A 72089-nucleotide genomic window follows, 5' to 3' on the forward strand; every position below is an offset into this window, starting at 1 on the left:
CTAGTTGGACTGCATGTCATAAATTGACAAAACCTTCAATTGACATGGTTACCTGGAATGAAAGTTTGTAGTGCGTTGAAATATCTTCGCAGCTGGTTGTATGACTCATCCCAATCATCATAAATATTTGCAATTACCTTCTGCTTTGCATGCCACACCTTCTTGTAAGAAACCTTGTACCCATATGCTGACTCGACTGAACCTTGCAGTGCCTTTATGCAAATAGTAGCATCTGCTTGTACCATGGGATATATGTGGTGGCAGATGACGTCGCTATCAAGTTGAGCATGATTTTGTGACATGGAGCTTGCCAAACAACTGTGAGGCCCTTCGTATTTTCGGACCACCTAATATCTGGAGGCCCTTGTCTTTGCAACTCGAATCGACCAATGACATTGGTCCCCAAACTGCTTGCATCGACATACATACCTAGCTTGATCCGACCCTACAACCTTGTATTTCGCACTTCTACGAATATTATAGTTCTTTACAGCAAGCATAGCAGCTTTTCTATTAAGAAATTTCAGACCAACCTCCAGCTCCATCTCACTGGACAAAGCATAGTTGCTAAATGTGTCTTCAGTGGTGGTCGAACCCATTGCACCGAGATTTAAAGACAGAAAGTGGCCTGGAGTACCGCTTGATCCACCACCTGATTCAACACGACTCAGAAGATACCTCTTGCGGTGAACGGGTTGGGTTTTAGGAATCACTTCCGCTTCTTCGCCACTGTCATCTTCGATCTCATCTTCGTCGGACGTGTCTGCCAACCCATCGACATTACCTTCTAGGGATGCCACTCGGTTAGACGAGGGAGGACGTCGAGAACAATTTCCTGCTGCTTGTCCGTGCATCACAAAGGCGTTGAATGTGGGACTCCGAGGACTAAGAATCTCCTGGAATGGCATCAAATCAGCGGCACCAACATTTCCAAGTTGCACCATATTATTGGAACTAGAGGAGCTTCCACCAATATCTTGGAGACAAACACATAGTTCCAATGAGTAGATACTTCCAATGCTCCGATGATAAGAAAACATCATCGAAACTTGTTGGTCAGACTTAATCTGCATTTTCTGATATGTAAACGAGTTGGCAACCGCAACTGGTATTCTATAAGTTAACTTCGTGATTTTCTTCTTTCCGACCAGACCGGTATTCATTAGGATCACATTCTTCAGCTCTTCGAACGACGTCTACGGAGGAATCATTAACCACAGTGGATCATCACAAATAAATGTAACACCTTCAGATGTGAGAGAAATTTCTCCATTCGGATATACAACAACGTACACATTTTCGGTGGCCATGGACACTACAAAATACTCACTACAGAATTTTACATAGAAGAGAAAGACATAGAGAAAAGAGAGAGTTGTTGGAGTAGAAATTTTCCGTCACATAACAAAAATTTCCATCCATGCTTGCAAACTGCCTGCCCCGCCCCTTTATATAGCGAATTCCAGGCTCCATTTCGTGTGGAGTACAGCTGATGTGGTTCCTTTTCTCATCTGCCCCGATAGAGTTGCCCATGGCGTGCCATTTTGCGTGTACCAGCCTGGAGTTGCACCAATTTGCAGACACTGTACCTGAGGTACCATTTCGTGCCTGCTGTCCATGTATTGGAACCCTGGCCTATTTCGTGGGCGGTTCCCTTGAATTGGCATGCAAACCCATTTTGTGGGTGACGTGCATAAATTAGGACTGCGTACTCTTAGAATTATTTTCATCCATGCGTAATTAGGGAATTAAAGTTTTTTTCTTATTTATTTTAATAAAAAAGCCTGTGATCTTTTCTATCTTGAATAAAAAACAAAGATTATTTTTATCTCCTTAGATAATTTTTCTAATAGTCCATTAAAATTATAGAATGTTCACTCAAATTCTATTAGTAGTTTAACTTCCTTTTTCTTCAAATTTTTTTGGGCTGAAAATGGACAAAGTATTCATGCTTTTTTGGTACGAGATTATTTAGTTATTCGTTGTGATTTTTTTAACATTCTTACAAAGGAGCTTGCTAGCCTTTCTGCATCTTTATAAATGGTTAGATGTTAAAAATATACTTGATATAATGACACCAAGCCATCTCCTTCATTAATAAAGATGGGTTAACTATTTGTAAATTTTAAAGATATATCTCTTGGAGCTACTTTGTTAATCATTTTGTTGAATTTTTGAACTGCATCAATAAATATTTTTCAAACATTATTTCTTAGATAGTTGTTCTATTTTATTTATTAAGTTAGAATTATATTCTATCATTTTTTATTCTTTTGATAACTTGTTTAATTTAAACTCATTTTAAAAATATCTATTATAGAATTTAATTAACGATCGAGAGTACCATGGAGATATGAAAAATCTTTACCAGAATTAATTGTAAAATTAAGATTTTGAAAAAAAAATCATTTTATATTAATTTAAAAAATTTAGCATCATTAAAACTAATATCAATTAGAATCAAGAAGTACGATTTTGGTCCCTACGGTTTAGGTCGAAAATTTTTTTCATTCCCAATCTTTTTTTGCATACAAAATCATTCCTAAGGTTCAACGTAGTTTTAAAATTGTCCTTTTTGACATATTAATTTTTTAATGACAAAAATATCCCATCTCTCTCTACTCATCACCATCATCATCATTTCTCTCTTCTCACCACCACTACCACCCCACCAACTACCGCCCCATCACCATCTGTTCATGAATCCAACAAGAAAATCAAACCTTCAACAACAACCTCAAATAAATCAGAACCAAAACAACAATTCATCACTAAAACCATCATCATTAACAAAAAACAAGAAAATTATCATCATCATTGTCAAAACAAACATTAACAAAAGGATTAGACATTAACAAGAACAACAAATATCTTGTTCTTCCTCCAATTTCTCACCAAAGCCAAAGAACCAAGAACGTGAAACAACAATCCATGTTTAGAAATTAGGGTTTGCAATTAAAGGGAAGGGATGGAAGGGAATTAGGGTTTCTCTGTTAGCTCACCTATATTCTACAAGAGTCTAAATGACAGAGGACAAGGAAGGAAGGAACATGACCACCACCAAGGAGAGAGACACCAGCGAAGCACATGTGAATATTTCATCAACACAGTTGCTATTAGCATAACCAAACAAAAGAAGATCCATTTCCTGAAGGTAGGGTCTGAGAGCAGCACGCATCCACCTTCCGATGGCATTGTCTTCGTCTAAGTGTGTCGCACATGAGAGGCGGAGCTTTTGGATGTCCGAGACCTGTGCTGGGATAGAACTATGTCGACAAAAGACATGAATCTCTCATTGTTCCTAATGTGTTGGTTATCAAAATCAAAATCAAAGGCTTGGAGATCCTTCTAGAGGTGGCGCCACCAGCGAGATAAGAAGCTGGGCCAGGTGCATCGCGGCAAGGCAAGGGCGAGTTGCGGCGCTGCGATGGCGAGGGTAAGGCACGACGACAGTGAGGCTTGCTTCTATTCTTCAATCTCTCTCTCTCTCTCTGAGTTTCTGCTTCTCTCTCTTTTTCTCTTTGAGTTTTTGCTTCTTTCTTATAAAGATGATGATATTGAGGGTATAATTGTTCGAAGTACGATTTTAAAACCAAGTTGAACCTTAAGGACGAATTTGAATGCAAAAAAAGTTTTAGAGACGAATAAAATTTTTTATTTAAATCTTAGGGACCAAAATCGTACTTAATCCTTTTATTTATTAATTTAGATAATTTAGATTTTTTTAATTCTTTTAATTTATTTCATGACTCACTTTCTCCCATAAGTCATAATCTTAAAAGGATAAACTACCAATTCTGTCCTCTGAATTATCAATACGTTGACAAAAATGACATCCACTTTTTTTAACGACAAAATGCCCCCCAAATATTAAAAAACACTACAAAATACCAAACCTTAAAGAAAAGCCAATTTCGTTATAAGCCTTCTCATTCTTTCTCACTCCCTTTTCCAAAGCAACTGCAATAACAACAAACAGTATTTTAGTCACTCCCTCTCCCAAACATCGCTAGAGAAACTGCAAGAATAACAACAACAACATTATCTCCTCACTCTCTCCCCTTACTCAAACATACTAGAAGTAGCAGTAAGCCCACAACAACAACAACAACAACAATAGATATCAGTCACTCTCTTCTGAAATCGCAAAAATTCTACAATAATATCCTCCTCTTCTTTCTCACAAAAACCGCTACAACAACAACATCATCTTCCTCACTGTTTCTCTCCTCAAGGATACCATTGCCTCCTCTCTCTCTCTCTCTCTCTCTCTCTCTCTCTCTCTCTCTCTCTCTCTCTCTCTCTCTCTCTCTCTCTCTCTCTCTCTCTCTCTCTCTCTCCCTCTATGTTCCCTTATCCTCAATTTGGCGATGGCGACCGCAATAGCCGTGGTCTTGCTCGTCGCTAGTGTTGTTCTTGCTTAGCCATTTATTCTTTGATTTTTCTATCTCATCAGCTCTCTCTCTCTCTGTTCATCTCTCTCCTCAACAACGATGACAACTGTCGTTTGTCTCTTGGCCAGCGATGTCCTCTCTTGCCTTTTTTCCTCTACTCAGTGCTAGGATTCATGAACAATATAAGAATTTGGAAGCTTCCAACTTCCACAATGTGATGATGATTAACAATGAACATTTGATTTTTTTATATAAGTACAAAACTACAAATAGTGAATGTTTGGAGAATAAATTATATAACAACGACTAGTATACTCAAGAATGGCAGAATGTTGAAAGATTGAAAGCATTCAAGTGTTTTAGTTACAATTGCATACTTCATGATGATAGATCCTCACGCTTGGAGATATGGAAATCTATGGAAAATTAGGGTTTTAAAATTAGAATAAATTTGAAATCTAACAGAATAGTGTAAGGAATGCATAGTTGTAAAAATCGAATCAGATTGGCTGGTTCGACAAAAAAACTGGTGAATCGGGCTTTTAATCGATTCGATTTAGTCTTTAGACCATGTAAGGACAAGAACCGGGATGAACTGATCAAAGTCGGTGAAAATTGGTCCAATTAAATCGTTTGAGCGAAAATTCCAAAATTAATGAAAGTGTGGATTGAACCTAAGTCTTCTTTATTATTGCATACACCTTTTATCGTTGAACTATGTTATTCTTTGATATTTTATATGTTAATTATTAATTGAAAAAGTATAGGTAGACAATGAGAATACTAAACAACGTGAACAATGGATATGTCATTATTTTTAAAAAAGTATATGATTATGTTCATTATTTTTAATTGGATGGTTATTTCTTTTGATTCGATTTACTCATGCACAGTTAATAATGGCTAGATGTTCAATTCACTAGGTGTGCAGATGGTTATTCTAATGTTAAAGTCTAAGAGGTAATTTGGGGTTGAGTGTTTTTTTTTTTACTTTATTGGGTCAATTTTAAAACCTATTGTTCGAGTTAAACCCCAAAGTGGTCCCTGAGATTCACTGATTGCATCGATTTAGTCCCTGACTTACCAATTGCACTGTTTATGTCCCCAACTTTGTTAAAAATGCACCACGTTGGTCCCCTCTCTGCATCTCTGGCCAATTTACCTGCCGCCGGCAATGACATGGCACTGACATGCCACGCTGGCGTATATGATGGCTAGCTGACGTGGCAATTAGAACTATTTGACCCATTGTGGTCCTTTTACCTATTTTCAACCCTAATTTCAGCATCCCATCTCTATCGTTCTTCATCTTCTTCTCTTTTCTAAGAAACGTTCTTCTCGTGCTTCTTTGTTGTTACTCTTTGAAACTGAAAGCAAAATCATGATTGGATGTTGCCCACCTCATAGAGACATCCTTCTCCGACCACCAGAGCCTTGTGGATGCTGTCAAGAAGGTGGATGTTGTCATCAATTTCATCTCGAGTGTCCATATCAGGAGCCACAACATTGGCTTGCAGCTCAACCTCATTAACGCCATCAAGGAAGCCGGCAACGTCAAGGTTTCATTCAATTCATTTTAGTTTCTAATTTCATCATCAATCAATTAATAGTCTAGTCTTGTATGACCGTAGCGCCTCTTGCCGTTGGAGTTTGGACTGGACCCAGCGAGGATGGGGGACGCGTTAGAGCTAGGAAGGGTGACATTTGAGGACAAGATGGCTGTGAGGAAAGCGATAGAGGAATCAAACATCCCTTTCATGTACATCTCCGCCAACCTATTTGCGGGCTACTTTGCGGGCAGCATGTCTCAGATGGGGTCTTTCGTGCCTCTCAGGAAAAAGGTCCACTTCTTCGGAGATGACACACTCAAGGCCGTTTTCGATGATAAAGACGATGTCGCCACCTATACCATAAAGACCATCGATGAGCCCCGCACCCCTTAACAAAACTCTCTACCTTAGGCCTCCCAACAACATTCTCTCAAAGCATATATTCCATATTTCAAGCTTGCATTCGAATATTTTTGCATCCACGCACGAGGTAGGGCCGTTTTGGATGAGTTGGAGAAGAACTTGCAGCTATCTTCATGGCATGAATTGGCTTACACAGAAGCCAACAGAAGGGTCAAGAAGGGTGATAGAATATGACAAATAGTATTTGGTTCTGGATTTAAGTTCAATAGTGCAGTATAGAAAGCTCTCAAGACCATTAACCCTATTAAGAAAAAAAAACCCTTGGACTGATAAGATCCACAACTTCCAAGTTTCAATTGAGGTTCTAAGTGTTTTATCATTATGATTCTAAACAATGCAATTTCACATATCATTCCTTGACCCTGACTTGCACATCTAATCATGATTTTGCTATCAGTTTTAAAGAGTAACAACAAAGAAGTAGAAGAAGAACGTTCATGAGCAAAGAGAAGAAGATGAAGGGCGATAGAGATGTGATGCTGAAATTAGGATTGAAAATAGATAAGGGGACTAAAATAGGTTAAATAATTCCAATTGCCACCTCAGTAGCCGTTATATACGCCAGCGTGGCATGTCAGTGCCATGTCACTGCCGGCGACAGGTAAACTGGCTGGAGATGTGGAGAGGGACCAATGTAGTGCATTTTTAACAAAGTCGGGGACATAAATTATGTAATTGGTAAGTCAAGGATTAAATCGATGCAATTTGTGAATATCAGGGACCTCTTTGGAGTTTAACTCCCTGTTGTTCTTATTGTTTACAAAATCAAATCCTTATTAATTATATAGTAAAACTGCACAATAATCTTTTAGATATTATTTTAATTTTATACCCATTTATATTTAAATTAATTATGTTTTTATTATTCATAATTATTAATAAAATATTATTAAACAGGTATAACTAAAAAATATATAATATTTATATTTTTAATACAAAAATAAAATTAAAACAAATTTATTACGAAGAAATATTAGAATTTTATATACTTATTTAATAATAATCGCCTAATCGGATTATAACTTAATTGATTAGAATTTATTGAAATTTGATTGTTTTTAAAATATTAGTGAAAATATGTATTTTAAATTTTATTTTTAAATTTTAACTATTTTATATTTTTTATTTACATAGAATTTGATTCTATCGGCTCAACTAGTGACTCATCGATTGAACCAATAAGCAATAGTCAATAAGCTAACTAGTTTGATCACAGATTCGATTTTGACAACTATAAAAAAAATAGGTGTTTACTATGATGCCTAAAAAGTATTGTCTAATTACTAAAATAGGTAAAATAATTAATTTTAAATTTAAAAATATAAAAATTAAAAAATTTTAAATATTTTAAAGTTACTAAAAAAATAACTTAGACAAAAGTTAGACACCAAACAAAAAGCACTATAAAATTGGCCAAAAAAATATCACGTTGACAAATCTATTTCCCATAATTTAATGGTGGAAATCAAGTTACTTTCTCTTTAAACTTTAATCCTGCATTTGTTTATAAGTACATTAATAAAAAATATAACTTATTTTTTATTTATTATTTCTATCAAATATTGATAATTATATTTTCTTGTTATTATATTTTTTTATTTTTTTAAAATAAAAATAAATTAAATTTTTATAATTTATTTTAATTTATTATCAAATAAAATATAAAAAAAATTAATTTTTATATTTTTGTCTTTATTTTGTTTTCCATCTTTGCGTTATTATCTGAAACAAACGCAGGCTAAAGTTAAAGTAACCAACGAGCCGGATCCCAAACGACCAAACCCGAAATAAAATCTCACCCAACACCCAGTTTCCCCCAAAAACACCCCTATTACCTCTTGGACCCATCTTCGTTAATCGAATCGCCAGCGATATCGACACTTTCTCCCTCACCGGTCACCGGGAAGAAAAGAACCTGAAAGCATGGCGCCGGCGAAGAAGGGGAAAGCGAAGGCCGAACCCAGGGCGCAGCCTCTGCCACAAACATCAGACAAATTTCCGTCTTGTATAAGGATCATGTCTCCTTCTTCCGTCGCCGTAACCATCCACGCCAAACCCGGATCCAAATCCGCATCCGTAACAGGTCTTCTCTTCAACTCAAACTCAGTTTCATAGGTTCAATTTTATAGTTCTATTTCCACCGCTGTTTGGTAACAAGAAATAGGGTTTTAGATATCAGCGATGAAGCGGTAGGAGTTCAAATCGACGCGCCTGCCAGGGATGGAGAAGCAAACGCCGCTCTTCTCAATTACATTAGCTCTGTAAGGCTCTGTGCTTGAATTGAAATTTTCACATTGCATAGTAATTTAGGATTCTTTAGTGTTGGAAAATGGAACATTTTGGTGATTACAGGTTTTAGGTGTAAAACGAAGGCAGGTTTCTATAGGAACTGGTTCTAAATCAAGAGACAAGACGGTGATTGTGGAGGATGTAACTCAGCAATTTGTTTTTGACGCATTGGATAAAGTCTCAAAGCAGCAGTGACCAAGAGAGAAGTTTTGTAAAACTTGTTCTTCGTTGTTGTTCTTGGTTTGTATTTTATATAAGAACTTATAAGGATTATGGTTAATTAATGTTCATTGCTTTGATGGATTACAGAAAGCAATCTTTGGCCAAATTTATAAAAAAAAATTATTTAAACACTAAAATTAACTACTAAAATTAATTATTTATGTGTAAATATATATTTAATTTATTTTTAATATATATTTTTATTTCTATTTTATACTCGTAAATGATTTTAGTGTGCACTAGCCACTAGGTATGAATGATGTTATTAACATTAAGGATATTTGAGTCAAAAACTCATCCGATTCGAACACTAAATTTACTTGTGATGCAGTTTGGATGGGATATTTTTTTTAAAAAAATCTAATCCGACTTATCCAATTTCAAGCGGTTTGGAATTGATTGGATTTATGGTTTTATAAATTAAAAAAAAATTAAATACATATAACAAATCTTAATATCAAATTTTAAATAATCAACAATGACATAACAAGTCTCAACAATATATTAAAAAGCCAACGATAATATAATAATAGAAATAAAATGATAGATTTGTTAAAATAAATAAATAAATAACATTTTGAACATAAAATATTTATTAAATAATAATAATACATGAATAATATAAAAATGTATAAAAAATTGAATATGTTATAAGTATAATTGTAAATATAATGATAAAATAATAATATTATAGCACATTGTGTGGTTTGGATTGGATTGGATCGGTTATGAAAAATAGATCCGAAATCCGATCCAATCTGATCCAGCAGTTTGCAAAAAATAAAATTCAATCAAATCTGAACTAATACGATTTTAATCAATTTTTGGTTTAATTTAAATTAGATGAATAATTTAATTTAGATCGGTTTAAATTTAAACACCCCTAATTCACATGTCCCTTTCACCAATAATTAGGCTTAGGGGTGTTCGCGGTGCGGTTTGGTTCGGTTTTGAAGGAAAAAGTCATCCGATCCGAACACTTAATTTATGTGCGGTGCGGTTTGGATTGGATGAACATTTTTTGGAAATCCGATCCGATCCGATCCGATTACAAGCGGTTTGGATCGGTTTGGATCCGCGGTTTTTTAAATACAAAATAATAACTTAATTTATAAAGTTATATAACCTGTCCAATAATCCATTATAATAATAAAACACAATTCAACGTAATAATAAAACAAAAATTCCATAAAACATTATAAACTAACATGTCCAATTGCCCAACAATCTAACATATTCAACAAGTATTGATAAAATAATAATTCTTCAGCATCAAAATAACTAAACAAGTCTCAACAACACAAAATTAAATAACATAGAAAAGTCTTAATAAAAACATAACATAAAGAACTCCAAACTGAAAGCTGAAGCACTGATCACTAATCAGATTCATCACCAGAGCCTTCTTCATCTATTAGTTGAGGAATTGGCTCAAGTTCTACAATAAAATGTAATAAAATAAATATTAGTAAGTTAAACATATTATCAAATAGTAAAGTTAATCACTATGTGAAGATAAAATAAAACATAATATTAAAGAGCATTACCTTTCTCAAGTTTTTCAAATTCTTCAAAAGACTCCTCAAGGTCAATTGGCAATGAATTGGCTCGAAACCAATTTTGTGCACAAATCAAAGCTTCAACAGTTTTTGGAGTAAGAGAGCTCCTATATTGATTAAGCACTCTACCTCCCGTGCTAAAGGCGGATTCAGAAGCAACCGTTGACACCGGCATAGCTAGAATATCCCTCGCAATTTGACTTAAAACAGGATATTTGTAATTGTTAGAGCTCACTTTCCACCAAGTTAAAATATCAAAACTACTTGGATCAACTGGTTTCTCCAAGGACTCCATGAGATATAAATCCACTTCATTTGTGTTGACACTCTCACTTGCTTGTACATCATTTTCAAATGCTGCCGCAAAGCGAACATCATCAAAGGCACTATCATCCATATCCACATCTTGGCTGTGTTGTGCAGATTGGTGTGCTTGATCACTATTGAGAGCAACCCTATAGCTGTTAAACAAGTCATTGAATACTTCCTTCACCTTACCACATAAGAAATCAGCATCCTCCTTCTCAAACAACCTTTGAAAACTCCACTCAACAAACTTAATCTTGTATCTAGGGTCAAGTACCACAGCAACAAAAATCATCATATTCATGTTCCTTAAGTTACCCCAATATTTATCATGCTTAGCCTTCATTTTTGTAGCCATACCCTTAAGTAGTATGTCATTACTATCAGCCCAAGTCTTCAAAGAACTAAGAATTGAACAAAAGTGATGAAAATATGAAGAAGAAGTCACAAATGTAGAACCCGAGACTTTTTTGGTTACATCAGAAAAAATCTTCAAAAACCTCACAAAACATCTTGCATTATCCCAATCTTCATTCTTTGGAATGCCCCCTTGCATCATTACAAACTCAGCATCCCTCTCACTTAATCTCTTGAAGGCCTTTTGGAATTTTAAAGCACTATCAAGCATTATGTAAGTGGAATTCCATCTAGTGGGGACATCTAATTGCACACAAGAGCAGTCTTGGATCCTAGCCTCTTTAATGCAACTTTTAAACCTATCCATACGACTAGGAGAAGCACGGACATATCTAACAGCATTTCTAATTTTACTAATTGAAGAATGCATATCCTTCAAACCATCATTCACCACCAAGTTCAAGATATGAGCACAACACCTAACATGCAAATGTTCACCTTTTAAAGGATGTGAATTCCAATCTTCCATTCTACCTTTCAAGTAACAAATGGCAACATCATTTGAACTAGCATTATCAACCGTGATGCTAAAGACTCTACTTATTCCCCAATTCAAAAGACATTTTTCTATCTTCCTACCAATTGTTTCACCTTTATGATTCTTGATGAGACAAAAGTTAAGAATTCTCTTTTGCAACTTCCAATCTTGATCAATAAAATGTGCAGTGAGACAAAGATAGTTTAGATTTTGTACAGAAGTCCAACAATCAGTGGTCAAACACACACTTTGATTTGAGTTTACAAAGACACTCTTCAATTTATGTTTTTCATTCATGAACAAGTTCCAACAATCCCTAGCAACTGAAATTCTGCCCGGAATATGGAGTTTTGGCTGTAAAACACTCATGAAATAACGAAATCCCTCCCCTTCAACAAATCTAAAAGGCAACTCATCTATGATTATCATTCTAGCAAGAGCTTGTCTACATAAATCAGGATCAAATGATACAGAAGTCAAACAATTACCCAGCCCATTTCCTTCTTCTTTTTTAAGTTGCTGCATAACAAGTGTTTTTTGAGTGGGATCAAGTGAATCTTTTGGAAATTTTCTACATTGACTCAACAAGTGACTTTTAAGATTGCTAGTACCATTTTTATGTGAATCAGCCGCATAAGATGCTCCACACCACTTACATATAGCCCTAGGTTTGGGACCACTATCATCTTTTTTAAAATGCTCCCAAGTCCAAGATCTAGGTCTAACAGGTTTTTTAGTGTTACCTGTACCTTGTTCCTCAGACTGGCCAGGATTAGGTGACTCATTAGCAACATTTGCTTTGCCTCTCCTCCTCTTAGATCTAGTTCCTTCATTGTTCTGATCACTGTGCGGCGGCAGTGGCGGCAGCGATGGTGGTTGCGTCTGCGTCTGAGTTTGTGGCTGCGATTGCTGCTGTGGAGGCGGCATTGACTCTAACTGTCCTGAAGATCTGAATGATTCAAAAGTGGATGGAGTAGCACTGGTAAATCCTGGCTCGCTACTTTGAACATCCTGTGATAACAAAGATAATTAATCAGTTTATGTTATTTTAATATTTTTCTCAATTAATTAACATATTGAGTTGTTACCAACATACACATTACACAATAAAAAATTACCTCAGGATATGAAGCTGACATTGTTGACCTTCGAATTAAAAGCTAAAATTACTGGAACAAATATAAAATCTGCAAAAAATAAAAAAAATAGAATTCAATTTCAATCAACAAGAACAAAGGTAGATTTTATACATATACCTCACAAGCTTCTTTCTATCTTTTAATTGTTCATATACCCTAGTCGTGTTCCATTATATTTCCAGATTATACTTATTATGAAAATCTAGTAGCATAACTTTTTTATTTATTTTATTTCTTTTCCTTATGCATCTACCAGAACATCCTAAATAGAACACTTAAAGCGTGAAATCCATCATCTTTGTCCCCTTTCAAATATCACTGAAGTTCATATTAACAATTATACATTGAGCAATTTGTGGCAATTATCTTGTAAAAGAATATGAAATGAAGCATAAGTACTAAGCACAGGTAAATATATGTACAAGACATTAACTCAAAGCTACCATCAATGATTGATGTGAACAATGTTACATAAGATTTAATGTTTTACTCATAAGAAACATTAAGGTAGTATAGAATTGCATATTCATTAGTTTGTTAAAAATATCAAAGTCGAACTTGTTACCTTCTAAGAAATTTTTGTCTTTTGAATCAATGATATCAGTGAAAGTTTAACAGATTTACAAAAACAAAATAAACAAAAGCAAGTAAAAATCTACCTTCAACAATGAACAGTTTAACACAGATTAACAAGTAAAAAATAAAATTAAACAAAATCTTAACACAACAGAACAAAACAAAATAAACAAAACCAAGTAAAAATATACCTTGAGACTTGAACAGTTTAACACAGATTAACAAGTAAACTTTAAAATTAAACAAAATCTTAAAATAACAGAATAAAACAAAATAAACAAAAGCAAGTAAAAATCTACCTTCAACAATGAACAGTTTAACATAGTTTAACACAGATTAACAAGTAAAAATTAAATTTAAACAAAATCTTAAAACAACAGAACAAAACAAAATAAACAAAACTAAGTAAAAATATACCTTGAAGAAGAGCAGCAGCAGCGCCACCGAGGGGAGAAGGCGGCAGCGGTGTCACCGCGGAGAGGAGCCGCCAGCGGCGTCACTGAGAAGAGGAGGCGGCGAAGGGCATTATTCAGAAGAAGAGCGGCGGACGACGTCGGCGTGTGTCAGTGGGAGTGACTGAGAGTGAATGATGCTGTGAATCTGTGATAGTGAGAGTGAGTGATGTTGTGTAAGGATGAAGAACGAAGACTAAGGAGTAAGGACTAAGGAGCGAGAGAGAGAGAGCACTGAGCAGAAAGTGTTTCTTACTTTCCTTCTTTAGTTTAGGGTTTTCAAAATTTAGGAATCGGCGTTGCGCTACTGCACAAGTGTGAAGTGTGCTAGTGCTAGTGTGCTACGGTAGGTAATAGGTATTATTATTATTATTATTATTATTATTATTATTATTTGTAATATATGCGGTTCGGTTCGGTTCGGTTCGGTTATGTAGAGGGGAACCGCAAACCGAACCGAACCGCAATAAAACCGATCCAAAATCCAAAAAATATCCAAAATAGAGCGGTTTAATTCGGTTTTCGGTTTGAATCGGTCCGGTTTCGCGGTTTTTTTTGGACCGGTTTGGATCTGAACACCCCTAATTAGGCTTAGCTTAAATTGTCCTGAAGTAAAGTCAGCCAACTTCAACTTAGGCTTAACGGTATGTTTGGTAACCACGTTTGAAGGAAAAAAGTATGTTAGAGCTTCTTGAAAGCTTCACTTTTTTGTTTGGCTAATTTTCTTTTCTACAAACGTAGAAGTGCTTTTATTCCTAAACCCACGTTTACAAGAAGCAATAATTTCTAGCTTCTCCGTTGCACTAACGTGCTTTTAGGTAATACCTTCCATATTTATTTTTCTTTTACTAACTTTATCCTTTATACATATTATTGCATTATTTATAGAATTCTTATTATTCCTCTCTATATGAATTCTTTTTTATTATTTTTTATTAATTTTTTTATTTGACATTATATATTTTTATAGTTATAATTTTTGTGTATTATATTTATTATTATCTTTTTATAATAGAATTTATTGATCCCATTAGATAATAATAATAATAGTTAAAAATTATAATGTACTAAAGAAGAGTACTAAGAGTATTAAAAATATACTATATAAAAAATATATAAGAAAAAAATATAAAAAAAATTAAACATGTATAAAAAAATAATATTATAATTTAATGTCATGTTCTTTTAAGTAATTATCTATCTAAAAGTGATTTTAACTAATATTATCCAAATAAAATTTATTTTATCAAAATCAATTTTGGTAAAGAGTTGCCAAACATAAATCATGTTGACACAAACTTACTTCTATCCAAAATCAATTCTATAAAATCACTTTTATTCAAACTCTAATTTGACCAACTACAATCCAAACACACACTAAATTATCCTTAAATTGTCCTAAAGTAAAGTCAGCCAACTTCATCTTGCATGCATAGCGTGAGTCCGTTCTTTTTTCATATTGAAATGGGGTTTTTTTATATTATAAAATAAAAAATATATTTTTTAAAAAATTATTAAAATTTTATTTTTAAGATTTAATTTTTTTTTTTGTGGAACAAGTTCATCATATCTTCTTCAGTGAATTTTATAAAATTTATAAAGTTTGCCATTTTCTCAAGTGAATTTTCAAGTTTTTCTAGGTATTAGAAAGCATCATTCATACTATATTATTGCTGTTTTTATGCATGTATCATATGTTTGTATGCATGTATCATATATAATTGAACAAATAATAATTTGAACATATGATTTTATTTGATTTTTTTTATAGATTTTTAAGAATACGTATTTTAAAAAAATTAATGTGAAGTACAAAAAATTTCAAGTTATTTTTAAATATAATTTATTTTTGTTTATTCTTGTGTACTCTTAGGGTGCGACAAACTTGTCTCCACCCGAAAAAAAAAGGTGGATTTCAAATTTTTTTTTAATTTTTTGGGAAATAATTTTATTGTACTCAATGAAGTAAAAGGCTTAAGAGTAAACAAGAAGAAAGAAAGAGAGTATAGAGAATTCAAACTTGTAAAATTGAACTATAGAATACGAAACTTCTTATACAACTAACCCTAGGTTATCTATTTATAATACAGCTCCTAACAAACTCAACAAATCCTGATAACCAACTCTAACTAAATTGGACCACAATTCTGTTGTCTTGTTGCATAACTAACTCTTTCACTCTCTTCTTTTTTTGATATGGACTTTATAGCCTCTATAACCCCCTTTCAAACTCAAATTGGGTCTTGACACACTCGAAGTTTGGCTTTCAGCCTTTCAAACGCAGTAGCAGCAAGGGGTTTTGTGAGGACATTAGCAACCTGATCCACACCAGGTGTTCATATCCTGGCCTAAAATGAAGCCAGGCCCAAAAAGAATAACAGTCCATCCCATAAAGGTGGCTTTTACTACTCCTATCCGACCTCATAAAGGTCGGGCGCAACGAAGATAGCTCAACCCTACTTATCCGAATAAGTAACTACTTCCTAAGATATCTCCCACTTATCTAGAAGGGAGATCTCAATAACTTCCCTAGAAAAAGGGAACAGTTATCCACTAATAAAGGTGGAACTACTTTAAAAGGTGGTTATCTATTCTACTGTAAATAAATTGACACTCTCAGATTTATTCAGGACCAAATCTACTAAAAACCTGCTTAAAGTCCTTGCTAACTTAAACATTGGAGTCTCTTATAAGTACCACCCCTATTCCTCATGAGAAACTTGGATGGTGGCACCTCAGCACCAATACAAGTCGAATGTTACCTCAAAAAGAGTCTGGACCTCACATCTAGACCAAAAAATAACCCAGTTTCAGGTAACTCCCGGAACATTGGTGCCGTTTTCGGGGACCTAGAAGTCTACACCCCACCATGACGGATGAACAATTTGAAGACGGATGCACCGCATCTGAGTCTGAGCCTGAAACTCACAACGACGAACGAGCCCTTATTGTACCCCCGTGACTAGAAGGGACAAGTAATCCAAATAAGGAAGGAACATCGCGAAATCCTTACACCCAATGACTATAGTCGGAGGTACATTCACCAGAGGACGAAAAGCCTCCTCATCCCACAGAAATACTAGGACTCATACACGGGCACCGCGACAGATGAGAAACACAGAGAATTACGAAAAGCAGAGAGAGATATTATAGGCCGACCTTCGAAGTCGGAGCAATTGGGAGGAAATTCCTCTCGGAGGGAAGGATCTGTTAATTGAAGAAATCATGCGAGCTAGGGTTCTCAGGAACTTTAAAAGTCCCGACATAGATTTCTCTGACAAAATGACCGACCCGAGACATCGTCTTAGCAATTTTTAAAAGTCGGATGTACCTAGCTGATGCATCCAATGCAACTCGCTGCAAGGCCTTCCCGACAACACTGACTAAGGCGGAGATGAAGTGGTTCGATAACTTACCACCCAGGTCGGTGACTTGCTTTGATGACATGGCAAGGAACTTTCTTACCCAATTTTTAATTCAGAAGAACAAATTCAAACATGCTTCAAGTCTCTTAGGGGTCAAACAAGAAGTCGGAAAATACTCTGAGATTATATGGAAAGATTCAACAAAGCTTGCTTGGAAATACAAAACTTACCTCCTAAAGCAGTAATAATAGGGTTGGTTAACAGCCTTAGAGAAGGGTCGTTTTTCTAATCTATATCCAAGCGACACCTGACCTTCTTGTATGATGTACAAGAGCTGGCAGAGAAGGATATCAACATGAAAGAGAACTCCCAACTTAGAGCTCCAGTCCCAAAGCCAAACCCTCCTTACCAAGCTTGGGACAAAGAGAATGAGACAAAGAAAAAGGAAGAGTACAACCCGAAGAAACCTCGAAGATACCTCAACTACACCCCACTTCGAGTTTCTCTTCAATGTATAGAGAGATTTGTCACACTGAAAAACTTCTACTTTCTCGTCCCATTAAGCACAAAAGGCTGGAAGTTAGACAAAATATTGTGAGTATCACACACTATACGGGCCTTCTACCAATGACTGTTATGATATGAAAAACGTTATAGTAAAGTTGGCCAGAGAAGGTCGGCTAGAAAGATACCTCACTGAAAGGTTGGATGACCTGGGAAAGAGGAAGAAAGGAGATGAAGATGGAAGTCGGCGAGATTGACCCGCGTCCCCCCACAAAACTCCTGATAAGCACATATACAAGATAAATGGAAGATTTGTAGGAGGAGGAGGAGTTACTAAGACCTTATATAAAAGATATCTTAAGGAGGTATATCAAGCAGCGGAGCTCCCGATCTGTCCACAATCTCATTCACCAAAGAGGATGCACAAGGGGTGACATCTGGTCACGACAACCCTTTGGTAATTACAATGACCCTTGTTAATGCAAATATCCATAGAACTTTGGTGGACCAAGGGAGTTCGGCCGACATACTATTTAAATCCACTTTTGAGAAGCCCAGACTAGAAGAAAAAGACTTTAAGGCATACCCAGACAACCTTTTTAGGTTGGGGAACACGCTGATCAAACCTCTTGGTTTCATCTCGCTGTACACCACCTTTGGCAAAGACACGAAATTAAGAACTTTAAGTGTTAACTCCATCATGATCGATGTTATATCCACTTATAATGCCTTAATAGGTCAAACCACCCTAAATCGACTAGCTGCTGTTGTCTCTACACCCAACTATGTATGAAGTTCCTAACTGCAAAGGAAATTGCCACTGTAAAAAGAGACCAGAAGTTAGCAAGAAACTGTTACAATAAAGTCTCAACTTAAGAGGTAGTACAAATGGTAATAAAGTCAATACTATTGGGCTTGGCGGTATCCGAGTTTGGGAAGAGCTACGACCCTAACGTGAAGGAAAGATAGAAAAGGTGCAAATCAAAGGCCAGGCAAAAAAGACAACGAGCATAGGGGCCAACCTGGAAGAAAGTCTAAAGGCACAGCTCGTTAGTCTCTTATGATGGAATTCTGACCTATTCTCCTGGAAAGCCTCCGATATGCCTGGTATAGATGCCAACCTCATGTCTCACAAGCTCACCGTTTATCAAAGTTTCCAGCCCGTTCAGCAAAAATGACGAAAGCTCGATCCTAAAAGAACGCAGATCGTGGAAGAACATGTGTAAACCTTATTAGAAACTGGGTTTATAAATGAGGTAAAGTATCCCTTGTGGCTGGCTAATGTGGTCCTTGTAAAAAGAAAAACGAAAAATTGAGGATGTGTGTGGATTACATCAACCTTAATAAAGCTTGCCCCAAGGATCCACACCCTCTCTCCAGTATTGATACCCTGGTTGACTCAGCTTCAGGGTATAGATATCTGTCCTTTATAGATGCATACTCGGGATACAACCAAATCTCGATGTACAAGTCAGATCAAGAAAAGATTTTTTTCATTACTTCAAAGGCTAACTACTGTTATGTAGTAATATCTTTTAGGTTAAAGAATGTTGGAGACACATACCAACGGCTGATGAATAAGGTATTTTCATCACACCTTGAAAAACTAATGGAGGTATATGTAGATGATATGCTCGTCAAAACTAGAGATGACCTTGCACTTATGACCAACTTGTCTGAGGTGTTCTCCATAATAAGGAAGCATGGGATGAGATTGAATCCTTCAAAATGCACCTTTACAGTGGAGGTCGGGAAGTTCTTAGATTTCATGCTCACTTAAAGAGGTATTGAGGCCAACCCAGATAAGTGTACAACCATATTAGAGATGAAAAGCCCGACTTACCTCAAGAAAGTCCAACAACTAAATAGGAAGGTTGGCAACATTGTCCAGGTTCCTAGCGGGATCAGCTCTGAAGTCCCTATCCTTGTTCTCAGTACTAAAAAAGGAAACAATTTTAATGGACTCAAGAATATGAATAGGTCTTCCAATACTTTAAAACATTCCTAAGCCAACCCCCAATCCTTACCTAACCTCTCCTACGGGAGGAGCTTATCCTCTACATAGCAGTAGCAAGTCGGGCTATAGCTTTACCTTTGGTCCGCAAAGATGAACACGGACAACAACCCATTTACTTTGTAAGCAAAGCCCTACAAGAGGGCAGAACTAAACTATCAAAAGATAGAGAAGTTTGCATATGCCCTTATCATCACATCCAAAAGGTTTTGACCTTATTTTCAAGCTCACACTATAAAGGTCCGAACTAATCAACCCATGAAGCATATTCTACAGAAGACGAACATTGCGGGAAGGATGCTATAATGGGATGTGGAGCTGTCCGAATTTGATTTAAGGTATGAAACTCGGACAACAATCAAATCCCAATATTTGGCCGACTTCATAGCAAAATACACTAAAGCCTTGAAAAATCCGTCAACTTGGAATTTGTATGTAGATGGATCATCCAATAAAGCTAGAAGTAGAGTAGGGGTTATTCTGGAAAATGAACAAGGAAATTGAATTGAACTATCATTAAAGTTCGAGTTTCCTTCTTCTAACAATCAAACAGAATATGAAACCTTACTCGCTGGCTTGAGCTGGCTAAAGAAGTCGGGACAGAAAGGTTAATCGTGTTTAGTGATTCTCAAGTGATAACCTCCCAAGTCAACAGGGTTTATCAAGCTAAAGATCCCAATATGAAAAAGTACCTAGATGAAGAACGAGAATAATTAGCCCACTTCTTGGAAAGAGAAGTCCTGCATATAGCTCGAGAATCCAATGCCCGAGCTAATGCCCTCTCTAAATTAGCCAGCACCAAGCCAGGGGACAACAATAAGCCTGATCCAAGAAACTCTCCACGCACCATGGGTGCTAAAGGAAGACGACAAGTCGAATACAATGGCCATATCCAACCAAAGCCTAGGATAGATGACTCCCATAGTCGAATATCTTAAATTCGATATCATTTCTAAAGATGAAATGGGAGCAAGGAAGTTCATAAGGGAAGCACAAAACTATACATTGGTCCATAATGTTCTCTACAAAAGAGGGGTATCCACATCCTTATTGAAGTGTATCCCGACCTCCAAGACTAAGGAGGTCTTAGACAAAGTTCATAATGGCATATGTGAAAACTTCTTAGGAGCACGATCACCAACCAAGAAAGTAATCCAAGCCGACTTCTTTTGGCCGACCTTGCAAAAAGAAGCGGCTGACTTCGTTAAAAAGTGTCCACCTTGCTAAAAACATGCCAACTTTCATGTCATGCCTCCAGAAGAACTCATTAGTGTCACTTCACCTTAGCCATTTGCAAGATGGGGATTAGATCTCCTCGGTCCATTTTCACAATCCCCTGGAAAAGTAAAACACCTCATAGTGTGTGTTGATTATTTTACTAAGTGGATCGAGGTAGAACCTTTGACAACCATCACAGCTCAAAGAAGTCGGAAGTTCCTCTACAAGAACATTGTCACCAATTTGGAGTTTCACACTCCATCACAATGGACAATTGAACTCAATTCACCGACTCAACCTTTAGAACCCGGGTTGCCAGCCTAAAGATTAAACATTAGTTCACATCGGTAGAACACTCTCAAGCCAATGGACAAGTGGTGGACGAAATTGTGATCACTTGTTCTTTCTACTTGTAGGATGTTTACTCTGAGGGCATTGTTTATTTTCACAACTCCGTTCAACTAACCAGCAAGTGTACTGGGTCGTCCAAGTAATAAACCTTACGTGAGTAAGGGTCGAATCCACAGAGATTGTTGGTATGAAGCAAGCTATGGTCACCTTGCAAATCTCAGTTAGGCAGATTAAAATAGTTTATGGGTTTTTGAAAAACAGAAATAATGAAAGGGATAAAGATACTTATGCAGGTTCATTGGTAGGAATTTCAGATAAGCATGTGGAGATGCTGTAGAGCCCAAGGACGCCTGCTCTCCTACTGCTTCTACTCAATCCTTCTTACTCCTTTCCATGGCAAGCTTTGTATAGGGGTTCACCATCAACTGTGGCTACTTTCTTCCTCTCGGGGAAATACCCTGTGCGGCTGTCACTCGCACAGCTAACCAGTCTGGAGGCATCACCCATGGCTGATGGCTACATCCCATCCTCGCAGTGAAAACTAATGCTCACACACTCTGTCACAGTACGGCTAATCACCGGTTGGTTCCCGCTCCTACTGGAATAGAATCCCTCTTTTGCGTCTGTCACTAACGCCCAGCAGGTTAAAGTTTGAAGCACGTCACAGTCATTCATTACCGGAATCCTACTCGGAATACCACAGACAAGGTTAGACTTTCCGGATTCCCAGGATCCTACTCGGAATACCACAGACAAGGTGAGACTTTCCGGATCCTCATAAATGCCGCCATCTATCTAGCTTATACCACGAAGATTCTGTTGGGGAATCTAAGAGATGCGCATTCAAGCTCTGTTGCATGTAGAATGGAAGTGGTTGTCAATCACTCACATTCATAAGTGAGAATAATAATGAGGGTAATCTGACTCATCACATTCACCATGTTCTTGGGTACGAATGAATATCTTGGAATAAGAATAAGAGAGATTTGAATAAAAGATAATAGAACTTCATTAATACTTGAGGTACAGCAGAGCTCCACACCCTTAATCTATGGTGTGCAGAAACTCCACCGTTGAAAATACATAAGCAAAGAGTTCAGGCATGGCCGAATGGCCAGCCCTCTCCTAACGTGATCACAGGATTCAAATTACAATCCAGGATGTCTAATACAATAGATAAATGTCCTATATATACTAGACTAGCTACTAGGGTTTACATGAGTAAGTAATTGATGCATAAATCCACTTCCGGGGCCCACTTGGTGTATGCTTGGGCTGAGCTTGATCATTCCACGAGCTAAGGCATTTCTTGGCATTAAACTTTGAGTTATGACGTGTTTTGGGCGTTTAACTCCGGATCATGACGTTTTTCTGGCGTTTAACTCCAGACAGCAGCGTGTACTTGGCGTTTAACGCCATGTTACGTCGTCATTCTTCGAATAAAGTATGGACTATTATATATTGCTGGAAAGCCCTGGATGTCTACTTTCCAACGCCGTTGAGAGCGCGCCAATTGGAGTTCTGTAGCTCCAGAAAATCCATTTCGAGTGCAGGGAGGTCAAATTCCAACAGCATCAGCAGTCCTTTTGTCAGCCTTCTTCAGAGTTTTGCTCAAATCCCTCAATTTCAGTCAGAATTTACCTGAAATCACAGAAAAACACACAAACTCATAGTAAAGTCCAGAAATGTGAATTTAACATAAAAACTAATGAAAACATCCCTAAAAGTAGCTTAAACTTACTAAAAACTATATAAAAACAATGCCAAAAAGCGTATAAATTATCCGCTCATCACAACACCAAACTTAAATTGTTGCTTGTCCCCAAGCAACTGAAAATCAAATAGGATAAAAAGAAGAGAATATACTATAAAGTCCAAAATATCAATGAATATTAATTTAATTAGATGAGCGGGACTTGTAGCTTTTTGCTTCTGAACAGTTTTGGCATCTCACTTTTTCCTTTGTAGTTTAGAGTGATTGGCTTCTCTAGGAACTTAGAATTTCAGATAGTGTTATTGACTTTCCTAGTTAAGCATGTTGATTCTTGAACACAGCTTCTTATGAGTCTTGGCTGTGGCCCTAAGCACTTTGTCTTCCAGTATTACCACCGGATACACGAATGCCACAGACACATAACTGGGTGAACCTTTTCAGATTGTGACTCAGCTTTGCTAAAGTCCCCAGTTAGTGGTGTCCAGAGCTCTTAAGCACACTCTTTTGGATCACGACTTTAACCACTCAGTCTCAAGCTTTTCACTTGGACCTTCATGACACAAGCACATGGATAGGGACAGCTTGATTTAGCCGCTTAGGCCTGGATTTAATTTCCTTGGGCCCTCCTATCCATTGATGCTCAAAGCCTTGGATCCTTTTTACCCTTGCCTTTTGGTTTTAAGGGCTATTGGCTTTTTCTACTGCTCTTTCTTTTTCTTTTCGCCATTTTTTTTTCGCAAGCTTACTTTTTCACTGCTTTCTCTTGCTTCAAGAATCAATTCATGAATTTTTCAGTTCATCAATAACATTTCTCTTTGTTCATGATTCTTTCAAGAGCCAACAATTTTAACACTCATAAACAACAAGATCAAAAATATGCACTGTTCAAGCATTCATTCAGAAAACAAAAATTATTGCCACCACATCAATATAATTAAATTAAATTCACTAATAATTTCGAAAATTATGTACTTCTTGTTCTTTTGAATTAAAACATTTTTCATTTAAGAGAGGTGAAGGATTCATGGGATTATTCATAATCTTTAAGGCATGGTTACATACTAATGATCATGAAGTAAAGACACAAAACATAGATAAACACAATATTAAAAACCGAAAACAGAAAGAAATAAAGAACAAGGAATGAATCCACCTGAGTGAGGGTGGCGCCTTCTTGAAGGTGCAATGGTGCTCTTTGAGCTCCTCTATGTCTCTTCCTTGCTTCTGTTGAATGATTCCTAGTGATTTTGGTACTCCTATCCATAGTTGCTCCCAATAGTTGTGTGGAGGACCATTTATTCCCTGAGGTATCTCAGGGATTTCTTGGATTTGCATTCAAATGTTCTACCACTGAGCTATGACGGCTTATATTTGTCTTTCCATCTCCCAAGACTCAGAGGTGGAAGCTTTTGTCTTCCCTTTGAGGTTTCTCTGGCCTTAGGTGCCATTAATGGTAATGAAAAAGCAAAAAGCTATGCGTTTACCACACCAAACTTAGAAACTTGCTCGCCCTCGAGCAAGAGAAGAAAGAAGAGATGATGAAGAAGAAGAAGAGATGGAGGGGTGTGTGTATTCGGCTATATGGGTGGGTTTGGGTGGGAAGGAGTTTTGAATTTTGAAGGTGAGTGGGGAAGAGTGGATAGAAGTGAGTGGTGAATGAAAATTGGGAATTGTGACATGGGGAATTCAAATCACAAAAATAGGATTAGAAGGTAAGGTGGGAATATGGTAGGTGGGGATCCTGTGGGGTTCACAGATCCTGAGGTGAAAAGAAATACCATTCCTTCTCCATATAGGCATGTAAAATGCCTTCATGCATCATTCTGGCGTTCAAACGCCCATTGGTGCATGTTCTGGGCGTTAGACGCCCATGTAATGCATGTTTCTGGCGTTGAACGCCAGTTTCATGCTTGTTTCTGGCGTTCAGCGCCAGATTGTCTTCTCTGTGCACCATCCTGGCGTTTAACGCCAGGTTGTTGCTTGTTTTGGGCGTTCAGCGCCAGAATGGTGCTCTGTTCTGGCGTTAAACGCCGGCCAGATGCACCTTCTGGGCGTTGAACGCCAGCCCGTGTGTCCTCCAGGGTGAAAAATTTTTTTCTTCTGTTTTTGACTCTGTTTTTAATTTTTTTGATTTTTTCGTGACTCCTCATGATCATGTACCTAATTAAACACAAAAATAACAAAGAAACAAAATAAAATAAAATTAGATAAATAAAATTGGGTTGCCTCCCAACAAGCGCTTCTTTAATGTCAATAGCTTGACAGTGGCTCTCATGGAGCCACAAGGTGATCAGGTCAATTTAGTGTGTTGTCCCAACACCAAACTTAGAGTTTGGATATGGGGTTTGAACACCAAACTTAGAGTTTGGTTGTGGCCTCACAACACCAAACTTAGAGTTTGACTGTGTGGGCTCTTCTTGACCTTGAACTGAGAGAAGCTCTTCATGCTTACTCTCTTTTGTCACAGAGGGATGGCCATATGCCTGAAACACAAGGTATTCCCCATTCAATTGAAGGACTAACTCTCCTCTGTGAACATCTATCACAGCTTCTGCTGTGGCTAGGAAAGGTCTTCCTAGGATGATGCATTCATCATCTTCCTTCCTAGTATCTAGGATTATGAAATCAGCAGGGATGTAAAGGCCTTCAACCTTCACTAGCACGTCCTCTACCATTCCATAAGCTTGTCTCATTGACTTGTCTGCCAATTGTAATGAGAACAAGGCAGGTTGTACCTCAATGATCCCCAGCTTCTCCATCACAGAGAGTGGCATAAGGTTTATCCATGACCCAAGATCACATAGAGCTTTCTCAAAGCTCATGGTGCCAATGGTGCAAGGTATTAAGAACTTGCCAGGATCTTGTTTCTTTTGAGGTAGAGTTTCCTGAATCCAAGTATCCAGTTCACTAATGAGCAAGGGAGGTTCACTTTCCCAAGTCTCATTACCAAACAGCTTGGCATTCAGCTTCATGATAGCTCCTAAGTATTGAGCAACTTGCTCTCCAGTCACATCTTCATCCTCCTCAGAGGATGAATATTCTTCAGAGCTCATGAATGGCAGAAGGAGATTTAATGGAATCTCTATGGTCTCTAGATGAGCCTCAGATTCCTCAGGGTCCTTAATAGGAAACTCCTTCTTGCTTGAGGGACATCCCAGGAGGTCTTCCTCACTAGGATTTTCGTCCTCCTCCTCCCCTATGCATTCGGCCACTTTGATTAAATCAATGGCCTTGCACTCTCCTTTTGGATTTTCTTCTGTATTGCTTGGGAGAGTACTGGGAGGAGTTTCAATAACTTTCTTACTCAGCTGGCCTACTTGTGCCTCCAAATTTCTAATGGAGGATCTGGTTTCATTCATGAAACTGAAAGTGGCCTTTGACAGATCAGAGACTATATTAGCTAAATTAGAATTATTTTGTTCAGAGTTCTCTGTCTGTTGCTGAGAAGATGATGGATATGGCTTGCTATTGTTCAGCCTATTGCGTCCACCATTATTAAAGCCTTGTTGAGGCTTTTGTTGATCCTTCCAGGAGAAATTTGGATGATTTCTCCATGATGGGTTATAGGTGTTTCCATATGGTTCACCCATGTAATTAACCTCTGCCATGGCAGGGTTTTCAGGATCATAAGCTTCTTCAGAAGCTGCCTCTCTAGTACTGTTGGATGCATGTTGCAGTCTATTCAGATTTTGAGAGATCATGTTGACCTGTTGAGTCAACACTTTGTTCTGAGCCAATATGGCATTCAGAGCATCAATTTCAAGAACTCCTTTCTTCTGAGGTATCCCATTATTCACGAAATTCCTCTCAGAAGTATACATGAACTGGTTGTTTGCAACCATGTCAATGAGTTCTTGAGCCTCTTCAGGCGTTTTCTTCAGGTGAATAGATCCACCTGCAGAATGGTCCAATGACATTTTCAAAAATTCAGAGAGACCATAATAGAAGATATCTAATAGGGTCCATTCTGAAAACATGTCAGATGGACATCTTTTGGTCAACTGCTTGTATCTTTCCCAAGCTTCATAGAGGGATTCACCATCTTTTTGTTTGAAGGTTTGAACATCCACTCTCAGCTTGCTCAGCTTTTGAGGAGGAAAGAATTTATCCAGAAAGGCAGTGACCAGCTTATCCCAGGAGTCCAGGCTATCCTTAGGTTGTGAGTCCAACCATATTCTAGCTCTGTCTCTTACAGCAAAAGGGAAAAGCATAAGTCTGTAGACTTCAGGATTAACTCCATTCGTCTTTACAGTATCACAGACCTGCAAGAACTCAGTTAAAAACTGATAGGGATCTTCAGATGGAAGTCCATAAAACTTGCAGTTTTGTTGCATTAATGCAACTAGTTGAGGCTTAAGCTCAAAGTTATTGGCTCCAATGGCAGGAATGGAGATGCTTCTTCCATCAAACTTGGATGTTGGTTTTGTGAAGTCACCAAGCATTCTCCTTGCATTATTATTATTATTATTATTTTCGGCTGCCATGTCCTTCTCTTGTTCGAAAATTTCTGAAAGGTTATTTCTGGATTGTTGTAATTTAGCTTCTCTTAATTTTCTCTTCAGAGTCCTTTCAGGTTCTGGATCAATGTCAACAAGAGTGCCTTTTTCCCTGTTCCTGCTCATATGAAAGAGAAGAAAACAAGAAAAGAAAGAGGAATCCTCTATGTCACAGTATAGAGATTCCTTTATGTTAGTAGAAGAAGAAAGGGGTAGAAGAATCCAAATACAAGGGATATAAGAAGTTCGGATTCTTAGATGAAGAGAGGTGAAGAGAAGTGTTAGTAATTAATTAATTAAATAGAATAAGAAAAGAGATGAGAATTTTCGAAAATAATTTTAAAAAAATGGTTAGTGATTTTCGAAAATTAAAGATGAGATGAGATTAAAATTAAAATTTAAAACAATTAAAAAGAATTTTTGAAAAAGAGAGGGAGGATTTTCGAAAATTAGAGAGAGATAGGTAGTTAGGTAGTTTTGAAAAAGATAAGAAACAAACAAAAAGTTAGTTAATTGATTGAAAAAGATTTGAAATCAAAATTTGAAAAAGATAAGAAGATAAGAAGTTAGATAAGATATTTTGAAATCAAATTTTGAAAAAGATAAAATTTTTGAGAAAGATAAGATAAAAGATAAAATGATATATTTGAAAAATATATTTTGAAAAAGATTTAATTTTAAAAATTACTTAACTAACAAGAAACTACAAGATAAGATTCTAGAACTTAAAGATTGAACCTTTCTTAACAAGAAGGTAACAAACTTCAAATTTTTGAACCAATCACATTAATTGTTAGCTAATTTTTCGAAAATTGGATAAAAAGATAAGAAAAAGATTTTGAAAATAATTTGAAAAAGATTTTTAAAATTTTCGAAAAATAGAAAAAATTGAAAAAGATCTAATTTTTGAAAAAGATTTTGAAAAGATAAGATTTTTAAAAATGAAATTTTGACTTGACTTGTAAGAAACAACTAATTTTAAAAATTTTTGAGTCAACCCAAAATTTCGAAATTTTGGAGGGAAATAAGGAAAAGATATTTTTTTGATTTTTGAATTTTTAAAGAAAAACACAAAAATGTCCCAAAACATGAAAATTTTGGATCAAGACACAAGATGCATGCAAGAATGCTATGAATGTCAAGATGAACACCAAGAACACTTTGAAGATCATGATGAACATCAAGAACATAATTTTGAAAAAATTTTTGATGCAAATAAAACATGCAAGACACCAAACTTAGAAATCTTTAATGCATGGAAAATATGAATGCAAAAATGCACATGAAAAATAACAAAAGACACAAAACAAGAAATCATCAAGATCAAACAAGAAGACTTGTCAAGAACAACTTGAAGATCATGAAGAACACTATGAGTGCATGAAATTTTCGAAAAAAAATGCAAGAAAAATTTTAAAAGCATGCAATTGACACCAAACTTAAAAATTGACTCAAGACTCAAACAAGAAACACAAAATATTTTTTATTTTTATGATTTTATGATTTTTTGTATTTTTATTATATTTTTCGAAAATATACTTTAGAAAAACGAAAATAATAATAAAAAATATTTTTGAAAGATTTTTGAAAACTTTTTGAAAAGAAAATTACCTAATCTGGGCAACAAGATGAACCGTCAGTTGTCCATACTCGAACAATCCCCGGCAACGGCGCCAAAAACTTGGTGGACGAAATTGTGATCACTTGTTCTTTCTACTTGTAGGATGTTTACTCTGAGGGCATTGTTTATTTTCACAACTCCGTTCAACTAACCAGCAAGTGTACTGGGTCGTCCAAGTAATAAACCTTACGTGAGTAAGGGTCGAATCCACAGAGATTGTTGGTATGAAGCAAGCTATGGTCACCTTGCAAATCTCAGTTAGGCAGATTAAAATAGTTTATGGGTTTTTGAAAAACAGAAATAATGAAAGGGATAAAGATACTTATGCAGGTTCATTGGTAGGAATTTCAGATAAGCATGTGGAGATGCTGTAGAGCCCAAGGACGCCTGCTCTCCTACTGCTTCTACTCAATCCTTCTTACTCCTTTCCATGGCAAGCTTTGTATAGGGGTTCACCATCAACTGTGGCTACTTTCTTCCTCTCGGGGAAATACCCTGTGCGGCTGTCACTCGCACAGCTAACCAGTCTGGAGGCATCACCCATGGCTGATGGCTACATCCCATCCTCGCAGTGAAAACTAATGCTCACGCACTCTGTCACAGTACGGCTAATCACCGGTTGGTTCCCGCTCCTACTGAAATAGAATCCCTCTTTTGCGTCTGTCACTAACGCCCAGCAGGTTAAAGTTTGAAGCACGTCACAGTCATTCATTACCGGAATCCTACTCGGAATACCACAGACAAGGTTAGACTTTCCGGATTCCCAGGATCCTACTCGGAATACCACAGACAAGGTGAGACTTTCCGGATCCTCATAAATGCCGCCATCTATCTAGCTTATACCACGAAGATTCTGTTGGGGAATCTAAGAGATGCGCATTCAAGCTCTGTTGCATGTAGAATGGAAGTAGTTGTCAATCACTCACATTCATAAGTGAGAATAATAATGAGGGTAATCTGACTCATCACATTCACCATGTTCTTGGGTACGAATGAATATCTTGGAATAAGAATAAGAGAGATTTGAATAAAAGATAATAGAACTTTATTAATACTTGAGGTACAGCAGAGCTCCACACCCTTAATCTATGGTGTGCAGAAACTCCACCGTTGAAAATACATAAGCAAAGAGTTCAGGCATGGCCGAATGGCCAGCCCTCTCCTAACGTGATCACAGGATTCAAATTACAATCCAGGATGTCTAATACAATAGATAAATGTCCTATATATACTAGACTAGCTACTAGGGTTTACATGAGTAAGTAATTGATGCATAAATCCACTTCCGGGGCCCACTTGGTGTATGCTTGGGCTGAGCTTGATCATTCCACGAGCTAAGGCATTTCTTGGCGTTAAACTTTGAGTTATGACGTGTTTTGGGCGTTTAACTCCGGATCATGACGTTTTTCTGGCGTTTAACTCCAGACAGCAGCGTGTACTTGGCGTTTAACGCCAAGTTACGTCGTCATTCTTCGAATAAAGTATGGACTATTATATATTGCTGGAAAGCCCTGGATGTCTACTTTCCAACGCCGTTGAGAGCGCGCCAATTGGAGTTCTGTAGCTCCAGAAAATCCATTTCGAGTGCAGGGAGGTCAGATTCCAACAGCATCAGCAGTCCTTTTGTCAGCCTTCTTCAGAGTTTTGCTCAAATCCCTCAATTTCAGTCAGAATTTACCTGAAATCACAGAAAAACACACAAACTCATAGTAAAGTCCAGAAATGTGAATTTAACATAAAAACTAATGAAAACATCCCTAAAAGTAGCTTAAACTTACTAAAAACTATATAAAAACAATGCCAAAAAGCGTATAAATTATCCGCTCATCAACAAGCCAAAGGCACAAACAAAGTTGTATTGGCCAGGTTAAAACACCGACTATAAAAAGCAAAGGGAGCATAGACAGACGAGCTTTTCCAAGTCTTGTGGGCATATCGGACAACTCCCCACTCAATAACTAGGAAATCCCCTTTCTGACTTGCTTATGGCATAGAGGCCATGATTCCAATAGAGATTGCTGAGGAATCTCCAAGAGTTAGATTTTATGATAAAGTGATCAATGTCCTAGCACAAAAAGAAGAATCCAACCTCCTCCCAGAAGTTCGAGAACAAGTTCAAGAGAAGCTTCACCATTAACGACCTCATTCTGATTCAAAATGACATCGGAGTTCAGAAGTCGAGCAAAGGAAAACTAGCTATAAACTAGAAAGAACCTTACAAGGTTGTCGAAGTCTTAGAAAAATGTTACTATAAAGTGTTCGACTTAAAAGGGAATGAACTCCCAAGGTCGTGGAACGCATGTAACTTAAAAAGGTATTATAGTTAGAAAGCACACCTTACTCCCTGGTGTACTCTTTTTTTCAACTTCATGATTTTTTCCTGAAGGGGTTTTAACGAGGCACCATAGCAAGAGCTAAGGGTAAAAAGAAAATCCTTAGTAGCAAGCCGACATATGTAAATCTTTTTCCTTTATCAATAATGATTCATTTTCTACCAAATTTCCCATTCAAACGTATTAATTTAAACTTAAAAAAACACAAAAATCATTGCTCGATCTGAATGGTCGGCAAGATGAAGCGACGAGATACAAATTAGTGTAAAAAGTTATATAAATAGTTCATGGCCAGACCTTAAACAAGTCGGACTGAAAATGAAATGTAAGAGTAACTTGATAAAGTCTTATTACTTCAAGTCGGAACTCAAACATCTAAGGAAAAATAATACTTATATATGAAAGGTCCAGAAATGACAGATCTACTTCACCGACGTCTTTTCTAACTTAGCAAAAAGCAGCATTGAAAGTTGTCGAAACAATGAAAATTTTTATTCAATTAATAGCTGTACTGACTAAAGAAAGACGTTCAAACAACACACTCATTCATGCCAAAAAGCCACTGTTAGAATAGTGGAAGAAGGTTTTTTTTAATAAAAAAAACTAAAGTTGTTCAAACTATAATTATTACCAAAATTAAAATTGTTCATAAAGACCCACAGGTCAGACCATTCAAAACTTGAAATCATAGAGGGAGGAGTTGTTCTCCAGTTGCGGCATCCTTAGGCTGAGTAGAGGAGGTCAGAATAGAATCAGACACCGGCACAGCAGAAGATGTGAGGGTTGCAGAAGGAAGGGGTTCACCATCCACTTGAGGAGCGGGAACTCGAGAAGCCTGCCCGAGTTGTGCCCTCGAGGTCTTTGGATCAGGCATAGGAGTGTCCTTCTCATTATCTGGGGCATGAACAATCTTCTGTCCACCACAATATTGTCAGGGCTAATGAGGGAGAGGTCCGCCTCGGGAGCGACAACGTAGACCATCTCGTCCATACATTTGGCTATGGTTTCCTCAAGCTTCGCATATTTGTTTTGGGATTTAGTGACCTCATCAACCAAATCAAGCTTCTTTCTAAAGACCCTGGTATAACCTTCCTCCACCTTCTTCTTTAACCCCTCTGCCATAGCTAAAGAGGCCTCTGCCTGCTTTGCTCTAGCCCAAGCTTTACCAAAGTCGGAAATCAAAGCCTCATTTTCTCCTTCTGACTCCTTCTTTGACTCCCTTAAGGATGCCATTTCAGCCTATAAATTAGCCAAAGAGCTCTAAGTAGCACTGAGGGGAGTTTTATCTAGCTCCCTTAACAAAGTTGCGTAAATCCCAACCGTCCAGACTCCACCTCGAGCCATAAGCTAGAGATGGGACTTTATGATGACATCATCCATACTGATAAAACTATGGGAAATGATGTGTTTCTCACTCCAAACAATGGCATCAAAGCCCTGCTCATATATACCCCTCGAGTCTAAAATCTTATGTTTTTTAGGGTTTGGCTAGGGATTAGAAGGTGGAGGACAAGCTGTTTTTTTGGCCTTACTAGAAGGAGGAGGGGTTGGCTAGAGAGCTGGATTGGACGTAATATTTAAAGAGGTTGAGGCGTTCGACTCCGACTTAGAGGGTTAGGGGAGATCGACAGTTTCACTGGCTTCTTTCAGTTATATGTTTCGAACAATAACATTTTTTCTTACTGTCCGAAGTGTTTTCATTGCGGCCGCTTGGGAGCCATTTTATTTGTACGACATCAAAGTCAGATCATGTTAGCCATAAAAAATAAAGTCAACAAAACTACATTTAAAAAAATGAGAAGAAGACTACCTTGTTCGAATTAAAGTTGGCTGGAATTCCCTAAAAACTTATTGATATCCAGATAAGGAGCTTGGCCTCAACATTCGTGGAATAGATCGACTACACTCTCTTCGATCTCATCTAAGTCTTCCATATTATACTTAATTATTACAGGATATTCCTCCGAATATAAAGAGAAAACAAGCTTATCCTCCTCACTAAGAAAGAAAGGTCGGGCACCCTCAACATAACGGATCTTAAAAAAGTAGCTTTTAAAATCGTGGAAAGAATCGTCAAAGATAACAAAGACTTTTCTCCGCTGGACATTTCGGAAGGAGACCCATATTTGTTTTTTGAAATTGAAAGGCTTGGTAAGGACAAAAAGATAAAAGAATACCTTAAGAGAAGGTCAGACATCCATTTCCTAATAAATAAGTTGGTATATTTTTAAGAAACCCCAAAAATTGAGATGTAATTGGGTAGGGGCAACATTAAGCCCTTAAGGACCTCAATTTTAAAGTCGAAAAAGGGAAGTCTAACCTTTAACTTGATAAAAAAAGCAATCATACACAGAGATGAAGTGATGTTCTGACCTAACAATTAGGAAAAACAGACCCTCTCTTCAGGATCGGCAACAATAATCCATAACTCCTGTCATTCTTTCGATTCAAACATAACCTATGATGTCTACGAAAGGTTTCAGCATACTCATTATCAATAGCAGGGGCAAGAGTAAGAACAGATATATCTACCCAAGTCAAGTCAGACACGACTTTAGACGACATGTTGTGAATTACTGATCGAGACATAAAAGCTATACTAATAATAGAACAAAACAAAAATTCATCATCACAAATTGGACAATAACAAGAATCAAGACAAATGATTAGGAGATTGGGTCATCTTCAAAAATCGTCTTCAACCTTCCAAATGCAAAGAATAAACAAACACAAGCATTTAAAAATTCAAAAAAGGTCGGGTCAACGTCAACCAAGAACATCAGGAAACCCTTCCAACATACAACAGTTATATTATATCTCCAAAATGTGGAGATAACACCATCTTCCATAAGAAAATTGCACCATTTGGGGGCAATATAGAATAAAACCCCACATTTAGAATCATAGCAACAACAAAAGAAATCAATTAAATTTCCAGAATCAAAATTGTAATCAAAGTGGTAAAGCAAAACAAAGAAAGCAGAATGCAAGAAACAGAGCAAGAAGAAGATAAAACCAACCTGGAAAGAAGAAATGCGAAATGAAAAAAGAGTACTTCAACAGCAAAGGCATGTACGCTCCAAAGTATCAAATGAATAAATGAAAACACCTAATCAAAAATTCAAGATAAAGAATTCTTGGAAGAAAAACAAATGTTGCGAAGAAATAGTGAGGGAAAGTGATTCAAAGAAACGAAAAAGAAGAAAGAAGAAGAAAATTGAGTATTTAGAAGATGTGGGGGAAAAGTGTCATTACACTTGGGAAAAGTTTCATTTCGCACCCTTCATTAATAGTGTGCACAGTTACCAAGGTAATCAAAGAAGGAATGTGTGTGATGTTGTGAAAAGATATAACATTTTGAATTTTAAAGAACGTCGAGTACCTGATTTGTCCTAGAAATGCAGTTTACCCGATGTGACGTGTCAACATCCTAAGCCACAAAATGCTCGAGTCCAACCTCATTAAAGCTCGGGGTTAAGTAGGGGAACTGTTCAAACCCTGGCTCAAAATGAAGCCAGACCCAAAAAGAATAAAAGCCCACCCTATAAAGGTGGCCTCCACTACTCCTACGCGACCTCATAACGGTCGGACGCAACAAAGATAGTTCAGCCCTACTTATCTGAATAAGTAACTACCTCCTAAGATATCTTCCACTCATTTAGAAGGGAGATCTCAACAACCTCCCTAGAAAAATAGAACAGTTATCCACCAATAAAGGTCGAACTACTCTAAAAGGTGGTTATCTATTCTACTATAAAAAAACTGACATCTCCAAGTATATTCCAGACCTAATCTACTAAAAACCTGCTTAAAGCCCTTGCTAACTTAACCATCAGAGTCTCTTGCAGGTACCACCCTCCACCACCTTATAAGGAACTCAGACGGTGGCACCTCGGCAACAATACAAGTCAGACGCTGCCTCAAAAAGGGTCTGGACCTTACGTCTAGGTCCAAACACAATCCAGTTTTAGGTAGCTCTCGGAACACCAAGAATATGCACTATTGAAAGGAATTTGACCTCATTTTGTCTCTAGTAACCTGAACATCCAACTGAAAGTGTTTTGTGCGATCATGAAGCACTGGATTTGCTATAAGAAGCACAATACTCATGTTGTCACAATAAATTGTTGGTGCTGTCTTCAAAGGGACTTGCAATTCTTCAAGCAAATTTTGCAGCCACACCAATTCTGCTTCACACGATGCTAGACTTCTGAACTCTGTTTTAGTGAAAGACCTACTAACAGTGGCTTGCTTTTTACAAGACCAAGACACAAGATTAGTGCCAAAAAATACACAAAAACTAGATACTGACCTTCTATCTTCAAGATCTATAACCTAATCTGAATCATTGAACCTATAAAGCCTGTAGTTACTATATTTTTTAATCAATAGTCCATGTTTTTTTTTGTACCTTAAAGATATTGAAGTACACGTATAGCTGCCTTTCAATGAGCAACCAAAGGATAATGCATAAACTAACTAATTTTACTCACAGCATAAGATAAATCAGGTCTAGTTGTAGTTAAATATTGAAATGAACCAACCTCAATTCTATATAGCTTCGGGTCTTTAAATTTTGCAGACCCAGAGGAGAGCAAATAAAGGGAAGAGACCATTGGTGTTGGCATCAGACTATCCCCTACCATGCCAGCTTTAGACAAAAGATCATTAATGTATTTAGTTTATGATAAATGTAAGCTGCCATTGTCTATTTTCTGTACTTTGACACCTAATAAATAATTAAATTCTCCTAAATCTTTCAGAGAGAATACATGATCCAATTACTGTGTCATGGTCTCTACATCAGTTGGTGAGCAACCAATTATAATTATATCATCTACATAATAAAGTATATACATAATAGAAGTAGAGTTTTGTTTAACAAATAAAAAAGTGTCATATTTTGTGCTTTTAAACTCAACATTGTTTAAAGTAGTACTTAATTTCATAAACCACTCTCTAAGTGCCTGTTTTAGTCCATATAAGGACTTATTCAATCTGTAAACATAGTTTGAGGACTGTTGTTCAAAATCTACTAGTTGTTTCTTATGTATGATTTGATGCAATTTTCCATTGAGAAATGCATTATTAAAATCAAACTGCCTCACTGTCTAATTCTTTGAAACAACAATGCTTAAGACTAATCTAATTGTAGTTGACCTGATTACAGAACTAAAGACTTGTTCAAAGTCAAATCCTTTCTCTTGATGAAAGCCTTGAGCTACAAGTCTGGTTTTATACTTTTGTATAGTGCAATCAAGTTGTCTCTTAATAGTAAATACCAACTTGCAACCTATAACTTTAGCCTCTTGAGGCATAGAAACCACTGTCCATGTATTATTCCTCATCAAGGCTTTATACTCTTCAATTATTGCTTATCTCCAATGAGAAAATTGTAAAGCATCCATGGCTGACTTTTGAACCTGTTCTTTACTGTTAGTGATAACAACAGAAGCAGATAAAGCTTTTCCCTTGTCACCTTGTGTTTTAGACCTAGTTAACATAGGATGAGTATTAATAGGTGAAAGTATGCTAGTATTACGTGATATATCAAAATGAGAAATGGTAATATCAATAGACTAAAGAGATGGATTATGCTGTGGTCTTATTACATTGAGAGAAATTTCTCTCTGAATATTTGGAGTAAGAGAGGTGATGAGCGGATAATTTGTACGCTTTTTGGCATTGTTTTTAGTGTGTTTTTAGTATGATCTAGTTAGTTTTTAGTATATTTTTATTAGTTTTTAGTTAAAATTCACTTTTCTGGACTTTACTATGAGTTTGTGTGTTTTTCTGTGATTTCAGGTATTTTCTGGCTGAAATTGAGGGACCTGAGCAAAAATCTGATTCAGAGACTAAAAAGGACTGCAGATGCTGTTGGATTCTGACCTCTCTGCACTCGAAGTGGATTTTCTGGAGCTACAAAAGCCCAATTGGCGCGCTCTCAACGGCATTGGAAAGTAGACATCCTGGGCTTTCCAGCAATATATGATAGTCCATACTTTGCCCAAGATTTGATGGCCCAAACCGGCGTTCAAAGTCACCCTCAGAAATCCCAGCGTTAAACGCTGGAACTGGCACCCAAATGGGAGTTAAACGCCCAAACTGGCACTAAAGCTGGCGTTTAACTCCAAGAAGAGTCTCTACACGAAAATGCTTCATTGCTCAGCCCAAGCACACACCAAGTGGGCCCGGAAGTGGATTTTTATGTCATTTACTCATCTCTGTAAACCTTAGGCTACTAGTTCTCTATAAGTAGGACCTTTTACTATTGTATTTTCATCTTTGGACATCTAGTTCTTAGATCATGATAGAGAGACTTTGGTAGCTATCTTCATTTTATGCTATCTTAGATCATTGGGAGGCTGGCCATTCGGCCATGCCTAGACCTTGTTCTTATGTATTTTCAACGGTGGAGCTTCTACACACCATAGATTAAGGTGTGGAGCTCTGCTGTACCTCGAGTATTAATGCAATTACTATTGTTCTTCCATTCAATTCCGCTTGTTCTTGTTCTAAGATATCACTTGTTCTTCAACTTGATGAATGTGATGATCCGTGACACTCATCATCATTCTCACCTATGAACATGTGACTGACAACCACCTCTGTTCTACCTTCGATTGGGTGAATATCTCTTGGATTCTTTAATCGGAATCTTTGTGGTATAGGCTGGAACTGATGGCGGCATTCAAGAGAATCCGGAAGGTCTGACCTTGTCTGTGGCATTCTGAGTAGGATTCAATGATTGAATGACTGTGACGTGCTTCAAACTCCTAGCAGGCGGGGCGTTAGTGACAGACGCAAAAGAATCGCTGGATTCTATTCCGGCCTGACCGAGAACCGACAGATGATTATCCATGCTGTGACAGAGCATAGGCGACGTAATCACTGAGAGGATGGGAGGTAGCCATTGACAACGGTGAAACCCTACATAAGCTTGCCATGGAAAGGAGTAAGAAGGATTGGATGAAGACAGTAGGAAAGCAGAGAGACGGAAGGGAAGGCATCTTCATGCGCTTATCTGAAGTTCCTACCAATGAATTACATAAGTACCTCTATCTTTATCTTATTGTTATTTTCGTTCATCATCATATCAATTGAGTTTGCCTGACTAAGATTTACAAGATAACCATAGCTTGCTTCATACTAACAATCTCCGTGGGATCGACCCTTACTCGCGTAAGGTTTATTACTTGGACGACCCAGTGCACTTGCTGGTTAGTTGTGCGAAGTTGTGTAATGCCATGGTATTGAACACCAAGTTTTTGGGGTTCATGACCGGGGATTATGAGAGTTGTGAAAAGTATTGTTCACAATTTCGCGCACCAAGAGGTATGTGAAATTTGTGAAGAGTGATCTGTTTGATTTTTTGCCAGTGAAGAAATAGTCTAAGCTAAACTAAGTGGTAATGTGGTTGAAGAAAAAGATGTATTAGAGAAAAGAGGAGCATAATCATAATTCATAGGATCAAACTTGTCAATAATTTAATAAGATGATGCAGTAAATAATTTATGATAGGAAAAATCAGACTCATCAAATTTTATATGTCTCGACATATAAACCTTATCATTAGGTGATAAACATTTATAACCCTTATAATTTGGGGAATATCCAATATGTGACCTACTTTTTAGTTTATGTTTATTGTAAAGTCTAAGCCAAGGGTAACAAGCACTGCCAAAAACTCTTAACATAGTATAATATGATTTTTGTGAGATTTATTTGACAATAATTTTTTTATGGTAATTGATTAATTAGAAAGGTAGCAATCATCATGGCCTCATCACAATAAATCAATGGCATTTTGGCTGTGGAAAGCATAGCAAGACTCATCTCAATTTAAGTATCTATACTTTTTTTTCTTCAACCAATTCATTTTGTTTTGGTGTATTAGAGCATGAGAATCCATGATAAATGCCTTCCTCTATCAAGTATTCAGAGAATTGGTGAGAGGTATATTTAGTTTCGTTATCAGTTTTTAGTTCTTTTATCTTACAATTTGTTAAGTTCTCAATATATGCTTTGTATTATTTGAAAGCCTTATAGACTTGTGATTTAATAGTAAGTAAAAAAGTACAGGTATATCTAGTAAAAATATCTATGGATGTCACATAATATCTATATCCTAAATGAGAGATGATGGGAGCTGGTCCCTAAACATTTGAGTATACAAGTTTGTAAGGGAGCAGTAAATTCAGTAATAGAGACACAAAAGGAAATTTTATGTATTTTTGTTTTATCACAATTTTCACACAATTTGAGAGATAAGTCTGAATTTGTATTGGATTCTTGAGGATGGATCAGATATAGTTGATGGAGGTGCTAGATATGCTGAAGGATTATGAAATGAATTTGTAGGAGGAAGAGGAGGAGGTATCGAAGTTGAATTTGATTGAGGAGCCATTGATGTTTGTGAAAAATTGTTGGTTCTTGATTGAATTTGAGATTGAGTAGGTGGAGGCACTTCTTGATTGAACTTGTGAAAATAACGCTAAGCTATATGACCTATACGTCCACATACCTGACACTGTGGTCTTAGAAATGTGTAGAAGGTTTTGCCTCCTCTAGGCATTCGTCCTCCACTTCTTCCTCTTCTACCACTAGTACCCTGTTGAAGTTGGGTATAATGAGATATGTGGTATGATTCATCAGATTTGCTTAGATCATAACAGTTTTAGATTTTTGATATTTTTTTAACATGTCATCATATGTTAAAAGAAATTTTTTCTACCTCACATAAGGTATAAATTTCTAACTTTGCATTAATGGTGGTAAATAGCAGTTGATACTCTTCTGACAATCCATCCAGAATAGCTTAAATCTATTTTTCAGGTTTAAGAGGCTTCCCCAATACAGCTAAAGTATCTATAGTGGTCTTAATCTTTAAGATGTAGTCAAAAGCTATAAGACTTTGTTTCTTGATAATCTTGAGTTGAGCTTTCAACTGTTTAATTCTGAATTCTATGGATTCTACAAAGTAGCTTTCAATTCTCTCCCAAATTTGATAGCTATATATACATCCTACCATTTTTGGCTTGATATTCGAATCAATTGAAGCTAATAACCATGAAATAAGATTCTGATCATCTTGAATTCATTGAGTTTCTTTATCAGATTTGATACTAGCTCTTTGATTTTCGTGATTGTCAAACTACCTTGGTATCTTTTCTTTATGCAGATGATCTTGCAATCTTTGTCCTCAAATGGTAGCAAGTGCTTACTGTTCCCAACTCTTATGATTATTTTTCCCAGTTTATCTTGATTCAGATTGAAAGGCCTTTGTGCAAGAATTTGTATTGACAATACACTGTCGATACTGATATTTAAATTATTAATTGCCATATTTGTTGAGGTTGTAAAATCAGTAGAAAGAAATGCCATGGATCAATCAACACCCAAACTCTAGATATCATAATAGAATTTTGAAAAGCATGCTTTGATTGCAAGAAAATCAAAACCTTTGTTCAATGAAGCAGAAGACTTAAGAGAGAACGAAAAGAAAGAAAGAGAATATAGAGAATTCAAGCTTATAGAATTGAACTATAGAATACAAAACTTCTTATACAACTCCTAATCAACTCAACAAAGCCTAATAACTAACTCTAACTAACTTCGACTACAATTCTATTGTCCTATTGCATAACTAACTCTTCTACTTTTTTCTTTGTTTGATATGAACTTTAGAATCTCTATACACTCTAATTTCGCTCTCCACAGTTGAGAAATTTAGTTTAAAATTTAAATTTATTATTTGTCTAAAAAATAAATAATAATTATTTAGAAGTATGAAGATATAACTTTTAAAAAAAACTAACAGCTAAAATTAATATACTTTTCAATAGGATTTTGATTAAAGTAATTTTCATAGATGCAACAATTTACATTGTTTTTCGATTAAATTATTTTTTTCTTATAAATGGTATAAGAAAAATAAGTTGAATTGCTTTCAAAGTACCTAAGAAATTTTTATTTAAGTAGTGAATATGAAATTATTACATTTTTCATGCGATACATCATACATCATTTGATATATAATATAGAGTTTAATTTTAATTTAGTAATAATGTAAAAAATTTTACATAGACATCTAATTAAATTTATCTATTTGGATAATTTTTTGAATATTAATTTTTAAAATTAGTTATTTTAAGTAATGTGGCATACATCATTGAATATATATAAAAATTTATTTACACTGATAAGGTATGAAAATTAAATTTATATATTAAATTAATTTATGGATAAAACTTGTTTCGATCTTTTTAGGGAACTAATAATAAGTAAAGATTAAAAAGAAGGAAAGTTTTAAAAAGATATAACTAAAAAAAATTAGTTTCAAGTTTTGTTTTTGTTTTTCTATGCAGAGCTAATTTATATTAAAAGATAGATATATCTTTTTAGTATATTTTGATGAGTTTTATTTTGATATTTTAATAATGTAAAAAATTTTAGATAATTATTTAATTAAATTGATATTTTAGATAACTTTTTAATAAATTTAAAAATTAATTAATTTAAAAATTAATTAATTTTAATTTTTTGACAATACAGTTTTGCATTTAAAAACATTATCAATATATAAAAATTAAACTCTATTTTAATATCTATTAATATTTGGTTCAAATAATTATAATGGTTGGAGGGGTAAAGTATAAATATTAAATAGAGGGAAGTGCGTTAGGGAAGTTATATCCGTTTTTAGAGTGAGCGGGAGAGAGAGACGTCTGTGTTGGTAAGAAGCGATTCATCGGGTACGACACCTCACCAAACCACACGACACTCCCTTCCCTTCCCAAATTTTCCTTTCCTTTTTTTCTTTCTCCTTCTCTCCCTTATCTGATTAGGGTTCCATTTTCTCTCTCTATCTGATGCCCCTTTCTCTCTCTAAACTCTACGAAATTCCTCCTGAGAAATTAAGCTCAGAAGGTCCTGCTTTACGGTACGCTGTTTTCTGTTTCCATTCCTTTTTTTTTATATTTTTTATTTTATGATCTGGATCATTGCATTGCATTGCATTGCATTTCCTCAGCTAACCCAATCTCCATCTATATGCATGCTTTTTGCTTTTCTCTGTGTAGATTTTAGAGCCATTCCCCTAACTTTCTACGTGTGTGCTACAATTTTAAAAATTGATATATTGGAAATTGTTCTTTTGATGTTTATGTAGGGTAGGGATTATAAATTTGTAGGAGGGTGTAGGTGTAGATTATGGTGGGAACATCAAGCTCAGACGAAGGTGCAGGGCATCCAGAGCCTCTTGATCCCGATGTGCTTGAAATTGATCCTACCGGTCGCTACATTAAGGTAATGCAATTCTCTGCATTCTTCATTATCATTTCTTTTTTGTATTGGACAAAACGTGGCCTCTCATGCATTGAGCTAATGCTGTTTTCGGTGTTTACAACAGTATAAAGAAATGATCGGCAAAGGAGCTTTCAAGACTGTGTATCCTTTCTTCTCCATTCTGGTTTTATTTGATTATTTTACTTCTATATTTAATGTTTTTCTTATTCAAAATATAAATGCATTTTGAATTCCAAGCCAATTTAGAAGTTAGGATAACAATGTGATGCATCTTGTAGCTAGGATTCAGATGAGTTTTATCGTATGAGAAGTTTTGTTTTCATTAATTTGTGGTCCATCAGTTACAGGGCATTTGATGAAGTCAATGGACTCGAAGTTGCTTGGAGCCAGGTTCGGATTGATGAAGTACTACAGTCACCAGATGACTTAGAGAGGCTGTACTCGGAGGTGCATCTCTTGAGGTCATTGAAACACAATAACATAGTAAGGTTCTACAATTCTTGGATTGACGACAAACACAGGACAGTTAACATGATTACAGAGCTTTTCACCTCGGGGAGCCTCAGACAGTAAGTTCCTTATCCTCTGTTGATGTATATAATATGGTTTTACCTTTTATTGTGAAATCAACCTTTGTGTTAGTGGAATTGATGTTTAATTTAGGTATTGTAAGAGACACAAGAAGATCAACATTAAGGCTATTAAGGGATGGGCAAGACAAATTTTAATGGGTTTAAGCTACCTCCATAATCACAGCCCTCCAATTATACATAGGGACCTGAAATGTGATAATATATTTATAAACGGTCACCAAGGAGAAGTGAAAATTGGAGATCTGGGATTAGCAACTCTCTTGAAAGAGGGTAATGCTAAGAGCGTAATTGGTATGTTTGTGTTAATCTGCAATTTTTGTTTCCTGTTAATTTATTTTCATCCTTTGTATTGTTGAAGCAGTAAGAAAAGTGCTCAGTAAGTTCTACCATCTCATAGCTTTAAAAGTACCAGGGGAATCTTTTTTTTTTTTCTAATTCAGATTCAGTTTGTATTTACACTTAGTTAACCCTGGTAGGAACTCCGGAGTTTATGGCACCTGAACTGTATGATGAAAGTTACAATGAGCTAGTTGACATATATTCTTTCGGGATGTGCATGCTTGAGTTGGTGACTTCTGAGTATCCCTACAGTGAATGTAGAAACTCAGCTCAGATATTCAAGAAAGTTTCAACTGTCAGTACAATTATTGATTATATATTTATTTTCTTCTTCTTTAGAGTAGTTTAGGAAATTTTTGTCATGTAATGGATACATATACACATTAATACTGCAGGGTGTAAAGCCCTTTGGTCTTTCTAAAGTCAAAGATCCAGATGTAAAATCATTTATTGAGAAATGTCTTGTCCCTGCATCTCAAAGATTGTCAGCTAAGGAGCTTCTCATGGATCCTTTTCTCCAAGCCAATGGTTCAGTAACAAATCGTCCTCTTCCATTACCAGATATTGTTCTTCCGAAATTTGGAGCCTTTGAAAATCGTTGCCTGATGTCAGAAGGTCCTGCTAGTGCACGCATAGGATCCATTCCCATGGATCCTGGTGGTACCAATGAGCTACCAGTGACTGCTGTATTTTATAATAATAATGGTGATGATGGAACACCTTCTCCATGTGTTGAGATACGAAGGCAGAAGGGAAGTGATATTTTCTTTCTGAGAGGCGAAGAAAATGATGAGAATTCAGTGTCTTTAGTTCTCCGAATAGCTGATCAGAGTGGTTAGTATAACTAGTAGCTTATTCTACTCCTAACAACTGTTTCCATAGTTTAATGGTAGAAAATTATGTACTCTTGCATGCAGGGCGGGCAAGGAATATCCATTTCATATTTTACCTCAGCAGTGACACAGCCATCTCAGTTTCAACGGAAATGGTTGAGCAACTTGATCTTGCTCAGCAGAATGTTAAATTCATAGCTGAGATAATTGACTTGTTATTGATGACTTTGGTTCCTGATTGGAAACCTTGTGTACCGGTTGATCATCTGGCTTCTCCAAATGTTAGATGGCCACACTCGAGCCAACAGAACAGCTCTGGGTTTTCAATGTTCAAAAATAGTTCGGAAGGTGGTAGCCAAACTGCAAATAAAAATGCAGGTACAACATTGATTTCAAGGTCAGCACAAAGAGGAAACAATGAGAATACAACTTTTCACAAGGCATGGTCTCAAGCAAGCATTGGTCTTCAAGAAGGAACAATGGCAGATGATTTGCGTTCCGAGATGTCGTATACTTCTGCAACGTCTAACTTAGCCGGCAAGAATTTGTCCATGGTTTCATTGGCTTCATTGGTGTCTGCTAACTCAGAATTTGCAGACTTGGGTCTTACTAGGACAATCGGAGGTAGTCAATCCTCGTTTGATTATGAAACTGAGGTATCACATGACATGGAAAGTGATGGTATGATGAACTCCTCCTCCACTCATCCCCCCGTTGTTTCTTCCGTGTCTGAACCTCAGGATGAGTTAAGAATAGAGTTAGCAAAGGTTGAACAGCAATACCAAGATGCAATTAAAGATTTATCAGAAAGGAGATACCTTGCCATAATGGAAACTAGGAAGAGGCTGGCGCAAAAGATGCCATTATAGAAATCACTTCAGAGTTCACTAATCCTTTTTTATAGTTAACGTTTGTGTCTCGTCATTCTTTTTCCTTCCTTGGAGGTTACAAGTGTAAATAGTACGTTCTATATGAAACTAATTCACTTATTAGTCTTATCATTGATTAATAATAAGCGCTAACACCGTGCTAAAATGTGCTATAATATGATTGAATCCAAACATGGTTGAATCCAATAATAACTTAACAATGGAAACTTAATTTTATTTGTGTATTTACTGAAATCGGTCTCTCAAATATTTTAAAAGTGGATATTTTAGTCTCTAAGAAAAATAAATATACAAATAAATTCTTAACTTTTTTTCCGTTGAACATAATAGTTTTCAATCTATTATTTGGTGTGACTCACTAACGGAGGATAAAATAGTCTCTGGTAGCTTTTTTCTTCCTCCTCTTCTCTACTGCTATCAACGTCTCTTCAGCTTAGAAATAATTCAGACCAAAAGAACACAGTGATGTCGTCGTCTTCGCACACGGTGTTGTCTCTGTCAACGACTATAAAAGAGAAATCTAAAACAGAGGGTGGTTGCAGTGGGAAGAGGGGAACGAGGGACAATCCAATTTGAGGAGGAAAGTGGGAGCACAGGAGAAGAGGAAGCGTGAAATGGTGACATTTTGGCTTGGGTTGAAGCCGTTAGTGGATTGTATGGACACGGCGTCTTTGGCATGCTCACCACCGGTGGTGGTGTGGGTGATGGTGATGTCTGGTATGAGGTCACAGGTGTTGTTGCTGCATCCTAGGCAAGGAGGGGCGTTGCAGGTGCCGCAGGAGGTGAAGCCGGTGAGGGAGCACTGGGTGAAGCCACAGGGACGGAAAATAGGTGGAGGAGACATAGTTTTTGTTGCAGTAGTCACTAGGATGACCAATGCTTTTGGTCTAAATGATTTCTGAGATGAAGAGACGGTAATGGCAGCGGAGAAGAAGAGGAAGAAGAAAGCCATCAGAGACTATTTTGTCCTCCTTGCCACGGATTGTTTTGTCCTCCTAATGGTAAAAAAATAATTCAAATTAATGATGAGCATATCAAGAATATTGTTTGAATATTATCGACCAGGTTTTTTTTTTGAGTTCATCGAAGAGAGGTTATCAACAAGTAAGGTGGACAGATAGAAAATGTTTATCGAGGACATGTCTTCGTGATCGAAGCAGCGATTCCATAATCGAAGCAAGTGAAAAGTTTTAAATGTTAAAAGCAGTTGAAGATGGTTACTCCATCATTTATGGCAAGAACAATTACACTTAAGTTTTCTCGCATATGGCTGGAGCACGTGATGGAATTGGAGTTGTTGAAAAGGACTATAAATAGACAGAGTTGGAAGGAGTAAAAGTTAGAATTCGTTTTCAGAAAAAGACTCTTGCAATTTTACATCTCAAAAGACTTTTTGATCTTGTTCAGAGTTTTCTTTTCTGTAGGATTCCTTCCATGTCTCTTTTAAATTCCTTTTAGATTCCTTGTAATCTTTCCTTTCCTGCAAATTTACTTTCTTTTGCAAAGTTTTTCTTGTTCTTCCTTTAACATTTCTGCATTGTATTTGAATTCAAAGTCCTTCAATATTGTTGAAGGTATTTTATTGCTTTTCTTTAATTTGAAGTCATTTACTTCGTTTTCATCAATTTTAGTTTTAAGTCATTTATATTCTTTTACATTTTGAGTTTTTCTTTATCTTTTCAATCAAGAAATAGAATTTTTGGTGCAAAACTCAAAATTGGTACTCATAAAGATGAGTAAATTTTGCTCCCAGATCACTAGATATCGAACCAACCCAAATTTTACTAAAAATTTGCATAACAAAATGATACGCCCGGTGGGACAGTTTTGAAAAGTGTGTCAGAAATTTGGTAATGATTTAGTTTATGCAACTTAGAAGTGAAAAAATTGTATGTATGGCACACAAAATTTTTAATGTTAATGTTGGATCATCTACGAATGATCATATTCCTGTAGTAGTTGCTCAAACTACTGTAGAATTGGCGTCACATATAGAAAGTTGCAACCAAAACCCAGGAGTTGGGTCTGGGAAAAATGTGACAGTTATTAATCTGCCTTTGGGGAATAATGGGCGCAATCAACGCCTATGAACTTCTCAAACATAAGCACAACTTCCTATAACCGCTGGGTGGCCTCCTTTTGGTCTTCCTCCTGGTTACACTCCACCCATGAGTAGCTATGTGCTTCCAATTAGATTTGAAAATACATAGGGAGCGGTTAATAATCAATCACCAATACACCATCCTGAATTCTCCCACGATTGTCAGATAGGGTCAACATTGAATAGTTTGGGTTCGATAGTAGCAGTTCGACAATATGTCGATGAGAGTCATCATGATTTGGTCAACTTATTGACTCAATAGATGACTATTATCTTAAACCCCATGATAGCTGATCATGAAACAAAATTCGAGCATTTGGCTAGACAAGCGGAACGAATTGCTCGAATAGTTGATTATGATGAAGGTGATCGTCGAAATGGAGAAGTGGATCTAGAAGATTTGGGGAATACTCTTAGGAATAGAGATGATAATATAAATCTTGGTGGAGATGTGAATCATGTAGTTCGGCGTGGTCAAAATGCAGATGAAGTGTTAGCCACAATGTGTGTTAATCAACGAGGTGAACGTTATCAGGTGACAAGAATAGTCGAAGATATTCTTAATATGGTCAAAATCAATGTGGGATTTATGAATCAACCATATTTTTTTCCGCTTTCTTTGTTGTAGTGCAGATGGCATAAATGCTTAAGGGTGTTATGAATCCTAAGATAATAACAGAATTTGTAGGAGAAGTGGGCGAATCAACCACTGAGCATGTTGCTCGATATATGATCGAATTAAGAAATTTGGCAAATGATGAGAATTTGAAAATGAAATTCTTTCCTTCTTCGTTGACAAAGAATGCTTTTATTTGGTTTTCAAATTTAAGACCTAATTCGATTGTAACTTGGATACAGTTAGAAAGTGCTTTTCATTCTCAATTTTATAGAGGTGAGTTGAATGTGACAATTACAGATTTAGTTGCTTTAAAACGTGATGATGGAGAGTCAATCGAAGATTTTATGATTCGATTTAAGAATGCCAGAACTTGATGCTATGTTTCACTTCTTGAAAGTGAAGTGATAAAGATAGCTACCATGGGATTAGGATTTTATATGCATCGAAAATTGCTCAATATACATGTACCCGATTTAGCTCATTTGGCTGAAAGGGTTCGTCAAGTAGAAATTCTTCAGAAAAAAAAAAGAAAAAGAAAAACTTAGAAATGAGAAAAAGTATAATAGTAAATTTTTTGCTCGAAAAGAAAAGGTGTCCTATGTGGAAATGTGTTCTTCGAGTGAAGAGTCTGATGTTGAATTTTCTGAAGTTGATTTGGTTGAATTAAAGAAAGGTCCACCTTATATTTGTTCTTTGCTTAAGAAAATTGCAAATGTCGAAAAATCTAATGATTTGAAATATAAGAGTGGAAAAAAGTATAGTTTTGATATTTTGAAATTGGAACAAATATTTGATGTGTTGCTTAAAGATAAACAATTAGTTTTGCCAGAAGGCAAGACATAAAAAGATTTGAAAGAAAATCCTTATTGTAAATTTCATCAAGCAACTAGCCATTCAACTAATAATTGTGCTCGTTTCAGGAACCTGATTCAAGAAGCAATTATGGAAGGAAGATTGAAGTTTGATGGTGGTAAAAAAAGATATGAAGGTTTATACTGATCTCTTCGATATTGGAGCAAATTTTGCTGAGCCTCACTTCATGGGGGTCAATATGGCTGGCTTTACTTCCTTTGAGTTCAATTCTGCTTTAGGAGACTTTGAAACCAATGTGCGTGCAGTATATCCTGGTGTTGGTGAGGGATTGCTAGAATTCTTGATGCAGTAAAAATTAAAAGATCGAGATGTTTCTATATGTCCTTGATGGGATGCTATTTTCGATGTTGAAGCTGCAACAATTTTTGAGAAGGAAAGAATAAAAAAGAATTGGCTCATAAGGAATAACAAATTCGTTAAAGTCATCCTTCTCGAAGACAAGAAGGTCAAAGTTCTCGAAATCCTCAAGGAAACTCTCCTCCTTTGCTGAGTCACTCACAAGCCTTGGGAGTTTAATGAATTAAAAATTGTTAAGAATTTCGCAGTCGAGATGAGAAATATAGGTGTCAACCTCAAAGAGGTCATCAAGGCTTTAATCGAGGCCGTTACTCTTATTATCGAGGAAGGGCCAGAGGAAATCGAGGTGGGAGATTTGGACATCAAATGGTATCAAGAAGACCATCGACTTCAACAGATAAGAAGGCAACTCCCTCTTTTCATACCTGTATAGGCTTTCGTCTGATAGGGAAACTTATCCTAAATGAATTCTTTCTCCAGCTAAAATAGAGAAAGGCAAGTCTGTTACGGTCATCTCGGATGAAGTTAAGGAAAAAGATGTTGACTTTGATAAGGAATATTTCGTTGAAGGAGATAAAGATATGGTGGGCACTATCTCTATCATACTAACAGAGTATTTAGGAGAATATGAAGGAGATTTGAGTGAAGATTATGATGTGGAAGATGAATAGGCTTTTATATTTGTATGTGAGGAGGAAGAGTTGGGATGTTTCAAAAAGTCAACTAAAAAGCAAAAGTCACATCTTCGACCTCTACACATTACTTCTTGTATGAGCGGTATATGCATAAACAAGATATTGGTCGATGGAGGAGCAGCAATTAGTCTGTTGCCAGAAAGAATGTTAATGAAAGTTGGGAAGTACTTTGATGATTTGATTCCTACTAATATTTCAATGATTGACTATGGTGGGGTATCAACACCTGCAAAAGGCTTGATAGCTCTTCAAGTTCAAGTAAGATCATCATCTCGAACTACTGTTTTTGTTGTAGTCCTATCAAAGGATAGTTATAATGCCTTGCTAGGTCAGGAATGGATTCATGGTGTTGGGGCTGTACCTTACGACTGTGCACCAAAGTATCCTTCTTTGGACTGATGAAGGAAAAATTGAAGTGATAAAAGTAGATTCAAGTTTTTATGTAAAGCAAATGCAAGTTGAATTTAAGGTTTATAATGACAAATTAAAGCCACTTAATGTTGACAGGATGTTCAATTATTATAATTGTGAAGGTTGTTTTTTAACGTCAGAAGGGCTTAATGTGAAGCTGCGACACCTAAAGCTTGATTACACACCGATTGGTTGGGAGTAAAGGTCGATCACTTAGTTCGGTTGTATCTTGTCATGGCTGATAAACAAAATATATTGAACTATTTATGTTCTTTAAAAAGTTATTTAGATAGTTCAAGTGTCTCTCATGTTAGGAAGGATTCTTCTGATGAAGTTGAGTCAGATAGTAATTTAAATTAAGTATTTTCGATTTCTAGTATAACTTCGATTCCTAAAATCGAATCTAGTTGTCTTAGATGCTACATGTATTTCCATTCCTAGGGTTAGGAATATAGACCAGTCTGCCATTGATATATCTAAAGATCTCAGTTTTGTAAATGATTTGATTACTGACTTAGTCAATAATAAAGTTTGCTTTTCTTCATATGATCTAGTTTATCTTTCTTTCAATTGTATTTATGATTTGAAGCCTTTAGGTTTGAAAAATCCTCAGTTAATGACATTCATATCGAAAAAGGTTTCGAGTCTCAAGAGCCACTTGAAGAAATTAATTTAGGGATTGATGGCGATTTTAGACCTGCATATATTTGTAAAAATATTGATGAACAATTTTGAGTGACACTGGTTGATTTACTGGTCAAATACAAAGATTGTGTTGCTTGGGACTACGATGAAATGCTTGGTCTAGATTGTTCGTTAGTCGAACATAGATTGACATTGAAACCATTTTCTCAACTTGTGAAATAGGCACCCCGATGTTTTGCTCTTGAAATCAATCTTAAAATTAAAGAAGAAATCGAAAGGCTAATCAAAGCAAAGTTTATTTGAATAGCCCGTTATGTTGAATGGGTATTGAACATTGTGCCAATAATGAAAAAGAATGGAACACTGTGTTTGCATTTATTTTTGTGATTTGAACAATGCTACTCTTAAGGATGAATATTTTATGGCTGTGGCGGATATGTTAATCGATTTTGCAGCTGGTAATGAGATTTTGAGTTTCATGGATGGATATTCTTGTTTGTTATAACCAAATTTTTATGGCCGAGGACGATGTATCAAAAATAGTCTTTCGATGTCCTGGTGATTTGGGAACTTATGAATGGGTAATGATTCCTTTTAGGTTAAAGAATGCTAGGGTAACATATCAACGTGCCATGAATACGATCTTCCACGAGTATATTGGGAAGTTCATGGAAATATATATCGACGATGTAATGGTAAAATCAAATTCAATAGATCAACATTTTGATCATTTAAGCCAAGCATTTCAAACCATGTGAAAGAAAGGTTTAAAATGAATCCTTTGAAATGTGCGTTTCTAGTTTCAGCAAGAAATTTCCTAGAGTTTGTAGTATAAAAGAAAGGAATTGCTATCGATCAAAATAAGGCAAAAGTAATTTTAAATTAAATTAACCACCCCCTTCGTCAAAAAAAAAAAAGGTTCAATCGTTCTTAAAGAAAGTGAATTTTTTGAGGATCTATCTAGTCAAACTCGTATCTTCTCGTCTTTAGTGAACTTAAAGACAATTCCCAATATTTGTGGACGAAAGAACATCAACAGGCATTTGATCCAATTAGAGATTATTTATCAAAAGCACCTGTAATGGCAAACAGTCTGCCCTGTCGAACCTTTAAAATTGTATGTTGCAGCTTCAACTAATACTATATTGGTTGTATGCTGGCTCAAAACAATGAGGAGGAGCGTGAAAGGGCGATTTATTACCTAAGTTGAGTGTTGTCTGATATCGAAACAGGATATTCTGCTATTGAAAAACTGTGCCTTTTCCTTTATTATGCTTGTACAAAATTAAAGTATTATATGGTTGCAAAAACTATTCAAGTTATTGCAAAAAATGATCTGGTTAAGTATATGTTGTCTTACCCAATATTAAGAAGTCAATTGGGAAAACGGATGCTTGCTTGCAGATTTTTTGGTTAATCGGCAGAACAATCCTAATGACCACGGAGCAAATATTATTGATATTGAGTCTGAACTTTGGAAGCTATATTTTGATGGGTCGAAACACAAGGACGAAGCTGGTGTCGGCATTTTAATTATATCTTGAAAAGGGAATCCCATCAAAATTTTTGTTTGAATTAAAGTATCCTTGTTCGAATAATGTAGTTGATTATGAAGTTTTGGTATTAGGTGTAGAAATTTTGGTTAACAAGGGGCACTGGATGTTCAGATATTGGGAGATTCTCAGTTAGTCTTAAAGGAATTGTCGAAACAATTCAAATGTAAGCATGAAAAATTGTAAAAATACTTATTGACAGTATAGAAATTATTGGTATCTTTTTGAAAAGTATTTTTGGTTCACATTCCAAGGATTCAAAATGAAATTGCTAATGAGTTGGTCCAAATTGCATCGAAGTATAAATTTTTTCCTGAGACCTTAGGAAAATTGATACAGGTGCAACAAATCCTTACTCCTATCGAAGAAAGAGAAATCTTAGTCATTGATGAGTGGGATGATGATGATTGGAGAAACCAATTACAGAATATCTAAAAGATCCTAACATGCAAGTTGATCGAATAGTTAAATTAAAAGCAATTAATTTTGTGGTAATAGGTGATGAGTTGTATAAAAAAGACATCAAAAGAAGTCTCATGAGGTATTTTAGTCTATCTGAAAAAATAATTTCTCTTGGTGAAGTCCATGAGGGTATATGTGGTGCCCACTAAGCTGGTGAAAGAATGAAGTGGGTACTTTGACGTGATCGAGTGTATTGGCCGTTTGTGGTCAAAGATTATATTGATTATGCAAAAGCATGTCAAGAGTGTCAGAAACATGGAGTAATACAACAGATTCTTGCTTCTGACTTACCCTCGATTATAAAACCTTGGCCATTTAGAGGTTGGGTTTTGAATTTGATCGGAATGATTCATCGTCCTTTATCTAAAAATCATAAGTTTATCTTAGTAGCAATTGATTATTTTACAAAATGGGTTGAAGTTATTCCCTTAATTGAGGTCGGCCAAAGTGAGATTATTGATTTTATAGAAGAACATATAATACATCAATTTGGAATTCCTCAAACTCTAAGTACTGATCAAGGCACGATGTTCACAGGCCAACATATTAAAGGTTTTGCAACATCAAGAAGTATAACTATGGCAACTTCAACGCCGTATTATGCGCAAGGAAATGGTGTAACACCCTAATTAGCCTAAGCTCTACCTCGCGTCATAAAGCAAAGGTTAATCAAGGATTACGACAGTTCTAAGCTCATACATATGTATATATATAGGGAAGGAATAATATTATCTAGAAGCCTGGTGAAAGGTGCAGCTCAAAAACAGGATTTAAAAGCGCAAAACGTACTAGCGAAGCGTCTAACTAAAAGCATAAGAAATAGATATGATATAATCAAGGATAATAGTATAATAGTGTAATATCACAAGAAACTAGCCACGGCTCGTGGAGTTTAAGCCGACTTGCCAAATATACAGACAAAGAGGAAACTGAAGTTTAAAATGACTTATACAAGTTTTGTTCTCTCAATACATGCCTCTAGGCACAACAAAATACAAAAGTGAGAGATATATATAAACAAAATAAATCAAAGAGACTCAAAAAGTATCTGGATCCTCCGCTTCTGTCACCAACCAAACAACTCACCGAGGTGGGTTGTGACCTGCATCTGAAAAACACAACAGAAATATGGTATGAGAACCGGAGGTTCTCAGTATGGTAACAGTGCCCGGTGATGTATGATATAAGACCCTGGGACGCTAGAGGCAATCCTAGACTTCATATCCATCACAAATTCAATCTTATGGCATACTAAACAATAAAGCATAATATGTAAAATCTTAACAAACTTAAAACCTTAGCATATCAAAAGGGTAATCTATCTTAAAGGATTTCTACTCTAACCAAACACCGCTGTCCCACAGCCTTCACCAACTTATCTTCCATGCGATCCCATCACCACTGCCTTCAAAACCTCCTCAATCCCAGTAGAAAACACAAGTGTATACAATACAAGTAAAACACAAGTAGAATCATATATATCAATTAAATCAAATAGCAATTAGACATGTTATACAGATAATAAAAAAAATATCAGGTCGGCAAAGCATACAAACATATAGAAAATGCATATGATGAATGCCTGTCCTACTGGCTGTGATATCACATTGTCGGTTCAACTGCCAACCCGACACATCTCCATGGAGATGTTGCCCTTCGGAATCATTATAAGGGAACCCCCGAGATATAGTGCTCGGATCACTATCCAGGGTTTTGCGCCTGTACGCTCTATTGATTTGAAGGGATGCGAGCGGGATACTATTGCCACCAACCTCACATCTAAGCACAAGCGGGATTAACCACCGTCCTTACGCCGCCGCCGCTACCTCGACAGGAGGGATTAGCCACGGTCCCTGCCGGGTGCATAGCGTCTCATAATCTCAATATACAAATGATACATTAGTGGTTTTCAGAAAACATTTTCAATATCACATGGATCCATCATTTCCTTCAGAGTCCTCGACTCATTTCAACCACTGCCAATTCATATTTCCATTCCTCTTCTCACTCTGCCAACCCATCCTCAGTACACCAGAAATCTAAGCCTTCGTTTCTCTAATTTTTCATAATAATCATAACTTGAACCCTTAGCCTATCTCCCATATTCCCATACTCAAAATTAAGCTCAAAAGCCTTAAAATGGTATTATAGAAGCTTACAACCTTGTTGGGAAGGTGAAATAATTGAAAACAAAGTTTAAATTTGTGAAACAGGGCGTGTGCGGAAGCATAGGAGTGTGCGTGTGCACGCCCAGGAAGATTTTAAAAGTGTGTGTACGCACAGGTACTAAAATATGTAAAGTCTGTTCACTCGCACGACCTATGCAAGCGCCCTTAACAGACTAGCATTCGCAACGTGTGCATGCGCATAGGGCTGTGCATATGCACAGGTTGCAATTCTTCGTTGGTGTGTGCGCGCACAAGCTGTGCTAACGCTGCAAACTGTGAGCCTCCCTCTGCGTGTGCGGATGCACAGGTCTGTGCGTGTGCACAGATTTAAATTTTTGCAGAGGTGTGCATGCGCACACATCAGAAATCATGAAATTCTGCAACTTTGCAGAATTTCAGATTTTTACACCAATCTTTGAATGATCATAACTTCCTCTACAAAATTCCAATTTTTACAAACTTTATATTGATTCGAAGAGTTTTCAATAAACTTTAATTCTAAACCAGCAGTTTCAATAGATTTTGAAAACCAAGGCATTAGTTATGATCGGACAAAATTCACCAAAAGTCAACTCTTACCAAAACTCACAAGAATCTCAATTTACCAACTTTCATAACCCAAACCAACCAAAACCACATTAATTCTTTCACATATCAGAATTTACCATTTGTCATACTCGAATTTACCTCTCCACCAAATATAATCATCAATTCTCACTATCAAATACATAATAATACCCTTACTAACCATCATCATTAGTAATTTCAACATCAAACTCCAACATCATACTATCAACATCAATATAGCCATTTATCAACCACATCAACAACCCTTATCAACAACAATAAATCACACATTCCCCATTAACCTTTATAATCATTAAATTTCAATAACCTCATTACTCATCATCAATCATTAAATACTAACAACCTCATCAACAACACTAATCATCATTACTCATTAACACCAACAATTCCCCATAATCATCCTTAACCACAATATTCAAATGACACCAACAATTAACATCAATTCACATATAATCATTCATACACCAACAACATTCAATCATATCTTAGGGTCAACTAGCCTAAGTGTCCATAAATATTATATACTACATAGAAAAAACCGAAACCATACCTTGGCCAATTCCCAATATATCCAAAACCCCAAATGAAGCACAAGCAAGCTTCCAAAAGACTCGAACAAGCACCAACAAGCTCTAAAAGCTCCCAAACTCACAACAAACAAGCTATATATACATAAACCATCACAAATTAAACTAGGACTCAACATAAACATAATCTCACAAGGGCTCAATGCCTTTTACCTTTTCCAATAGCTTTGGAAGTCAAACTCCAATGCTAAGCAAAGGTTAGAGTGAACCTAAACACCTAAAATCACAAAATCTCACATAAGCAAAAGCCCTAGATTTTTGAAATTTTGGAGAGAAGAACAGAAAAGATTTTTTGGTTACATCACTATTTTCTTGGATGGGTTTTGTAGAGCTCTCCACAAGGAACGCGTGGTCACAAACGGTGTGGCGATCGGAGCTCCGTAGCTCAATATATGAGCTTGAGAAGTTTTATGTGAATAGTGTTAATGGAGTCTCTTCTCTCTTCTCTTCTCAGCTGGGTGTGTAGTGTTTAGGAGGGTGTTGTGCTGATGGGGTTCATTAAATGGATCTTGTATATGTTGGACTTGGGCCCAACTTGGGCCCGGTTCAACCTGTTAGCGTTTTTTAGCCCGTTCGGCCCAACTTTGGGTCAAACCTTTAACACTAACACCTGGTTTTCCATCTCTAATATTTTTCTAAGGTTCTCGACTGTTTTTACTTTTTCTCGTGCAATACCGGGCAGACTTGAACCGGTTCAACCGATTCGACTGTCGGTTCGCGGTTTTTCACGGTTTTTGCAAAAAACACATTTTCTGACTCAGAAGGACCTACTGAGTCCAAAAATCATATTTAAATCTCGAAATTCTCATGCTAATTTTTCGGAATTTAGTTTGGGCACTTAAATGATTTTATCTGTGAAAAATCTAGTTCTTACAAATGGCTAGGTCGAGGTTGCAAATAAAATTTTAAATAATTTGATTAAGAAGCAAATTGGTCAAAAACCTCACACTTGGCATGAAAATTTGAGTGAAGTGTTGATGGCTTATCGAAATTCTCCAAGAGGCGCAACAAAAACGTCCCCTTGTAAATTAGTTTATAGTCATGATGTAGTTTTACCTTTGAAAATCAATCTTAGTACCATAAAGGTGATACGACAAGAGGAATTACCAGTTGAATTTTATTGAAATGTAATATTTGATGAGTTGAATAATTTTGATAACAAGCACATATTAGCACTTGATCATCTTATTCATCAAAAGAAAAATATAGCTCGTATATATAATCGATGAGTAAAAGAAAAAGTTTTTGTTATTGGTGAATTAGTTTTTAAAGTTATTTTGCCAATTGATAAAAAATAGAGAGTTTATGGAAAATGGTCTCCTAGTTAGGAAGGGCCTTTCCAAGTGACCAATTTATATTCAGGAAATGCATATCGAATTAAGCATATTGATACTGGAGTCAAAATTTACTCAATAAATGGAAAGTATTTAAAGCGGTATCAATGGTTGGCAAATGTCAATTAAGATCGAAGCTAAAGTTAAAATAAATTCAAAGTATCACGAGTTCAAAAGGAATCTTAGTTACAAAAAAAACTTGGCATTCCAAGCCTTTAGCCTTCATGGAGTTGTAAAAGTTGGTCCAGCTGCTCCTTTATCTTTGCATGATCTTGCGCGAGTAATTGAAGCTCTTGAGGTTGCTTACTTTCTGGAGTTTGATGTTGGAGAGTTTGATTTTCCAGATCATCTTTTTCCTTTGATAAAGAAAAGATTTCTTTGTCGAGCAATTGTTTTATACTTTGGAGTTTGTTGAGAGGTTTTTGGAGAAGAGCTTTGTTTTGTCTGTTTCAGGAAGTTCTTTTTCGAGCTCATTTTTCTTACTAATTAGTTGATTCAATTCAAAAGAAGCCTCGATAAGATGAGCTTCCTAATATAATACTTTCTTTTTTCTATTAGCTAAGGAAACCTTAACCTTAACACATCGATTTTTAACCTCTTTCATCACTTTTCGATGGAGCTCAAGCTCGTTCTGACATGAGAAAAGTTTTTTTGGTGTGATTGATAAAAGATACAAGTGGTTTGATATGATCAGAAGGATCTTGAAGGGAAATATTAGAGCTCAAAATCTAGTTAACTGCAGCATCAAGACCATCTTATGAGAACCATTCTTTAATAGGATTGACAAGCAGAAGTTTTAGTTTTTGAAGGAGATCGAGAACACTAGGATCAATGAGATATTTTCTTACATTTGAATCATGTGTGCCTTCAGAAAGGTTAGGAACTTTTGGATTCTGATCTAGATGAACTGATTTGTTCTTATAACTTGATAGCCTAGTTTCTTTTTCTTTGGAGATCTTTGAGATGACTTCAAGAAGCTCACTCAAAACTTCATCTCCCTGGCTGAGATTGATAGTTTCTTCACTTTGGTTATTAACTTCTGCACCTCCAGTTTGAAGCACGTGGAAAATTGGGTCTTGTGCAAAGGATGTGAGTTCAACCTTGTCAGAAAGAATATCCACAATGACATCATGTGTGGTCGATAGAGCTTCGATGACAACTCCAGTTTGCAATAGATTTGTCTCAACATCTTTTGTCTTCTTTGGCTCAGTATTGATTGGTGGGGTTGAGTTGGTACTAGAAGATGTGAAAGATAATTGGTGAATGGTGGGGCTAGTACTAGTTTTCCTTGGAGGAGGAGGACTCGTTTCCTGTATACAAACCTTTCGATAAAGGGGTTGTACTTTTTTTTTATATATGAGATAAAAGAAAGTGGAAATACCTTGGTAGCTTTAGAATCCACTAAGTTGTAGGAACTGGAAGAGACATCTTCAGGGTCAGCCTCTAAGCTTTCATTGTTTGATGGAGAAGTTGTAGTACTTGGATTTCTGAAGGGGATTTAACAGATTTACTGGTATGTTGTTGTTTAGCCTAAAAAAAAACTCTTCAAAAACCTCAATTGGAAATATAAGTATAGAAATTAATAGAAATATTGTTTGTTTCGAAACCTCTGCCAAAGTCGATGCTGCGAAAGAAGCTTTCGAGGCTTTCAATTTTTTTCTTCAAGCTTTTGAGGATTCTGCTTTCCTCTTTGAGACAACAATAGAGGTAGGCTTTTCACCCATGCTTGAGCAAACCCTCAACATACCTTCAAGAATTTTTTCAAGGCTACGATTATATTGAGAATAATATTTTTGCCACCAAAAAAGAAAAGATTTGGTCACATTTTGATTCGGGACAAAGTCGATTGCTTCATACTTAGATCAACGACCTTTGTTGTATTTCAATTCCCGAGTTATAAGTGACATGGAGTTGTAGACTTTTTGACCCAGTTGACTTGATAATTTTGAACCAGCGCGAGAGAAGAGGAGGAGGGGCGCTGTCTCACGCCGTCACTGTCACGCCTTGTTGTCGCAGCTATGGAGACCGCCATCATTGTTGGAATCGCGAACTGAGGAGAAATGGAGAGTGGCGCTGAGAGAGATTGATGGAAGCCAGTGAAGCTCGTGAGAGAAGGGGAGCCGATTTCCGTCACCCCCACCGCACCTAGTCGCCACCGGTGGAGCTCGCCGTCCCTGGAGGTGAATCAGTGTTGTGTCCTTGCTTCCAGGGCCACCAGCGCTACTCCTTAAATTCTGCCTCTTTTCCTTTGGGGGTTTCTGCTGCAAATTCCACCCCCAACATCACCATCCTTCTTGTATTCGTTGGGGAACTTCTTACTTCTTAGTTTCTTGATTTTTCAGGTATTCATTTTTCACTTTCCTTTTAAAATATATAAATAACAATAATAAAAAAGAATCTCTTACACACTATATTTTGTGCTAGTAATATATTCTTTTGTGTTGTGGATAACTAGATCATGCAATTTTATAAGTCCTGCTCCCATTTAGACAATCTTATGAGGTATGCCATTTCTTTCTTTTCTGAATGAACATCTGAAATTTAGTCACCATCTGATTTATTTTTACTTAGTATTCAATTTCTTATTGCTGTCAATTTTATGAAAGTGAGATCTATAGTTTTATATAATGGATAATGGAATAATATGTAACTACCAGATCCTAAATTTTGATAACTCTAGTCTCTAGGTATTTGTCGTTTTATCTCTAAGTGGTTGAGTATTATATTGGTATAAATAGAGACACTGGTTTAAAGAAAAGGCTTTTCCAAGCCATAATGCTAAGACATATCCTCTTGAAATGTTGGCCTTGTGACCAAATTATGCATATTATCATTATTATGCACTTGTCTTCTGTATAATTTTTAGAAAGCTGTATTGACTTGTATTATTTGGGTGCTTCCCTTGCTAATTTGCTCTATTTTCATTTTCATTGACGAGGTGTAGAGCTGAATATGATCCTAAGAGTGACTTATTGGATTAAGAGTTCATGCTGAGAGGGAAATGGTATCAACGGAAGGATGTAGAGGTAAACATGAAAAAGTAGATTTTATAATTTCAGTAAAGCTTTTTAATGTTAGCTATGTGAGAATGTAAATCTGTTTCTTTTTTTGTTTAATTTTCCATGAACATAAAAGGTCGTGGCAAAATGGTGAATGATTAGGCAGCCAATTGTTAGCTTAAATGAGGATCATGAACCTATAAACTTAGTCTAGAGCTAAAAAATTTCAGCGTAGATTGGATATTATAACTTGTAAGACATTAGGACTTGTAGATATATGCTTGAACATGATGGTTATTGTGGAGTTATGGCTTTATGCTAAAAGATATACAGTTTTGTAACTTGCTTTTTCATCTCTTGAAATTATATTTGGATGCCACACAATGTGTTCCTTACCTAAAATGTCAGCATGAAACAATTACTTAGTTATTAAGTTTTAAAAAATAAAGCTATAGTAGGATGACACAAATTCTCACATTTAAATTCCAATAGAAGATTTTTTTTTATTGGATTTGTATCTCAATGGGAGCTATAACTAGGTAGGCTTTTATCATTCACTTTCTAGCTTCGACCTTTTTCTTTGGAAGGAGGGTTAGAAATGGCTTGCTAAGAAACAATGGGTTTGTAAGGAAAAAAACTTGGGATTAGTTCACAGTTAATGCATTGTCATAATTAGTTGTCACCGAAGAAATCTCATTAATTTGTTAAAAACTTCCTCCATTAAGATTTTGTAGTTATTTGTAAGGAACTAAGGATCATATAAAATGTAAAGGGATTACAGTCCATTATATGGTAGTTGAAATGGCTTGTAAAAGAGGGTGTTTCCATCATTGTGATTCTTGAGAAGTAGATTTTTGTATCTCTGTAGCACTAAGGATTTTATATTATATTCATGAGCAAAAATTATTTTAAGTAATTTTATTTGTTGAATTGGAAACTCATGTATGTTTTTGTTCCGATGTGAATCAAATTTTCTCTCCTTGTTAAGTGCATGTAAGGATTCAACTTATCATTTTGACCGGTATATCATGCCATTAATTATGTGACTCTCTTCAGCCTTATGTATGGAGTTGAAGAACCGTCAATTGCAGGGATGGTTTTAGATAGTCCATTCTCTGATTTGGTTGATTTGAAGATGGAACTTGTAAATACATATAAAGTTCGTCTTCCAATGTTCACTGTGAGTATATATAGTTGTTTTTATACTTATAACTAATGCTGAATTAAAATTTGGTAATAGTTTTACTATTGTTAAGCTGATTTTGTTCGATTTTTAATGTTATAGGTAAAGTTTGCAATCCAATACATGCGAAGAGCAATTCAAAAGCTTTTGGGTTGCACTGAAGAAAATCTAGAAGAAGGGAAAGGGTGCTGCCTAATTGTTTTATTCTCATACTTGTATTTTGGATGAGATGGAATGAGTCTTGTAATGACTTCAGTTATCTACATGTAATATTTTGATGTCTTGTGTACTTTTTCAAACGAGATTTTACGTGTTATTACATGTAATTGATAATTACACTCTATTTTTATTTATGCTGTTTGGACTAAAAATATATCTAGCTTATAATAAAACTTTTATTATTTAGATTTCTTGAATTTCTTATTTTTAGATTTATTTAGTGATTATCATCGTTTTAGGACGTGATTATGTTTTTAAAAAAATTAAATCGCATAAAACAAAACAGGCTATGGTCACGATTTTTAAGTAGGGTCACCATAGATAAGGCTATGGTCATGGTTTTAAAGAGGGGTGACCATAGAGGCTAACTGTAACCATAGATAAGGCTATGGTTACGGTTTTAAGGAGGGGTGACCATAGAGGCTATGGTCACGGTTTAAGGAGGGGTGACCATAGAGCTATGGCCACGGTGAAAACCGTGACCATAGATAAGGCTATGGTCACGGTTTTAAAGAGGGGTGACCATAGAGGCTATGGTTACGGTGAAAACCGTGACCATAGATAAGGCTATGGTCACGGTTTTCAGGAGGGGTGACCATAGATAAGGCTATGGTCACGGTTTAAGGAGGGGTGACCATAGAGCTATGGCCACGGTGAAAACCGTGACCATAGATAAGGCTATGATCACGGTTTTAAAGAGGGGTGACCATAGAGGCTATGGTCACGGTAAAAACTGTGACCATAGATAAGGTGATAGTCACAGTTTTCAAGAGGGGTGACCATAGACCGTGACCATAGATAAGGCTATGTTCATGATTTTTACACGTGACCATAGATTAACCTACGGTCACGGTGAAAAAACGTGGCCTAAAGTGTCAGAATTTAAAAATTGTAACCGTGACCATAAAAATCATGACCATAGATAAAAAAACTGTGACCATAGACCTATGGACACGAGAAAATAGGCCATGGTAAAAAATTGTGACCATAGACTATGGTCACCCTTTTTCCTAGTAACCGTGGCCATATGCCTTTTTTTTTGTAGTGGGAGTAGAGGTTGGAATTCGTTTTCAGAAAAAGACTCTTCAATTTCACATCTCCAGGAACTTTTTAATCTTGCTCAGAGATTTGTTTTCTGTAGGGTTCCTTGACGTTAGGATTTTTGCTAGTAAATAATTTTATAAAAGTAGTCGTCTTGTAGATATAGATTCTAAACCAACAGAAATCCCTTCGTGCAAACATTTTGGTTGTCACAAGTAACAAACTCTTTAAAATTGATAACCGAGTATTAAACCTCGGGTCGTCTTCTCAAGGAATTGCAGGGAAGTATGTTCTTATTATTGGTTATGGGGATTGTAAATTGGGGTTTTGAGAATGAGGAATAAATATGGCAAATAATTTAAATGACAATTAAAATAAATAAATACTGTAAAGCAAATTCTTTGGCAAGGTATGAGAAATTGAAAGTCCAGACTTAGTTACTCTTATCAATAATAATGAAAGTTGAATCTTAATTCCACTTAGTTAACCTTTGCTAAAGCAAAGGAAAGTCAAGGGACTAATTAGTTGACCTTCGAATCTTATTTATTTCCTAAGAAAAGGTTGGGTTTATTGAAGTTCAGTTCAATTAGCAAAGATAACAGTTATCAATTATGTTGAGCTAAGATAACTCCTGAGTTACTGACTTCTTAACCAAGACCAAAAGGGAAAAGTAAATGAATTCTACTAGAATGAAAATATCTTCAGATTGGAAATAATCAATGGCATAAATAAAATAAGGCAATATTAAACTGAAATACCTCAAATAACATTAAATAAGAAAATCATCATGAATGTGGCATAAGCCAAATAGGCAACATAACTAATACAGCATTAAAGTATCTGAAAATAAGAGAGAAATATAAAGTAAACGAACATTGAACTTGGGATCGAGAGTTACTCCTAAAACTAAGAGAAGTCCTAAATCCTAATCCTAAAGAGAGAGGAGAGAACCTCTCTCAAAACTAAATCTAAATCATGGAAAGTGAATTATGAAAGCATGATTATGAATTGATGCATTCCCTCACTTTATAGCCTCTAATCTGTGTGTTCCGGGCTGAAAACTGGGTCAAAAATAGCCCAGAAATCACTCCAGCACTTTCTGGTCCATACAGGTCGCGGAAGAGTGACGCGGAGGCGTCGTCCACGCGTTAGCGTGGGTTGTGTTCCTGCCAGGTCACGCGGCCACATAATCCACGCGTTCGCACCTCTTGGCATCGGGGCAGCTATGGCAAATTATATATCGTTGCGAAGCCCCGGATGTTAGCTTTCCAACGCAATTGAAACCATTTCATTTGGATCTTTGTAGCTCAAGTTATGGTCGTTTGAGTGCGAAGAGGTCAGGCTGTACAGCTTAGCAATTTCTTCAACTTCTTGTATTCCTTCCACTTTTGCATGCTTCCTTTCCATCCTCTGAGCCATTCATGCCCTGTAATCCCTGAAATCACTTAACACACATATCACGGCATCTAATGGTAATAAAAGAGGATTAATATTAACAAATATAAGATCAAAGAAGCATGTTTTCAATCATAGCACAAAATCCGAAAGGAAAACGTAAACTCATGCAAATAGTATGAATAAGTGGGTAAAGAGTTGATAAAAACCACTCAATTGAGCATAAGATAAACCATAAAATAGTGGTTTATCAACCTCCCCACACTTAAACAATAGCATGTTCTCATGCTAAGCTCAAGGAAAACTATAAAGAGATGAAGAGGAATGATAGAATGTATGAGATGCAACCTATGAATACAACTAAATGCAAAATATTTCTACCTACTTGGTTAAAAATAAATAAGTTCTCCAAGACAAACATAAATCAGATTTCACTAATTCAAATTATACAGTGAAAACAAGTAAGCCTGTAAGAAGATAGCTCATGAAAGAAGGGAACATAGAATCAAGCATTGAACCCTCACTGGTAGTGTATATGCGCTCAAATCTCTCAAGTGTCTAGGGTCAATCTCTCTACTCTTCTCTAATCATGCTTTCTAAACTTTTGTTCTTCATCTAATCAATCAACAAATATTTAGCATACCAATGCAAACATCATGAGGTCTTTTCAGGGTTGTAATGGGGCTGAGATAAAGGTAAGGGTATATATAAGGCTAAGTGAGCTAATTAAGTGAATCCTTGAATCAGGGACGGATGCACTAGATAACTTGTGGGGGCAAGTGCCCCACTAACATTTTGAAAAAGTATGCTAAAATATATGTATAAATATATATATGCCCCCATTAAAAAATTATACTTGCCCCCACATTAAAAAAATTACCTATTAAATTTTGTTTTAAAATATTTTAAGAATTTTGTTAACATATGTCATAAGAGTCAATTTTAAAAATACCATAAAAATGTTTGACAAAAAATTATTGATTTCTTTTATTTTCAATATATTAATTATATTAAAAATTTAAAAACATTTTATTATTATACTCTAAACATGTTCTCTTAAGATATAAGTTAGTTAACTCTTTATATATATATAATTTTTAGAATTGAATTTTGATATATTATTAGTATAAAATAAATTTACACGTATATCCAATTATGTAATGTCATATCATAAAAAATATTTTTTATATTAATTGTGTAAATGATTATCTAAAAGAACATACATAATTAAACAACCATATAAAATATTTTTATATCGTCAGTATATCAAAATTAAACTCTAATTTTTATCTAAAAGTATAAAATAAAAATATTCATTAAATCAATTTAATGAAAATAAAACATTACTAGCAATAGCATTATAAATTAAGAATTTATTTAATTAAAATTTATATCCTTGAATTTTTTAACTCAAAATTTTTTTTTTTTTATTATTATTATTATTATTATTATTATTATATTATTATTATGTAGTTAATTTATAAAAAATTGAATTAATAACTACGTTATTAGTTATTAATATATCAATATTGATAATTAATAAATAAAAAATTATTTAATATTTTTTTGTTATTTATTTTGATATGTTTTGCCCCCACGACCTAAAATTTCTGGATCCGTCACTGTCCTTGATTAGTCTAAGATCTCACCTAACATACATACTTTGTAAAGCAAAGCTTCTTTACCTATTCTCTCATATTTTTTCCACTTTTGATGTTACATGCTCATGTATTAGTTTTAATTTTGTCCCATGTGCATTGCTTTATTTTGCATTTGGAGAATTCTTTTGTATCCCTTTTATTCAAATACTGAATTAATTTTTTTTAATGCACATGGTAATTCAATTATTTTGATTTCACATGAGCATGCTTCCCAAAATTTTTATTTTGAATTATTTCATTCTTTTCAGCTTCCTACCCTTTGTTTTTATCATCCATGTTCCCAATAGGTTTTTCACACTTAAACAATTACACAATTTCTATCTTAATCTAACCAAGGATTCAACTTGGAATTTTAAATTTGTTTTTCTACTTAAGGCTAGTGTTGTGGTTTATAGAATAAGAGGGAATTAAAGGCTCAAGGGGGCTAACAAGGGTGATGTAAAAGGTAGGCTAATTTTGGGATAAGTGAGCTAGAATTAAACAATGGCCTCAATCATATGCAAGCGTGTAAATATATTAAACATTGGACATATAGACTGAAACATAGCAAAGATTGCAATCATAGAGAGGGAAAACACACAAGAATAAAAATTTATGGTTAAATAATGTAACCATGTAAATAAGCTCAAAATCTCACGGGTTGTGTGTTCTTTGGCTCAAAAACCCTGTTCCAAATACAACTTCAAACAAATTTAATACAAAAATAGGATCTTAAAAAGAAACTTATTATTTTAACCAAGTAGTAGCTAAATGCATAAAATCAAACAAATATGCAAATGCAACAATGAACTAACAAATAAAATAAAACATTGGTGTTGAAATAGGAAATAACTAACCCCTGGAGATCGGTATCAACCTCCCCACACTTAAAGAATGCACCGTTCTCGGTGCTTGCTGAGATGTGCAGGTGGACGGGTGGTTCCAACTGATGCTTTTCTTCAAGGATTGTGCAGATGGACTTGTTTGTCTTCCCATTAAGAAGCTTTTCCTCTCCCTTCGTGGTGGCCATCCTGAAAGAAGAGGGAAAAGAAGAAAAGTAACCCAAAAATAAAGATAGAAAATAAATAAAATATGGGTGTTAATGCTAGATAATAAGGGTCTCAATTACATGGTAGCTACAACATGCAAGTGAGAAAATAGTAGAAGTACATGGCAAAGCAAGAGTGCAAAAATTTGCAACAATGGGAAAGAGAGTGCAAGATAATATAAATTCATGTCAAAAATTAATACAAATATCATAAAAGATTAGCATTGACTTAAACAATATTACCCAACAGTGTAAAACAAGTCACTGAGTACCAAAATAATACCAGAAAAGACACAACAGTTGAATATGAACAAGTAACACCAATGAAAAAATAATAAATTTAGAAAAGAAAATAAAAAGATACACAAAATTAAAATGCAATGGAAGAAAGTATGCAAATAAATTAAGTAAAATAAAATAAGAGATAAGAAGAATGAGAAGGAAAAGAAGTGAGTAAGAAAGGAGGGAGGAGAAATTAGGATTGAGGAAGAAAAGATAAGATATTTGGCAAAGTAGGATAAGCTGTGCGGCGCAAGTGGCGCGGACGCGTGGGGCACGCGGTCGTGTGACTTGCGCTTTAAGTTAATCGACGCGGTCGCGTCGGTCACGCGGTGGCGTGACATAGTTTATGCTACTGGCGCGAGGACAGCCTTGTGCTCGCACAACTCGCTGTTCAAAATCATTAATTGCCAAAAATTGGGTGACGTGATCGCGTGGAGCACGCGGTCGCGTGTGTGGCCATTATGAGGATATGACGTGGTCGCGTCGGTCACGCGGCCGCGTGGGAAGAATTATGCGTTTAGCACCAATCCAACACCACTCTAGCACAACTTTCGGTTGTGCACCTTTTCTACGTCGAATTCCAAGGCACGCGGCCGCGTGAGTGACGCGGTTGCGTGGGAGGCTAGTGTTCCCACTCGACGTGGACGCATCGGTGACGCGGTCGCGTGGGTCGATTTATGCCACGGGCATGCCTCCAACCACGCTCTCGCGTGACTCTCTGTTCGATTTCTTTTCTTCACAACGCACATGTGACGCGGACGTGTCAGCGACGCTGCCGCGTCGCGTGCGTTTTTTTTTTTTTTAATAATGCAGTATGCAGAATGCAATGCTAATATGAATGTTATGCAAAATTCTAGGTTCAATACAATAAAATAAAATAAAACTCGAAAACAAATAAAACTAAATAAAAATGAAAAAGGAATGATCATACCATGGTGGGTTGTCTCCCACCTAGCACTTTTAGTTAAAGTCCTTAAGTTGGACATTTGGTGAGCTCCCTGTTATGGTGGCTTGTGCTTGAACTCATCCAGGAATCTCCACCAATGTTTGTGATTCCAGTAACCTCCGGGGTCCCAAACTAAGCATGTAAAGCCCTTAAGAAGCTTTAAACAGATTCTTAGGCTCCCGGGGTAACAAGTGTCAGAGCAGATCCCAGGATCCCAAACCTTACTTTTACACCCGTTTTTGTCTCGATCTGCATTTTTTCAGCCGGGTGAAAGGTGATCTGAATTCTCACTGCAGTGACCAAACAGCTTCCTAGACCCATTCAATTGAGCTCTATACCAACCTTTGCGTTTAAATTTTGAGCTTCTAACCATAATGAACCTTACAGGACAATTCTTACCACTGGCCATCTTCCGCTTACTCTTAATGTCACAAAGAGCTCTAAGTTGACCATCCGTCTCCAGTAGCCCATATTCAAGTGGAATTAGAAAGCTAAGGGATATGAATTTTACCCACTTGAATGTTGTGAAGGATGATGGCCACGTAGGGGGAGGGGTCTCCAACAACTTTGGCAAGGTGATTCCAAGCTCCACTCCCTTGTGCTCTTTGACAACGTCCACCTCTTTGCAAACTTCTTTAATACCAACCTCTTCCTCTTGGTAGCTTTCTTCTGATTCAATCTTTTCTTCATTGCTCACCAAGGGCATGGGAGGTTGTGCTTCTTCTTCTTTAATCTCTATCTCTTGATCAACCTCTTCCAAGTCTTCAAATATGATATGCTTTGGAGGTTGTACATCCTTCTCAACATCAAATGCAACCGTCTTGGAAGGAGGCTCTATGTCTTGACCTTCCCATGGAGATTCAGCATCTCCTAAGTCTTCAACCACTTTTTCTTCTTCAATAATTCTGGTTTCCTCCACTTGTTCCAGTACAAAGTCATGCTCCGTACTGTTCACTGGAGTTTCTAGTATCTCCTTCATGTTACGTTCTTCGTTAGATTGTCCACATGAAGCCATGGGGTTCCTTGAGTGTCCGAACGTCGAGAAGCCAATTGATTTATTGCTTGATTCAATTGATGAAGGGTTGCCTGAAATCGATCCACTGTTTCCCTGAAATGATCCTTTGATTCCTGTTCCTCTTTGATGATTACCTTTCCATGACAACTCCCTTCAATTACTCCTTCACCTTCAAGGGTCTCTTCTACCTTCACCTTTAGTGCCTCCTCTAGCTCCTTATGAAGTATGGATTCGCGAAGACAATCCTCTCTTTTTTGTTTCATATCAATAGCATAATTGGGATCATCCTGCTCTTGGATTGATAGATGTGGGTGCTCTTCCATGGATGGTGGTGATGGGATGGGTGGATCATTATGTGGTTGAAAAGGAAGTGCACTAGAGCTTGAGGGTTGATTGTTGAAGGTATTTGGTGGTCCAATTCGGGCGGCAAGAGCTTGTATAGTAGAGTTTAGATCGGTAAAGGCTTTCTCCATGGAGGTTTGGGGTGGATAGGAGGGTGGTTCATCTTGATAATGATAAGGAGATGGTGTATATTGAGGTGGTGGTTCTGTGTATGGTTCATTTGGCTCATAAGGTGGTTGGTATGGTGGGTACGGGTTAGGATCGTATGAGGGTGTTTGGTGGTAAGGGGCTCGTGAGTATAGTGGTCCAAAGCTATGTTGAGGAAGGGGTTTATAGGCGTATGGTGGTGGTTGTTAATAATCAAAAGAGTGCTCACCATAGCCATTGCCTTGATATGCATCACAGAACGGTTGTTGATAGTCCATTGGAGGTGGTTGTTGCCATGAGGGTTGACTAAATCCTTCTGGCTCCTTCCATCTTTGATTGTTCCAACTGTGATGCCTGTTCTCATTGTAATTTTCTCTTCTTGCAACATAATTGTAACCAGACTCATAGCCAAAGGGGTGAGAGTTCATGGTAGTAGGAGAGAATAAAAATAAAAACTAACAAAAATAAAATATTTTTAAAAAGATATAATTTTAAAAAAAGATTTGAATTTTGAAAAATAAGGTAAGATAAGATAAAAATTTTAAAATAAAAATCTAAAATTTTTTTTTCAAAAATATTTACAATAACCAATAATAAGGCACACTTTGCAATTTCCCGACAACGGCGCCATTTTGACGTTAGGATTTTTTGCTAGTAAAGAATTTTATAAAAATAGTCGCGTTGTAGATATAGATTCTAAACCAACAGAAATCCCTTCGTGCAAATGTTTTGGTTGTCACAAGTAACAAACCCCTTAAAATTGATAACCGAGTATTAAACCTCGGGTCGTCTTCTCAAGGAATTGCAGGGAAGTATGTTCTTATTATTGGTTATGGGGATTGTAAATTGGGGTTTTGAGAATGAGGAATAAATATGGCAAATAATTTAAATGACAAATAAAATAAATAAATACTGTAAAGCAAATCCTTTGGTAAGGTATGAGAAATTGGAAGTCCAGACTTAGTTACTCTTATCAATAATAATGAAAGTTGAATCTTAATTCCACTTAGTTAACCTTTGCTAAAGCAAAGGAAAGTCAAGGGACTAATTAGTTGACCTTCGAATCCTATTTATTTCCTAAGAAAAGGTTGGGTTTATTGAAGTTCAGTTTAATTAGCAAAGATAACAGTTATCAATTATGTTGAACTAAGATAACTCCTGAGTTACTGATTTCTTAACCAAGACCAAAAGGGAAAAGTAAATGAATTCTACTAGAATGAAAATATCTTTAGATTGGAAATAATCAATGGCATAAATAAAAGAAGGTAATATTAAACTGAAATACCTCAAATAACATTAAATAAGAAAATCATCATGAATGTGGCATAAGCCAAATAGGCAACATAACTAATACAAGCATTAAAGTATCTGAAAATAAGAGATAAATATAAAGTAAAAGAACATTGAACCTGTGATCGAGAGTTACTCCTAAAACTAAGAGAAGTCTTAAATCCTAATCCTAAAGAGAGAGGAGAGAACCTCTCTCAAAACTTAATCTAAATCATGGAAAGTGAATTATGAAAGCATGATTATGAATGGATGCATTCCCTCACGTTATAGCCTCTAATCTGTGTGTTCTGGGCTGAAAACTGGGTCAAAAACAGCCCAGAAATCACTTCAACGCTTTCTGGTCCGTACAGGTCACGGAAGAGTGACGCGGAGGCGTCGTCCACGCGTTAGCGTGGGTTGTGTTCCTGCCAGGTCATGCGACCGCGTGATCCACGCGTTCGTGCCGCCTGGAGTCAGGGAAGCTATGGCAAATTATATATCGTTGTGAAGCCCCGGACGTTAGCTTTCCAACGCAACTGGAACCATCTCATTTGGACATCTGTAGCTCAAGTTATAGTCGTTTGAGTGCAAAGAGATTAGGCTAGACAGCTTAGCAATTTCTTCAACTTCTTGTATTCCTTCCACTTTTGCATGCTTCCTTTCGATCCTCTGAGCCATTCATGCCCTGTAATCCTTGAAATCACTTAACACACATATCACGACATCTAATGGTAATAAAAGATGATTAATATTAACAAATATAAGACAAAAGAAGCATGTTTTCAATCATAGCACAAAATCCGCAAGGAAAACGTAAACTCATGCAAATAGTATGAATAAGTGGGTA

General features: G+C 36.2%; 3 protein-coding genes, 1 non-coding gene and 1 pseudogene across 4 annotated transcripts; 4 read left to right on the plus strand and 1 right to left on the minus strand.

The window, feature by feature from the left end:
• Positions 1-5779: 5779 nt before the first annotated feature.
• LOC112717713 (isoflavone reductase homolog) lies at positions 5780-6548 on the plus strand (annotated as a pseudogene).
• Positions 6549-8073: 1525 nt separating this feature from the next.
• On the plus strand, positions 8074-9015 carry LOC112715885 (uncharacterized). Its single transcript, XM_025767704.3, has 3 exons — positions 8074-8450; positions 8540-8628; positions 8720-9015. The coding sequence occupies exons 1-3, from the start codon at positions 8291-8293 to the stop codon at positions 8849-8851; spliced, it is 381 nt and encodes a 126-aa protein (XP_025623489.1). The 5' UTR covers positions 8074-8290; the 3' UTR covers positions 8852-9015.
• Positions 9016-10257: 1242 nt separating this feature from the next.
• On the minus strand, positions 10258-12777 carry LOC140175697 (zinc finger BED domain-containing protein RICESLEEPER 2-like). Its single transcript, XM_072204234.1, has 3 exons — positions 12757-12777; positions 10426-12649; positions 10258-10316 (listed from the first exon to the last, which is right to left on the minus strand). Exons 1-3 carry the CDS (start codon positions 12775-12777, stop codon positions 10258-10260), a joined length of 2304 nt encoding a protein of 767 aa, XP_072060335.1.
• Positions 12778-26946: 14169 nt separating this feature from the next.
• LOC112719484 (small nucleolar RNA R71) lies at positions 26947-27050 on the plus strand. Its single transcript, XR_003161785.1, has one exon. It is a non-coding gene; the product is annotated as a small nucleolar RNA R71 (small nucleolar RNA).
• A 15053-nt stretch (positions 27051-42103) lies between these two features.
• Positions 42104-45538, plus strand: LOC112715886 (probable serine/threonine-protein kinase WNK7). The gene is made up of 8 exons (XM_025767705.3): positions 42104-42363; positions 42592-42728; positions 42832-42869; positions 43070-43297; positions 43392-43612; positions 43798-43955; positions 44056-44494; positions 44578-45538. The coding sequence occupies exons 2-8, from the start codon at positions 42633-42635 to the stop codon at positions 45360-45362; spliced, it is 1965 nt and encodes a 654-aa protein (XP_025623490.1). The 5' UTR covers positions 42104-42363; positions 42592-42632; the 3' UTR covers positions 45363-45538.
• Positions 45539-72089: the final 26551 nt, after the last annotated feature.

This window comes from Arachis hypogaea, chromosome 10, assembly GCF_003086295.3.
Source record: "Arachis hypogaea cultivar Tifrunner chromosome 10, arahy.Tifrunner.gnm2.J5K5, whole genome shotgun sequence".
NCBI classification, from domain to species: domain Eukaryota; kingdom Viridiplantae; phylum Streptophyta; class Magnoliopsida; order Fabales; family Fabaceae; genus Arachis; species Arachis hypogaea.

Excerpts from the sequence above, each read along its gene's own strand:
- LOC112715885 (XM_025767704.3), top strand. The coding sequence starts at position 8,291 with ATGGCGCCGGCGAAGAAGGGGAAAGCGAAGGCCGAACCCAGGGCGCAG. Across the intron at positions 8,451-8,539 it reads CAAATCCGCATCCGTAACAG|ATATCAGCGATGAAGCGGTA; the intron begins GTCTTCTCTTCA and ends ATAGGGTTTTAG. Across the intron at positions 8,629-8,719 it reads TTCTCAATTACATTAGCTCT|GTTTTAGGTGTAAAACGAAG; the intron begins GTAAGGCTCTGT and ends TGGTGATTACAG.
- LOC140175697 (XM_072204234.1), bottom strand. The coding sequence starts at position 12,777 with ATGTCAGCTTCATATCCTGAG. Across the intron at positions 12,650-12,756 it reads TGTCAGCTTCATATCCTGAG|GATGTTCAAAGTAGCGAGCC; the intron begins GTAATTTTTTAT and ends TTGTTATCACAG. Across the intron at positions 10,317-10,425 it reads ATTTGAAAAACTTGAGAAAG|AACTTGAGCCAATTCCTCAA; the intron begins GTAATGCTCTTT and ends ATTTTATTGTAG.
- LOC112715886 (XM_025767705.3), top strand. The coding sequence starts at position 42,633 with ATGGTGGGAACATCAAGCTCAGACGAAGGTGCAGGGCATCCAGAGCCT. Across the intron at positions 42,870-43,069 it reads AAAGGAGCTTTCAAGACTGT|TTACAGGGCATTTGATGAAG; the intron begins GTATCCTTTCTT and ends GTGGTCCATCAG. Across the intron at positions 43,956-44,055 it reads TATTCAAGAAAGTTTCAACT|GGTGTAAAGCCCTTTGGTCT; the intron begins GTCAGTACAATT and ends TTAATACTGCAG.